Source organism: Pogoniulus pusillus, unplaced genomic scaffold (assembly GCF_015220805.1).
Source record: "Pogoniulus pusillus isolate bPogPus1 unplaced genomic scaffold, bPogPus1.pri scaffold_62_arrow_ctg1, whole genome shotgun sequence".
NCBI lineage: Eukaryota > Metazoa > Chordata > Aves > Piciformes > Lybiidae > Pogoniulus > Pogoniulus pusillus.
In genome coordinates, this window is record NW_026974712.1 from 734,249 (window position 1) to 795,196 (window position 60,948).

At 50.0% G+C, this 60,948-nt stretch overlaps 1 protein-coding gene across 5 annotated transcripts; it reads left to right on the forward strand.

Annotated features, from left to right (window-relative positions):
* The first annotated feature begins 4,346 nt into the window (after positions 1-4,346).
* On the forward strand, positions 4,347-57,205 carry LOC135174358 (A-kinase anchor protein 8-like). Of its 5 annotated transcripts, none has more exons than XM_064141623.1 (13): positions 4,347-4,427; positions 18,567-18,605; positions 19,191-19,223; positions 20,075-20,360; positions 23,704-24,298; positions 26,390-26,534; positions 28,646-28,693; positions 33,134-33,230; positions 35,409-35,550; positions 37,787-37,880; positions 39,662-39,792; positions 41,001-41,096; positions 56,251-57,205. In XM_064141623.1, exons 1-13 carry the CDS (start codon positions 4,409-4,411, stop codon positions 56,797-56,799), a joined length of 2,274 nt encoding a protein of 757 aa, XP_063997693.1. In that variant the 5' UTR covers positions 4,347-4,408; the 3' UTR covers positions 56,800-57,205. The 5 variants fall into 5 exon arrangements, with proteins under 5 accessions (XP_063997693.1, XP_063997696.1, XP_063997695.1 ...); XM_064141626.1 differs by having other exon boundaries at positions 28,649-28,693; XM_064141625.1 differs by having other exon boundaries at positions 20,078-20,360.
* The last annotated feature ends 3,743 nt before the right edge of the window (positions 57,206-60,948 follow it).

The window sequence follows — 60,948 nt, forward strand, 5'->3', positions numbered from 1 at the left end:
ATCAGGGGTGCTGAGGCCCTGGCACAGGTTGCTCTGAGGAGCTGTGGGGGCCCCAAGCCTGGAGGTGTTCAAAGCCAGGCTGGATGGGGCCTGGAGCAAGCTGGGCTAGCAGGAGGTGCCCATGGCAGGGGGTTGGTACTGGATGCCCTTTGAGCTCCCTTCCAACCCAACCTGCTCCAGGACTCTCTCAGTGTCCACATCAAAGAGCTTCACATCAAGGTCCCTCCTCTCTGCTCTTCATCCCAAGTGTTCAGGGGCTGAAGGGCCTGGAGACTTGGGGGAGCTGGGGGGGGAGGTTGAGGCTGCAGCAGAGGAGGCTGAGGGGAGCCCTTGTGGGGCTCTGCAGCTCCCTGGCAGGAGGCTGCAGCCAGCTGGGGCTGAGCCCTGTGCTGCTGAGGGCTGGCAGCAGAGGAAGCAGCCTGAAGGTGCCCCCAGGGCAGGCTGAGGTTGGCCAGGAGCAGAAATGTCCTCCCTGAAGGGCTTGGTGAGGCCTGGCCCAGGCTGCCCAGGGGCAGTGGTGCAGTGCCCATGGCTGGAGGTGCTCCCAAGGCCTGGAGCTGTGGAGCTCCATCTGCACCAGATTGCAAAGGGTCAACCCTCAGCACCACCCCCCCAGATTTATGGAAGGAGCCAAGTTAGGTCCCAGCCACCATGGCCAAGACTCTTCTGAGGAAGCTGGAGGAGCCCCCAAACACCTCTGGAGAAGCTGGAGGAGCCCCCAAACACCTCTGGAGAAGCTGGAGGAGCCCCAAAATACCTCTGGAGAGTCTGGAGGAGTCCCCAAACACCTCTGGAGAGTCTGGAGGAGCCCCAAAAACACCTCTGGGGAGTCTGGAGGAGTCCCCAAACACCTCTGGAGAGTCTGGAGGAGCCCCAAAACACCTCTGGAGAGTCTGGAGGAGCCCCCAAACACCTCTGGAGAAGCTGGAGGAGCCCCAAAACACCTCTGGGGAGTCTGGAGGAGTCCCCAAACACCTCTGGAGAAGCTGGAGGAGCTCCCAAATGCTCCAGCAGAAGTTGGAGGAGTCCCAAAATGCTCCTGAGAAGCTGGAGGAGCTCCTAAACACTCCAACAGAAGCTGGAGGAGCCCCCAGATGCTCCTGCAGAAGCTGGAGAAGGTCCCAAACTTGTCTGAAGAAGCTGGAGGAGCTCCTAAATGTTTCTGCAGAAGCTGGAGGAGCCCTCAGATGATCCTGAAGAAGCTGGAGGAGCCCCCAGAACACTCCTGAGAAGCTGGAGGAGCTCCCAAATGCTCCTGCAGAAGCTGGAGGAGCCTCCAGAACACTCCTGAGATGCTGGAGGAGCTCCCAAATGCTCCTGCAGAAGCTGGAGGAGCCTCCAGAACACTCCTGAGAAGCTGGAGGAGCTCCTAAATGCTCCTGCAGAAGCTGGAGGAGCCTCCAGAACACTCCTGAGAAGCTGGAGGAGCTCCCAAATGCTCCTGCAGAAGCTGGAGGAGCCTCCAGAACACTCCTGAGATGCTGGAGGAGCTCCCAAATGCTCCTGCAGAAGCTGGAGGAGCCTCCAGAACACTCCTGAGATGCTGGAGGAGCTCCTAAATGCTCCTGCAGAAGCTGGAGGAGCCTCCAGAACACTCCTGAGAAGCTGGAGGAGCTCCCAAATGCTCCTGCAGAAGCTGGAGGAGCCTCCAGAACACTCCTGAGATGCTGGAGGAGCTCCTAAATGCTCCTGCAGAAGCTGGAGGAGCCTCCAGAACACTCCTGAGAAGCTGGAGGAGCTCCCAAATGCTCCTGCAGAAGCTGGAGGAGCCTCCAGAACACTCCTGAGATGCTGGAGGAGCTCCTAAATGCTCCTGCAGAAGGTGGATGGGCCCCAAAAAACTCCAGAGAAGCTGGAAGAGACCCTAAATGCTCCTGAGAAGCTGGAAGGGCCCCCAAACGCTCCTGAAGAAACTGGAGGAGCCCCCAAACGCTCCTGAAGAAGCTGGAGGAGCTCCCAAATGCTCCTGAAGAAGCTGGAGAAGCCCCCAGAACACTCCTGAGAAGCTGGAGGAGCCCCCAAATGCTCCTCAAGAAGCTGGAGGAGCCCCCAAATGCTCCTGAAGAAGCTGGAGGAGCCCCCAGAACACTCCTGAGACGCTGGAGGAGCCCCCAAATGCCCCTGAAGAAGCTGGAGGAGCTCCCAAATGCTCCTGCAGAAGCTGGAGGAGCCTCCAGAACACTCCTGAGAAGCTGGAGGAGCTCCCAAACACTTGCAAGGAGGCTCTCCTGGAAGTTGCAGCCCTTTGGCTGGAAGCTCAGAGTCCAGGGGCAGGTCTGTTGCACAACTCAGCCCTCTGCAGAGGGTCGAAGCTCAGCAGGGCACCGGCGCAGAGCAGCGTCCAAAATGCACCATTTGACCTGGGAAGTGGTTCCTGGAGAGCTCCACCCAGGTGGGTCCTGGAGGGCTTCACCCAGGTGGGTCCTGGAAGGCTCCATCAGGTTGTTGAAGGACGAGAGGTAGAAGGCAACCAGTGCAGCTCCAGCTCCTCTTGCTGCTCCCAGCTGGAAGTTCTGCTGGAGCCAGAGGGAAAAGGGCTCAGGAGGAAGCTGCCAGAGCTGCTGAGATGGAATCAAACACAGAGCTTGGGCTCCTGGGTGGCTCTTCCCCTCCAGAGGCGTTTCTCAGGCTGCTCTGCTGGAGAAGTATGGACAGAGGAGGAGGAGGAGGGAGGAGGAGTGAGGAAGGTGGAACTCATCCAGCAGCTGGAACCATGGAGGTCTCACTGCCTTCAGGCTCCAGGCAGCCCCCCCCGGTTAAAGAATCTCCAGGGGCTGCCAGGAATCCAGCATGGGCAGGTGGGAAAGGACCTCTAGAGCTCTGCCAGGGCCAGCAGGGTGCCCACAGCAGGGTGCCCAGGAGTGCCCAGCAGGCAGCTGGCATTGGAAGCTCTCCACACAAGGAGAGTTCTGTAACCTCTACAGCTCAAGCCTCCAAGCCAAGCAGCTGCTGCTGAGGGCACCTCCTGCCTCCCACCTGCTGCCCCTTGGCACAGCTCTGGGCACCACTCAGCAGTGCCCAGCCCCATCCTCATGCCCCCCAACCCCCAGCACAGAGCAGATGCCCTCTGGGGCTGCTCTCCTGCAGGCTCCACAGCCCCAGCAGTGCCCACCCAGAAGGGCAAAGCTTCAGGGCACCCCAAATGCCAGCCTGGGCACCTGGGAAGGGACCTCTGGAGCTCTGCCAGCCCAGCAGGGTGCCCATAGGAAGGTGCCCAACAGGCAGCTGGCATTGGAAGCTCTCTACAGGATGAGGCTCCACAACCTCTCTGGGGGCTCTCAATCCTCCAAGCCAAGAGTTTGCTCCTGCTGCCACCTCCTGCCTCCCACCTGCTGCCCCTTGGCACAGCTCTGGGCACCACTCAGCAGTGCCCAGCCCCAGCCTCATGCCCCTCCGACCCCCAGCACAGAGCAGATGCCCTCTGGGGCTGCTCTCCTGCAGGCTCCAAAGCCTCAGCAGTGCCCACCCAGAAGAGCACAGCTTCAGGGCACCCCAAATGCCAGCCTGGGGAGGTGGATAAGGACCTCTGGAGCTGTGCCAGGCCAGCAGGGTGCCCACAGCAGAGTGCCCAGGAGTGCCCAGGGGGCAGCTGGCATTGGAAGCTCTGCACACAAGGAGGCTCCACAACCTCTCTGGGGGCTCTCAACTCTCCAAGCCAAGCAGCTTGCTCCTGCTGCCACCTCCTGCTGCCACCTCCTGCTGCCACCTGCTGCCCCTTGGCACAGCTCTGGGCACCACTCAGCAGTGCCATCCTCATGCCCCCCCCCCCCCCCCCCCGCCTCCCCCGGTTTGCTCCTCGGGCATGGATCCAGCCTTGGGCACCCTTGGGCTGCGTGAGGGGAAGGGCTCAGGGGGCTGCGGCACCATGGCGAGGTGCGGGCCGGGGCCGGGGCCCACCACTGCCGTGAGGCGCTGGGGAGAGGCCGGGGGCTGCTGGACGCCATTACTGCGAGGGGCTTGGCAGGTGGACGCCACCTTGAGCGGAGGGCAGGGAGCTGGGGACGGCTCTGGCGCCATGGCCGCGGCTTCGGGGGCCGCCGGGCACGGCCAAGGCTCGGTTCGGGAGCCCAGGGCCCAGGCGCGGCTGAGGCTCGGTCGCCGGCGCAGCCCCGCGGCCTCCATGGCCATTCCTGTGAGGACTCCGGGCCGCCCAATCAGCAGCGAGAATCGCTGTGATTGACAGGAGCGAGCCCCAGCCTTGAGCCAATCAGAGATGAGGAGGTTGGGTTTCGCGGCCCGAGGCGATCAGCCAATGGCGAGCTCTGGGGGAGGGTTCCTGGACCGGAGCCAATCGGGAGCTTCGTGGGCGGGCCATAGCGGCGGCGGGGGCCAATGGGCGGCGGGCTCGGCGCGCCTGCGCGGTGGGCGCTGGCGGTGCGGCGCGGCGGGCCGGAGGCGGCAGGCAGCGATGGAGCCGGGATACGGCGGTAGGTTCCGGGGCGATCCCCGGTGGGGTGCGGCCCGCGGCGCTTTCCACCGGGGCTGGCGCTGCCGCTGCCGCTGCCGCTGCCGCCGCTACCCTCAGCAGGCGGTTCCCAGGTAGCGGCGGGAACCGGAGAGAAAAGGGTTAGAGGAGGCCCCCCCCCCCCCCCCCCCGGATACCGGCCCCTGCGGGAGGCGTTGTGCCCACCCCTCCGTGAGGCGATGGCGCCGCTGATTTGCTGAGCGCTGCGTCGCTCAGCGGAAGGGCGCTGCTGATTGGTGGCGAGGCGCCGTTGAAGGAGGGGGGGTGGGGGTGGGCGGCGGCGCCGTTAACCGTTCCCTCGCGTCCCCCCCCCCCCCGGCCTCGGCGGGCGTTGTTGTTGCGTTGCTGGGGCGGAGGAGGAGGAGGAGGAGGAGGAGGGGAGGGGAGGGGGGGCGGAAATGGAGCCGGTCCCATTTCTGAAGACGACACAAAATGGCGGCCGCGGCGCCACACCCCCGCCGCGTGCCTACCGGCACCCCCCCCCCACCCCCCCGCGCCCGGTCGGGACCGGGACCCCTCCCGGGAGAGTCTCTGTCCCCTCCCCGGGCGAGGTCCTTGCTCACCCCGGGGCCTCTCGTTTCTTCTTGCGGGCGATCCCAGTCCTCTCTTCCGTATCCTCCTCCCCTGGGTCATTGTCCTCTCTTCAGAGTCCTTCCCCCCCCCCCCAGAGATGTCTTCCTCCCCCAACAATGTCTTTCCCCTCCCCCCGAGATGTCTTTACCCCCCCCCCCCCGAGATGTCTGTCCCCACCCGAGAAGTCTTTCCCCCCCCAGAGATGTCTTCCCCCCCCCGAGATGTCTTCCCCCCCCAGAGATGTCTTTCCCCCCCCCAGCGAAGTCTTTCCCCTCCCCAGAGAAGTCTTTACCTCCCCCCCAGATGTCTTCCCCCCCCAGATGTCTTCCCCCCCCCAGATGTCTTTCCCCCCCCACAGATGTTTTCCCCCCCAGCGATGTCTTTCCCTCCCCCAGAGATGTCTTTCCCCCCCCAGCGATGTCTTTCCCCTGCCCAGAGATGTCTTTCTCCCCCCCCAGCGATGTCTTTCTCCCCCCCAGCGATGTCTTCCCCCCCCAGCGATGTCTTCCCCCCCCAGAGATCTCTTTCCCCCCCCCCAGCGATGTCTTTCCCCTGCCCAGCGATGTCTTCCCCCCCCCCCCGCGATGTCTTCCCCCCCCCAGCGATGTCTTTCCCCCCCCCCCAGCGATGTCTTTCCCCCCACCCGAGATGTCTTCCCCCCCCCAGAGATGTCTTCCCCCCCCCCAGCGATGTCTTTCCCCCCCCAGCGATGTCTTTCCCCTCCCCAGCGAAGTCTTTCCCCTCCCCAGCGAAGTCTTTCCCCTCCCCAGCGATGTCTTTCCCCTCCCCAGCGAAGTCTTTCCCCTCCCCAGAGATGTCTTTCCCCCTCCCCAGAGATGTCTTTCTCTTCCCCGGGGCCCTCTTGTTCCCTTCGTGCGGGGTCCCTGCCCCCTCCCCGGGGTGGGTATCTTTCATCTCCCCATGAGGCTCTCGTCCCTTCCCCTGGGGTCATTGTTCGCTCTCCGCTGTCCCTGCCGCTCCCGGAGCGCCTATTGCCTGTTCCCCTTCCCCCGGCGGACGAGGGATGTCTTTCTGCCCCCCCGGGGCCAGGGTGACATCGTCGCCGCTTTGGTGTCCCTGTCTGCTCCTATGGATCCTCCTTCCCTCCCCGGAGGAGGCTTTCCTCTCCCCGGAGGAGGCTTTCCTCTCCCCGGAGGAGGCTTTCCTCTCCCCGGAGGAGGCTTTCCTCTCCCCGGAGGAGGCTTTCCTCTCCCCGGAGGGATCATTCCCCTCCCCGAGATGATTCTTACCCTGCCCAGGGCCTCTTGTGTCCTTCCCGGGGCGATTTGTCTCCTCCTGGGGTGGGTCTCGTCACCTCTCTGCTGTTCCCTTCCTCTTCTCCGGGGCTCCCTCTCCCCTCCCCCTCACCTCCGGAGTTCATTGTCTCCATCACCTCCCGAGGGACCTTGTTCCGTCCCCGAGAGGATCCTCACCCTCCTCAGGGCATCTTGTCCCTTCCCTGAGGGTCCCTATCCCCCTCCTTGGTGTTCTCTACCCCTCCAGGTAGGGGGAGCCTTGTCCCCTCCCCAGTGTCCCTATCTGAGGAGCCTCTTCCCCTCACCTGGGGGCTGCATCTCCTCCTGGGGCCCTTTTTCCTCCCTCTCCAGGTCCCCATTCCCTCTCTTGCGGGGTCCATTCCTTCCCCTGGGGGTCCCTAGAAGGTCACATAGGAGACTTCATCCAGAGCATCTTCTCCTGTCCCACTCTACTGCCTTGATAGTTGCCAAAATCCACCCATTCCCCCCAGGTGGAGCAGCAGGAGCCCACTTTGAGCACCCACCATGATGAGCTAAAGCAGCTTGGGCCCCCCTTGGGCCCCCCCTCCCCAGCACAAAGGCAATAAAGGAATCAATTGGCAGCCCACTAAGCGGTGGGGAATGGCTGAGAGGGTCCTGGAGGGTCCATCTCTGGTGTGGGGAAATGATTTGTGAGGCCATGGAATGGGTTGGCTTGGAAGGGACCTCTGGAGATGGAGTCATGGAATGGTTGGGTTGGAAGGGACCTCTGGAGATGGAGGTGTGGAATGATTGTGTTGGACCTCTGGAGATGGAATCATGGAATGGTTGGGTTGGAAGGGACCTCTGGAGATGGAATTATGGAGTGGTTGGATTGGAAGTGACCTCTGAAGATGGGATTGTGGAATGGTTGGATTGGAAGTGACCTCTGAAGATGGAATTGTGGAATGGTTGGGTTGGAAGTGACCTCTGAAGATGGGATTGTGGAATGGTTGAATTGGAAGTGACCTCTGAAGATGGAATTGTGGAATGGTTGGGTTGGAAGGGACCTCTGAAGATGGAATTGTGGAATGGTTGAATTGGAAGTGACCTCTGGAGATGGAATTGTGGAATGGTTGAGTTGGAAGGGACCTCTGAAGATGGAATTGTGGAATGGTTGTGTTGGAAGGGACCTCTGGAAATGGAGTCATGGAATGGTTGGGTTGGAAGGGACCTCTGGAGATGGAATTGTGGAATGGTTGGGTTGGAAGGGACCTCTGGAGATGGAGTTATGGCATGAGCTGGGTTGGAATTCATGGAATGGTTGTGTGGGACCTCTGGAGATGGAGTCGTGGAATGGTTGTGTTGGAAGGGACCCATGGAGATGGAATTGTGGAATGGTTGGGTTGGAAGCGACCTCTGGAGATGGAGTTATGGCATGAGCTGGGTTGGAATTCATGGAATGGTTGTGTGGGACCTCTGGAGATGGAGGTGTGGAATGATTGTGTTGGACCTCTGGAGATGGAGTCATGGAATGGTTGGGTTGGAAGGGACCTCTGGAGATGGAATTGTGGAATGGTTGGATTGGAAGTGACCTCTGAAGATGGAATTATGGAGTGGTTGGATTGGAAGTGACCTCTGGAGATGGAATTATGGAGTGGTGGGATTGGAAGTGACCTCTGGAGATGGAATTGTGGAATGGTTGGGTTGGAAGTGACCTCTGAAGATGGAATTGTGGAATGGTTGGATTGGAAGTGACCTCTGAAGATGGAATTGTGGAATGGTTGGGTTGGAAGTGACCTCTGAAGATGGAATTGTGGAATGGTTGGATTGGAAGTGACCTCTGAAGATGGAATTGTGGAATGGTTGGGTTGGAAATGACCTCTGGAGATGGAATTGTGGAATGGTTGGATTGGAAGTGACCTCTGAAGATGGAATTGTGGAATGGTTGGGTTGGAAGTGACCTCTGGAGATGGAATTGTGGAATGGTTGAATTGGAAGTGATCTCTGGAGATGGAGTTATGGCATGAGCTGGGTTGGAATTCGTGGAATGGTTGTGTTGGACCTCTGGAGATGGAGTCGTGGAATGGTTGTGTTGGAAGGGACCCATGGAGATGGAGTCATGGAATAGTTGGGTTGGAAGCAATGTTCTACATTGTCCAGCTCCAGCTGCCTGCCATGGGCAGGGACATCTGCCCCTAGCCCAGGTTGGTTCAAGCCTCATCCAGCCTGGCCTTAGTGGTCCACTGGAGCAGGTTGTCCAGGGAGGTGGTGGAGGCCCCATCCCAGGAGGCATTCAAGGTTGAGCTTGATAGGGTCCTGAGCAACCTGTTCTGACTGTACAAGACAACCCTGGAGGGTCCTTTCCAAGCCAACCCATTCCATTATTCTGTGCCTTCATGGTGGAGGTGTCCACAGCTTCTCTGGGCAACCCTTTCCAGTGCCTCACCTCCCCCAGAGTCAAGAACTTCATCCTAACATCCAACCTAAATCCATTCTGCAGCTCCAAACCATTGCCTGTCACCAGGCCCTTAGCAGAAGGCCTTCTCCTGGTTTCCTGCAGCCCCCTGGAAGGCCACCAGAAGGTCTCCAGGCTGAACAACCTCAACTCTCCCAACCTGTTCCCACAGGGAGGGGTTCTGCAGCCTCTCCCAGCAGCTTTGTGGCCTTCTCCAGCAGGTCCATGTCTTCCTTGAGTCGAGGGCTCATGGTGAGATCCTCATCCACCCAGGCCCTTCTCCATGGGGCTGCTCTGCATCCACCCCAACCTGGCTTTGTGCTTGGCATTGCCCCTGCTGGCACTTGGCCTTGTTGAACATCGTGAAGTTGGCCTGAGCTCACCTCTCCAGCCTGTCACAGTCCTCCCAGAGCACAACCTGCTCCCATTTGGAGCTCTCCATCCTCTTCCCTTCACCTCCTGGACACGAAGGTCCCACCAGGGTACTTCCTTGCCTTTTAGACCCAAGCTCCAAGATGCCAACTTTGCTCTTTCCATGCCTTCTCATCACCTCTTCCATCTTGCTGGACCTCTCAATGCCTTCCACCGCCCTTTGGAAGTGATTATTGCAATCTCAGCCTCCTTTAGAGGCTTTTTGGGGTGTAAAAATGAGGTGAAAAAAAAACCCCAAACACAAAAAAGATGAAACCCACCAGGAATTGGGGTTGAAGTAGGTTGTTGGTGTTGTAGGCAGGGAGAACCTCCACTCTTTGCTGCACCAGGAGGGGAAAAGGCAGAGGTGCTCAACACCTTCTCTGCCTCAGTTTTCCATAGCAGGGCAGGTTGTCCCCAGCTGCCTCCTCAGCTGGTTCGTGGGGTCAGGGAGCAGAGCAGCCTCCCTGCGATCCAGGAGGAAGGAGGTATGGACTTGCTGAGCCTCCTGGATCCTCACCAGTCAATGGGACCAAGATAGGATCCACCCTAGGGTGATGAGAGCTGGCAGATGAGCTGCCTGAGCTGCTCTGTCACTTATCAGCAGTGCTGGCTCACTGGAGAGGTCCCTGAGGATTGGAAGGTGCCACTGTGGTGCCCATCCACAAGAAGGAGGACCCAGGAGATTCCAGACCTGTCAGCCCTGACCTCAGTGCCAGGCGAGATAATGGAGGAGATCACCCTGAGTGCCATCACAGAGCACCTACAGCGTGGGCAGGGGGCCAGACCCAGCCAGCATGGACTTAGGAGGGGCAGGTCCTGCCTGTCCAACCTCATGTCTGGTTTTATGCCCAGCTGACTGCCTGGTGGGTGTGGGGCAGGCTGTGGGTGTAGTCTGCCTGGACTTCAGCAAAGCCTTTGACACTGTTTGCCATAGCAACTCCTGGACAGGGGCACTCTGTGCTGGGTTAGGAACTGGCTGTGTGACTGAGCCCAGAGAGTGGTCATGCATGGTGCCACATCCAGCTGGCAGCTGGCACTAGTGGTGTGCCCACAAGGATCAGTGCTGGGCACAGTCCTGTTTAATATTGATGATCTGGATGAGAGGATTGAGTCCAGCATCAGTGAGTTTGCAGGCAACACCGAGTTGGGAGCAGGTGTGGAGCTGTTGGAGGGCAGGAGGGCTCTGGGCAGATGGGCACAGTGCAGTGCCAGGAGTTTTAGCAAGGCCAAGTGCCAGGTTCTGCACTTCAGCCACAACAACCCCAAGCAGTGCTGCAGGCTGGGACCAGAGTGTCTGAGAGCAGCCAGGCAGGTTGGCAGCTGAACATGAGCCAGCAGAGTGCCCAGGTGGGCAGCAGAGCCAATGGCATCCTGGGCTGGCTCAGGAGCAGTGTGGGCAGCAGGACAAGGGAGGTTCTTGTGCCCCTGTGCCCAGCACTGCTCAGGCCACCCCTTGAGTGCTGTGTTTTGGCCCCCTCCATTTAAGAGAGCTGTTGAGGTGCTGGAAGGTGTTTGGAGAAGGGCAGCGAGGCTGGGGAGGGGCCTGGAGCACAGCCCTGTGAGGAGAGGCTGAGGGAGCTGGGGGGGTGCAGCCTGCAGCAGAGGAGGCTCAGGGCAGAGCTGATTGCTGCCTGCAGCTGCCTGCAGGGAGGCTGTAGCCAGGTGGGGTTGGGCTCTGCTGCCAGGCAGCCAGGGACAGAACCAGAGGACACAGCCTCAAGCTGTGCCAGGGCAGGTTCAGGCTGGATGTGATGAGGAAGTTGTGGGCAGAGAGAGTGATTGGCACTGGAATGGGCTGCCCAGGGAGGTGCTGGAGTCACCATCCCTGGAGGTGTTTCAGAGGAGGCTGCATGAGGCAATTAGAGCCATGGCTAAGCTAATTAGAAGGGTTAGATGCTAGGCTGGGCTCGATGAGCCTGGAGGTCTCTTCCAACCTGCTTAGCTCTGTGCAGTCTCTTGCTCTGGAGGAACCTCTCAGGAAGACTTTTGCCACCTGAAGGTCATTCCCAAGGAAGCTTTGGTGGCCTTCCTGAGCCACCACTTTGGTGGAGGTCACCTTTAGAGCAGCTTCTGACTGGTGAATGGGATAAAAATGGGTGAAATTTGATGGTTTTGGGACCTTGGAACCAAATCTTGGGGGTGGACAGTTCAGAAATGGCCCTTTCGAGGTCATTTTGGGTGTTGGGTGGCATTTCTGGGGGGAGAATTTGGGTATTTGGGGCATTATTAGGTTTTATTTCACATTCCTGAGCATTATTTGGGTATTTTGGGACATTAATTGGGTATTTTAGGACATTATTTGGGGTTTTTTTTGGCATTATTAGGTTTTATTTCATATTCCTGAGCATTATTTGGGTATTTTAGGACATTATTTGGGTATTTTAGGACATTATTTGGGTATTTTTGGGGCATTATTAGGTTTTATTTCACATTCCTGAGCATTATTTGGGTATTTTGGGGCATTAATTGGGTATTTTAGGACATTATTTGGGTTTTTTTTGGCATTATTAGGTTTTATTTCATATTCCTGAGCATTATTTGGGTATTTTTGGGCATTGTTTGGGTATTTGAGGCATTATTAGGTTTTATTTCACATTCCTGAGCATTATTTGGGTATTTTTGGGCATTAATTGGGTATTTTAGGACATTATTTGGGTTTTTTTTTGGCATTATTAGGTTTTATTTCATATTCCTGAGCATTATTTGGGGTATTTTTGGGCATTGTTTGGGTATTTTGGGGCATTGTTAGGTTTTATTTCACATTCCTGAGCATTATTTGGGTATTTTAGGACATTATTTGGGTATTTTTGGGGCATTATTAGGTTTTATTTCATATTCCTGAGCATTATTTGGGTATTTTTGGGCGTTATTTTGGTATTTTTTACATTATTTGGGTATTTTGGGGCATTATTTGGGTTTTATTTCATATTCCTGAGCATTATTTGGGTATTTTAGGACATTATTTGGTTATTTTGGGCATTATTAGGTTTTATTTCATATTCCTGAGCATTATTTGGGTATTTTAGGACATTATTTGGGTATTTTGGGGCATTATTAGGTTTTATTTCATATTCCTGAGCATTGTTTGGGTATTTTAGGACATTATTTGGGTATTTTTTGGCATTATTAGGTTTTATTTCATATTCCTGAGCATTATTTGGGTATTTTTGGGCATTGTTTGGCTATTTTGGGGCATTATTAGGTTTTATTTCATATTCCTGAGCATTATTTGGGTATTTTAGGACATTATTTGGGTATTTTTTGGCATTATTAGGTTTTATTTCATATTCCTGAGCATTATTTGGGTATTTTTGGGCATTGTTTGGGTATTTTGGGGCATTATTAGGCTTTATTTCATATTCCTGAGCATTATTTGGGTATTTTTGGGCATTATTTGGATATTTTGGGCATTATTAGGTTTTATTTCATATTCCTGAGCATTATTTGGGTATTGTAGGACATTATTTGGGTATTTTGGGGCATTATTAGGTTTTATTTCATATTCCTGAGCATTATTTGGGTATTTTGGGGCATTAATTGGGTATTTTAGGACATTATTTGGGTTTTTTTTGGCATTATTAGGTTTTATTTCATATTCCTGAGCATTATTTGGGTATTTTTGGGCATTGTTTGGGTATTTTGGGGCATTATTAGGTTTTATTTCATATTCCTGAGCATTAATTGGGTATTTTAGGACATTAATTGGGTATTTTGGGGCATTATTAGGTTTTATTTCATATTCCTGAGCATTATTGGGGTATTGTAGGACATTGTTTGGGTATTTTGGGGCATTATTAGGTTTTATTTCATGTTCCTGAGCATTATTTGGGTATTGTAGGACATTATTTGGGTATTTTGGGGCATTATTAGGTTTTATTTCATATTCCTGAGCATTATTTGGGTATTTTAGGACATTATTTGGGTATTTTTGGGGCATTATTAGGTTTTATTTCATATTCCTGAGCATTATTTGGGTATTTTTGGGCGTTATTTTGGTATTTTTTACATAATTTGGGTATTTTGGGGCATTATTTGGGTTTTATTTCATATTCCTGAGCATTATTTGGGTATTTTAGGACATTGTTTGGGTATTTTGGGGCATTATTAGGTTTTATTTCATGTTCCTGAGCATTATTTGGGTATTGTAGGACATTATTTGGGTATTTTGGGGCATTATTAGGTTTTATTTCATATTCCTGAGCATTATTTGGGTATTTTTGGGCATTGTTTGGGTATTTTGGGGCATTATTAGGTTTTATTTCATATTCCTGAGCATTATTTGGGTATTTGGGGGCATTATTTGGGTTTTTTTTTTCATTATTTGGGTATTTTGGGGCATTATTTGGATTTTTTTTCATTATTTGGTATTTTTGGGCATTATTTGGGTATTTTAGGGTAATATTTGATGGTTTTGGGGTAATGTTGGGTGGAGTTTGTATTATTTATGTACTTGAGGGTATTTGTGAGCTAATTTTGGACATTCTTGATTCTTTAATTGGTATTTATAGGCATTATTTGGGCATTATCTGCCTACATTAGGGCATAATTTGGCTGTTTTGGGGGTAATAATTTTTTTTTGTATTATTTCTGTATTTGGGGGGTATTTGTGGGCTGATTTTGGGCATTTTTAATTCTTTTTTGTATTTGTGGACATTATTTGGGCATTATCTGTGTATTTTATGGCATTATTTGGGTATTTTGGGGTAACATTTGATTATTTTAGGGTAGCATTTGTGGGTTTTTGTATTATTTGTGTGGTTTGGGGGTATTTTGTGGGCTAATTTTGAGCACTCTTAATTATTTTTTGTCATTATGGGCATTATTTGGACATAATTTTGGTATTTTGGGGCAGCATTTGTTGATTTTGGGGTAATGTTGGAGGTTTTTTTGTTCTGTTTCTGTATTTGAGGATATTTGTGGGCTAATTTTGGACATTCTTGGTTATTTTTTGTATTTGTGGACATTATTTGGGCATTATCTGGCTTTTTTAGGATATTATTTGGGTATTTTGGGGCAGTATTTGATGATTTTGGTGTAGTATTTGAGGTTTTTTGTATTGTTTGTGTGTTTTGTGGGTATTTTGTGGGCTAATTTTGGGCATTCTTAATTACTTTCTGTATTTATAGGCATTATTTGGCCATCATCTACCTATTTTAGAGCATTATTTGGGTATTTTGGGGCAATATTTGATGATTTTGGGGTAGTATTTGAGTTTTTTGGTATTGTTTGTGTGTTTTGTGGGCATTTTGTGGGCTAATTTTGGGCATTCTTAATTACTTTCTGTATTTATAGGCATTATTTGGGCATCATCTGCCTATTTTAGAGCATTATTTGGGTATTTTGGGGCAATATTTGATGATTTTGGGGTAGTATTTGAGTTTTTTGGTATTGTTTGTGTGTTTTGTGGGTATTTTGTGGGCTAATTTTGGGCTTTCCTGATATTTTTTGTACTGATGGACATTATTCGTGCATTATCTATCTATTTTAAGGCATTATTTGGGTATTTTGGGGCAATATTTGATGATTTTGGGGTAGTGTTGGGTTTTTTTGGTATTCTTTTTGTGTTTTGTGGGCATTTTGTAGGCTAATGTTGAGCATTCTTATTTTTTCTGGTATTTTTTAGACATAATTTGGGTATTTTGGGAGAGTATTTGATGATTTTGGAGTAATATTTGGGGTTTTTGTGTGTTTGGGGGTATTTTATGGGCTAACTTTGGGCATCATTAATTACCTTTCTTATAGACATTATTTGGACATTATCTTTCTATTTTAGGGCATTATTTGAGTATTTTGGGGCAGTATTTAATGATTTTGGGGTAGTATTTGTGGCTTTTTGTATTATTTTTGTGGTTTGTGGGTGTTTTGTGGGCTAATTTTGGGCATCCTTAATTTTTCTGTTATTTGTAGACATAATTTGGGTATTTTGGGGCAGTATTTGATGATTTTGGGGTAGTATTTGTGGCTTTTTGTATTATTAGTGTGTTTTGGGGCATTTTGTGGGCTAAATGTGGGCATTCTTAATTACCTTTCTTTATAGGCATTATTTAGGCATTATCTGCCTATTTTATGACATTGTTTGGGTATTTTTGCACAGTATTTGATGATTTTGGGGTAGTATTTGTGGCTTTTTGTATTGTTTGTGTGTTTTGGGGCATTTTGTGGGCTAACTTTGGGCATCATTAATTGCCTTTCTTATTATTTGTGCATTATCTGTCTATTTTAGGGCATTATTTGGCTATTTTGGGGCAGTATTTGATGATTTTGGAGTAGTATTTGAGGAGTTTTGTATTATTTATGTGTTTTGTGGGTATTTTGTGGGCTAAATTTGGGCATCCTTAATTACCTTTATTTTTTATAGGCATTATTTGGGCATTATCTGTATATTTTAGGACATTGTTTGGGCATTTTGGGGCAGTATTGGATGCTCTGGAGGTATTACTGGTTTCTATTTTGTATTTGTATATTTTGGGGCTGATTTTGGGCATAGTTTTTGTATCCATAGACATTCTCTGGCTATTTTAGGGCATTATTTGGGTATTTTGGATATTGTTTGATGCTTCTGGGGTGTTACTGGTTTCCATTTTGTATTATTTGTGTATTTTAGGGCTGATTTGGGGCATTGTTTTTGTATCTGTAGGCATTCTTTGGCTATTTTAGGGCATTGTGTGGGTATTTTGGGGCAGTATTTGATGATTTAGGGGTATTAATAGTTTATTATTAGTAGCATTTGTGTATTTGGGGGCTAATTTGGGGCATTATTAATGATTTTTTGTGCTTGTGGGCATTATTTGGGCACAGGGGAGTACTTTTTGGGTACTTGGGGGCTGTTTTTTTTGTTACCTTGGTATTTGGGGTAGCATTTTAGTCTCTTACTCATTGTTTGTGCATAATTAGGGTATATTTTTAATTAGTGGGCATTATTTGGGTATTTTTGTGAGTATTCATGAACAGAATTAAGCTTCTGAGGTATTTATGGACATTATTTTGGGTTTTTTTCCTTCATTTTTTTGCACACTAAATTTTGTGGGCATTATTTGGGGGTAATTTTGGGTAATATTTGGTGATTTGGGGCATTATTTCATGTTTCTTGGGTATTTGGGCATTATTTGGCTATTTTTGGTATTTATGGGCATTATTTGGCTATTTATTTGGTCTTCTTTGGGTATTTTGGGGGGCATTTTTTGTAGTATTTGGATATTTAGTGGCATTTTTGGGGTTATTTCCTTGTTATTTTTAGACTTCTATATTTGTGGGCATCATTTGCATAGTTTTTGGTGTTGTTTGGGTGTTTTTTTGGTGTTATTTGGTAGTTTGAGGACATTCTTAGTTTTTTTCTTTCATTCCTGTGCATTAGTTGGACATTTTTAGGGCATTTTTTGGTAGTATTTGGGGACTTTGGGGCTTTTGTTGCCCCTTTCTTGGTATTTGGGCATTATTAGAACGTTTTTGGTATTTATAGATACTATTTGGCTATTTATTTGGCCTTATTTGGGTATTGGGGGGCATTTTTGGTAGTATTTGGTGGCATTTTTTTGTTTTTCCTTGCTGTTTTTAGGCTTTTTTATATTTGTGGGCATCATTTGGATAGTTTTTGGTGTCATTTGTGTTTTTTTTGTATTTTAGGGGCATTCTTAGTTCTTTTTTTTTTTCAATCATGTGCTTTATTTGGGCATTTTTGGGGCATTTTTTGTAGTACTTGTATACTTTGGGGCTTTTTTCCCCCTTTCTTGGTATTTTTGGGCATTATTTGTTGGTTTCTTTTTATTTAGGGTTATTTTGGGGGTAATTTGGAGCATTTTCTTCTTATTCATGGAGTATTTTGGGGTAATTTGGGTTGTTTTTTTAATTTGTGGGCACTATTCCAGCACCTTGGGGTATTTTTTGGGGTGTTATTTGGCTACCTTGGTGCATTATTATGCTTTGGGGCATTTCATGGCATTATTTGGGCACTATTGGGGTATTTTTTAATGTTCTTTAAACATCTGGGGGGCATTATTTGGATTTTTGTGGTATTTGGGGCTTTTTGTTTGGCATCTGAGGGTATTTTCTGGGTAATTTTGGGCATTGTCTGGATCTTACTTGGGCATTATTATGTTTTTTTTCTGTATTTGTGGTCATTATTTGAGTGTTTTGGGGCATTGATTGGATATTTTTGAGACATTAGGGTTTGGGAGGGCATCATCTGGGTAAATTTGGGGCATTTTTTCATGTGTTTGGGTAATTTGGGGCATTATTTGGGTGATTTAGGCTATTTTGGGGCATGATTTGGGTATTTTGGAGCAGCTGAGTTTGGGGGATTTCAAGGCTGAAATTTGTGGGGTTTCAAGACTGAAATTTGGACAATTCCAGGGTGGAATTTGAGTCATTTCATGACTGAATTTTGGGTGATTCCAGGACTGAATTTGGATGATTCCAAGGATGGATATGAGGGGATTCCAGGACTGAATTTTGGGAATTCCCAGACTGAATTTTGGGGACTTTCAGACTTTATTCTGGGGATTTCAGGATTGGATTGTGGAGATTCCAAGGCTGAATGTGGACAATCCCAGAATAGAATTTGGGTGATTCCAAGAAGGGATTTAAGTGATTCCAGGATGGAATTTGGATGATACAGGATTGAATTTATCCCAATTCCAAGGTTTTGTGGCACCCAAATGTGATTGATCCAAGCTGGGTCCTGCCCAACCTCATGATGGATCTTCCAGGGATCACTGCAGTACCAAGGATCTCCATTCCAGTGTGGAATACTCAATAGAATGGGTTGGGTTGGAAGGGCCCTCTGGAGATGGAATAATGGAATGGGTTGGGTTGGAAGGGACCTCTGGAGATGGAATCATGGAATGAATTGTCTTGGAAGGGACCTCTGGAGATGGAATGATGGAATGGGTTGGGTTGGAAGGGACCTCTGGAGATGGCATGATGGAATGGGTTGGGTTGGAAGGGTCTCTGGAGGTGGAATGAAGAAATGGGTTGGGTTGGAAGAGCCCTCTGGAGATGAAATTGTGGAATAGGTTGGGACAGACCTTCAAGCTCAGCCAGTTCCAGCTAGATGGCAGGGGGACACCTTCACTGAGCCCAGGTTGCTCTAAGCCTCATCCAACTTGGCTTTCAAACCTTGCAGGACAGAAACATCTCCAACTTCCCTGGGCTTTTGGATTCTTCGCTGGATTTGGGTTTTGAGGTGGTTTAGCCCAAATTTAGGGTGGTTTAGCCCAAGTTTTGGGGTGGTTTAGCCCCAATTGACCTCCTCAAGTTCCTTTCCCTTTCCAGACTCTTCACTCACCACCTCCTCAACCTTTAGGTTGTTCCAACCACCTCTCTGAAGCACCAGGCAAGCTCCAGGCCTGTTCCCAAGCCCTCCAGAGGAGCTTTAATTAACAGCTTTTGGGGTTAATTAAGGGCAGAAGCCATCCCTCTAATGACTCCTTTCATCTCCCTACAGGTTATGGCACCTGGAACGCTGGAGCCGCCAACGCTCAAGGTGAGCTTTGTGCTGCCAGCAGCTCAAAGGAGCAGCAACTGGAGAAGGAAAAGGGATTTTTGAACCCAAAATACTGAAATATAAACCCAGATTTTGTAGCTGCTTCTTCTCCTTGACCTGTTTGAGTGATTTTTTGAGGGGGGAAAAATCTCACTTTGAGATGTCCTAAACTCTCCTTCCCAGTCTCACCTACTAGAGGAACTGCTCCCAACCCAACATGTGATTAATTAACACCCATCTGGGGTTCATTAGAGGAATTTGGGCTCTCTCTGGAGCCTCTTTCCAGCAGAAAGCAGCCTAAAAAATGCTAATTCTAACAAAACCTGTAGGTCTTGCTGCTTCTTTGGAGGTTTGGTGGAAGCATTGGAGGTGTTTTCGAGGCTCAAACCATGAAAATGCTCCAAAAACAGCTTAAAAAAGGAGATTTTATCAAATTAATTTTCATAGTTAGCTCCCAGAGGGCAAATTTTCCTCCTTTCCTGTCCCACATCATCATTTTTGCCTAAATTCTGGAGATTTAAGCCCTGAACTTCCAACTTTGCTGCTTTTTGACCTCAAACTCTCTTCTCTTTTTGGCCCTCTCAGGTACCTACGCGACGAACGCGACGAGTTGGCAAGGTAGGTCCTGCATAACCTGGTAGGGTCCTGGGGTGGTCAGCTCTGCTCTGGAGAAGCATTTGAGGTTGGAGAAGACCTTGAAAGGTCCAGTTGGAGATACAAAAACCTGCCTGGATAGAGCAAAGTGTCACCAGCTTTGTCCATAGACTCATGGAGTGGTTTGGGTTGGAGAAGACCTTTGAGGTCAGCAGCTCCAAGCCTTCACCTGACACTGCCAGGGCACCACCAAACCATGGCTCTCAGCACCACAGCTCCAGAGCTTTGACGCCTTTCCAGGCATGGCAACTCCACCACTGCCCTGGGCAATCCTCAAGGGGCAGAAGTTGTTCCTTATGACCAACTTCAACCTGCCCTGGGGGTGCCTTGAGGCTGCTTCCTCTGCTGCCAGCCCTCAGGAGCAGAGGGCACAGCCCCAGCTGGCTGCAGCTTCCAGGCAGAGAGCTGCAGAGCCCCACAAGGGCTCCCCTCAGCCTCCTCTACTGCAGCCTCAACCCTCCCACAGCTCCCTCAGCTGCTCCTCTCAACTTCTCCAGACCCTTCCCCTCCTCCTCCTCCAGACCCTTCCCTTCCTCCAGACCCTTCCCTTCCTTCTCCAGACCCTTCCCTTCCTTCTCCAGACCCTTCCCCTCCTTCCTTGCCCTTGTCTGGCCACTCTTCAGCCCCTCAATGCCCTCCTTGGCTCTAGTGGCCCAAAACTGACCCTGACACTCCAAGTGGGACCTCCTTAGTGCCACATGAGCTTTGGGTAGTTGCATTTGCCTCCTAAAACCATAGAGAAGACCTCAGAATCCTGGAGAAGACCTTCAAGACCTCTTCCACCTATTTCTGACCACCCCTTTGGTTTCTTCTAGCAGGCTATGAAGGCTACGACTACTACAACACCCAAACCACCGCCGCCAACACGGCAGCCTCCTACAATTATGCTGCTGCCAGCTCCAGCAGCTGGGACGCCCCCAAGACATCAGAGCTGAGCCTCAATGCCGACGTGGGCAGTGCCATGGCCGTGCCCTCCTACGGCACCGAGGCGGCAGCCAACGAGAACTCTGACTCCATCATCGCCAAGATCAACCAGCGCCTGGACATGCTGTCCAAGGAGGGCAGCGGCGGCGCCGGCGAGGGCATGGATGACCAAGAGAGGTGATTGTGCCACTCCCTGACCCTTGAATTGCCCCAGCCTGGCCTGGGGAGGTGGGAAGGGACCTCTGGAGCTGTGCCAGGCCAGCAGGGTGCCCACAGAAGGGTGCCTAGGAGTGCCCAGCAGGCAGCTGGCATTGGAAGCTCTGCACACAAGGAGACTCCACAACCTCTCTGGGCAGCTGCTCCAGGCCTGGCACCCTCCAAGCCAAGCAGCTGCTGCTCAGGGCACCTCCTGCCACCCACTTGCTGCCCCTTGGCACAGCTCTGGGTACCACTCAGCAGTGCCCAGCCCCATCCTCATGCCCCCCAACCCCCAGCACAGAGCAGATGCCCTCTGGGGCTGCTCCCCTGCAGGCTGCCCAGCCCCAGCAGCACCCCCAGAGGTGCCCTCAGCATCTCCTCAAGCTCTGCTGGGCTCTCTCCAGCAGCTGCTGGGCTCTGCAGCTGGGCAGCCCCCACCTGGCCCTGGCAGGGGCACAGCAGAGGGCCAGCAGCAGCAGCTGCCTCTGTGCCCTGCTGCCCACACTCTTCCTCATGCCACTCCCCAGCAGAGCCCCTTGGGGACCTTCTTGCCCACCTTGCTGCCTCCTGCCCACCCTGGTGCCCACTCCCAGCTCCTTGCCAGCAGCTCTCCTCCTCCACGCCCTGTGCCAGGAGCTTGTTCCTCCGTGCCCAGGGGGCAGGACCCTGCCCTTGGCCTGCTGGCACCTCAGGACTTTCCTCTCTCCCAGCTCTCCAGGCTGGCTTCACAGCCCCAGCATCACCCAGAGAGATGCTCCAGGCCCCTCAGCATCTTTGGAGGCCTCCACCTATGTCCAGCTCTCCCAGAGCCCTGATGTGATCCTGTCAGGCCACATCTACTCACACAGCAAATCCCATCCAAGTTCCTAGTCCCCTGGGAGATCATCACTGCCCCAGCTCTGATCTTCCAGTGAGCTCCAGTTGGTGCTCATTGCCCCTTGGCCTGGCTCTGGGCACCACTGAGCAGAGGCTGGCCCCAGCCTCTTGCCTCAGCCTTTAGCTCTTGCCGAGCATGGAGAAGTTCCTCTCTCAGGCTGATCTGGTGCAGACTGGAGACCTGATTCCATGACTCCATGAGTCTCTGATTCCATAACTTCATGATGCTTTGGTTCTGTCATTCCATGATCCATGTCTTGTCTCCCTGAGTCTGTGATTCCATGATCCTTTGATTTCATGATTTCATAACTCCATGACTCCATAACTCCATAGTTCCATGATTCACTTCAGTGACTCCATGATTCCATACCTCTGTGACTCCGTAACTCCATAGTTCCATGATTCTTTGGTCCCATAACTCCAAGACTCCATTGTTCCATGGCTCCATAACTCCATAGTTCCATGATTCTTTGATTCAGTGATTCCATGATCCCATAGCTCTGAGATTCCATGATCCATAATTCTTTGATTCTGTGATTCAATGACTCCATGATTCTTTAGTTCTATGACTTCATGATCCCATAACTCCAAGACTCCATTGTTCCATGACTCCCTTGTTCCATAACTCCATAGTTCCATGATTCTTCAATTCCATGACTCCTGATCCCATAACTCCATGGTCCATACTTTGGTTCCATGGCCAGTGACTCCATGATCCTATGATCCATAACTCTTTGATTCCATGATTGAATGTCTCCATTATTTTTTGATTCCATGATCCCATAACTCCATGATTCCATGACCCATAATTTGATTCCATGCTCAGTGCCTCCATGATCCTTTGATTTCCATGACTCCATGATCCCATAACTCCATGATCCCATGACCTATAATTTGATTCCATGCTCAGTGCCTCCATGATCCTTTGATTTCCATAACTCCATGATCCCATAACTCCATGATCCCATGACCTATAATTTGATTCCATGCTCAGTGACTCCATGATCCTTTGATTTCCATGACTCCATGATCCCATAACTCCATGATCCCATGACCCATAATTAGATTCCATGCTCAGTGCCTCCATGATTCATTGATTCCATGACTGTGATCCCGTAGCTCCATGATCCATAATTTGATTCCATGCTCAGTGCCTCCATGATCCTTTGATTTCCATGACTCCATGATCCCATAACTCCATGATCCCATGACCTATAATTTGATTCTATGCTCAGTGCCTCCATGATCCTTTGATTTCCATGACTCCATGATCCCATAACTCCATGATCACATGATCCATAATTAGATTCTGTGCTCAGTGACTCCATGATCCTTTGATTTCCATGACTCCATGATCCCATAACTCCATGATCCCATGACCCATAATTAGATTCCATGCTCAGTGCCTCCATGATCCTTTGATTTCCATGACTCCATGATCCCATCACTCCATGATCCCATGACCCATAATTTGATTCCATGCTCAGTGTCTCCATGATTCTTTGATTCCATGACTCCATGATCCCATAACTTCTTGATCCCATGACCCATAATTAGATTCCATGCTCAGTGCCTCCATGATCCTTTGATTTCCATGACTCCATGATCCCATAACTCCATGATCCCATGACCCATAATTAGATTCCATGCTCAGTGCCTCCATGATTCATTGATTCCATGACTCTGTGATCCCATAGCTCCATGATCCATAATTTGATTCCATGCTCAGTGCCTCCATGATCCTTTGATTTCCATGACTCCATGATCCCATAACTTCTTGATCCCATGACCCATAATTAGATTCCATGCTCAGTGCCTCCACGATTCTTTGATTCCATGACTCCATGATCCCATAATTTCTTGATCCCATGACCCATAATTAGATTCCATGCTCAGTGCCTCCATGATTCATTGATTCCATGACTCTGTGATCCCGTAGCTCCATGATCCATAATTTGATTCCATGCTCAGTGCCTCCACGACTCTTTGATTCCATGACTCCATGATCCCATAACTTCTTGATCCCATGATCCATAATTAGATTCTGTGCTCAGTGCCTCCATGATTCATTGATTCCATGACTCTGTGATCCCGTAACTCCATGATCCATAATTTGATTCCATGCTCAGTGCCTCCACGACTCTTTGATTCCATGACTCCATGATCCCATAACTTCTTGATCCCATGATCCATAATTAGATTCCGTGCTCAGTGCCTCCATGATTCATTGATTCCATGACTCTGTGATCCCGTAACTCCATGACCCATAATTAGATTCCATACTCAGTGCCTCCATGATTCTTTGTTTCCATAACTCCATGATCCATAATTCGATTCCATGCTCAGGGCCATCATGATCCTTCGATTCCCTAACTCCACAATTCCCTGATCCATGACTCTCTACCTCCCCAAGGCCCTCACCACTGCCTCTCCTCTCCTCCTCCAGCTCCTTCCGCTTCGAATCCTTCGACTCCTACGACTCCAGGTCCTCCCTGGGCGACCGCGACCTGTACCGCTCAGGCTACGACTACGGCGAGGGCGGCTCGGAGCGCTCCGACTCCTTCGGCCAGTTCGACTCCCGCCGCGACCAGGCCCGGCCGCGCGCCGCCAGCTACGGCCTGCTCCGCGCCCGCGCCCAGAGCCGCCTGCAGCCCCGCGGCCGCCTCAACACCGCCTTCAGCCGCCCGGAGCCCTTCATGGCCTCCTCCAACTCCGAGCGGCTCTCGACACGCTGGAACGACCTGAACTACATGGGGGGAGGGCGCGGGATGGGGAGCGCCGGCTCCGGCCGCCTGCCCTCTCTCTTCTCCCAAGCCCTGGTTCCTGACTACGGCGACTACGGAGACTACGGCGACTACGGCGACTATGGGGACTACGGCGACTACGGAGACTATGGAGACTACGGCGACTACGGAGACTACGGCATGATGGGGATGTCGGGCATGGGCATGGGGCGCTACGGGAACATGCCCTTCGGCATGGGCAGGCAACGCAACAGGGACAGGATGGGCACCGCGCCCTGGCAGATGAACACCATGGCGGTGAGTGGGGGGTGCCTGGCGCCTGGGGCAGCTTGGAGAACTTGGAAGTGCTTTGACCAAAGCAAAGTCCAAAGTCTTTAAGGTCATCAAGACCAAGCTCAACCCAGCACCACCATGGCCACCAAACCATGTCCCCTAAGGTCATCAAGGCCAAGCTCAACCCAACACCATCATAGCCACCAAACCATGTCCCCTAAGGTCATCAAGGCTGAGCTTAATCCATTGCTACCATGGCCACCAAACCATGTCCCTGTAGGTCATCAAGTCCAAGCTCAACCAAGCACCACCATGGCCACCAAACCATGTCCCCTAAGGTCATCAAGGCCAAGCTCAACCCAACACCATCATAGCCACCAAACCATGTCCCCTAAGGTCATCAAGGCTGAGCTTAATCCATTGCTACCATGGCTACCAAACCATGTCCCCTAAGGTCATCAAGGCCAAACTCAACCTAGCACCACCATGGCCACCAGACCATGTCCCCTAAGGTCATCAAGGCCAAACTCAACCTCGCACCACCATGGCCACCAAACCATGTCCTCTAAGGGCATCAAGTCCAAGCTCAACCCAACACCACCATGGCAACCAAACCATGTCCTCTAAGGTCATCAAGGCCAAACTCAACACCACTGTGGCCACCAAACCATGTCCCCTGAGGTCATCAAGGCCAAACTCAACCTAGCACCACCATGGCCACCAAACCATGTCCTCTAAAGTCATCAAGGCCAAGCTCAACCTAGCACCACCATGGCCACCAAACCATGTCCCCTAAGGTCATCAAGGCCAAACTCAACCTAGCACCACCATGGCCACCAAACCATGTCTCCAAAGGCCATGTTTACAAAATCCAAAGTCTTTGAGATCATCACATTCAAAATCTTTAAGGTGATCAAGTCCAAGCTTCACCCCAACACCTCCATGGCCTCTAAACCATGTCCCCTAAGACATCATCTGGCCCAACTACCAACCCAGCACCACCGTGGCCACCAAACTATGTCCCAAGCTGCCATGTCTGAAGTTGTCACCCTTGAGAGATTTTGATTCCTCCTGTGGGTTTTTGCTTGCCTTGGTGCTTGGGTTTCACTGCTGGGCTGAAGAGCAAAGGCCTTGGAGAAGAAGGAGTCAAAATTCCTGATATGTCCAATTGGAGATACAAAAACCTGCCTGGATAGAGCAAAGTGTCACCAGCTTTGTCCATAGACTCATGGAGTGGTTTGGGTTGGAGAAGACCTTTGAGGTCTTTAGGTCCAAGCCTTCACCTGACACTGCCAAGGCACCACCAAACCATGGCTCTCAGCACCACAGCTCCAGAGCTTTGAAGCCTTTCCAGGCATGGCAACTCCACCACTGCCCTGAGCAATCCTCAAGGGGCAGAAGTTGTTCCTTATGACCAACTTCAACCTGCCCTGGGGGTGCCTTGAGGCTGCTTCCTCTGCTGCCAGCCCTCAGGAGCAGAGGGTTCAGTCCCAGCTGGCTGCAGCCTCCTGGCTGTGAGCTGCAGAGGCCCAGAAGGGTTCCCCTCAGCCTTCCCCACCCCTATCTCCCTCAGCTGCTCCTCACAAGTTCTTCAGACCCTTCCCCTCCTCCTCCTCCAGAGCTTTCTCCTCCTCCTTCAGACACTTCTCCTCCTCTTTCTTCAGACCCTTCCCTTCCTCCGCTTCCAGACCCTTCCCCTGCTCCTCTTCCAGACCCTTCCCCTCCTCCGCTTCCAGACCCTTCCCCTCCTCCTCCTCCAGACCCTTCCCCTCCTCCTCTTCCAGACCCTTCCCCTCCTCCTCTTCCAGACCCTTCCCCTCCTCCTCCTCCAGACCCTTCCCTTCCTCCTCCTTCAGACCCTTCCCTTCTTCTTTATTCAGACCCTTTCCCTCCTCCTCCCTCAGACCCTTTCCCTCCTCCTCCAGACCCTTCCCCATCTTCCTTTGCTCTTCTCTGGCCACTCTCCAGCCCCTCAAGATCCTTCTTGGGCTGTCACCACCACTTGCTCCTTGGGAGAGGAGCCCAAACCCTGCCCTGATGTTCCATGAACCCAAACTCCTTCCTTGAGAAGGGATTTTTCCATCCTTCCTAACCAAACTCTTTCCTGTTCTGCAGCCCAAGAGAAGAGGCTTCCGGAACCGCTCCGGTGGCCGCGCGGAGGCCGAGGGCGGAGGCCGCAAGCGGAAGCAGTCGCAGAGCGGTGATGAACCTGAGAGCAAACAGGCCAAGAGTGACAGCGAGGGGGAGGACACCGAGAATGGTATGGGAGAGCCTCAGCCCCCACACAGCCACCTCAGCACACCTCCAGCTGCCTCTCAGCACCACAGCTGCAGGGCTTGGAGAGCCCTCTCCAGGCGTGGAGACTCCCCCACGGCCCTGGGCAGCCTGAGCCAGGCCTGCAAAAGCCTTTCAGTGAGGACTGCTCCTGGCCAACCTCAGCCTGCCCTAGGGGCACCTTTCAGGCTGCTTCCTCTGCTGCTGCCACTTGGGTGAAGACCTCAAAGGTTACACCCAAGCTCCTGGCAGGGAGCTGCAGAGAGCCAGAAGGGTTCCCCTTAGCCTCCTCTGCTGCAGCCTCAATGCCCCCAGCTCCCTCAGCTACTCCTCATACATTCTCCAGGCCCTTGTACTCCTCCAGATCCTTCTCCTCCTCCACAACCTTCTCTTCCTCCTAGAGACCCTTCTCCTCCTTCCTCCAGATCCTCCTCCTCTCCCTCCAGGTCCTTCTCCTCCTCCACAACCTTATCTTCCTCCTAGAGACCCTTCTCCTCCTTCCTCCAGATCCTCCTCCTCATCCTCCAGATCCTTCTCCTCCTCCTCCAAACCCCTCTCCTCCTCCTCCAGACCCTTCTCTTCCTCCTCCAAACCCATCTCCTCCTCCAGACCCTCCTCATTCTCCAGACCCTCCTCCTCCTCGTCCAGACCCCTCTCTTCCTCCTCCAGATGCTTCTCCTCCTTCCTCCAGATCCTTTTTCTTTTCCAGACTCTTCTTTTCCTCCTCCAGACCCTTCTCCAAACCCCTCTCTTTCTCCTCCAGACTCTCCTTCTTCTCTAGACCCTCCTCCTCCTCTTCCAGACGCTTCTCCTCCTCTTCCAGGACCCTTCCCCACCTTCTTTGCCCTTCTCTGGCCACTCTCCAGCCCCTCAATGTCCTTAGGTTAAGGGGCTCAAAACTGACCCCCAGAACTGAGGTGGACAGCCCAGGCTGGCAGCAGAGAATGACCACAGAGGGACCCCCATGAGTTGACTCTGATCCTTAATGAGGTTTTGAGTCATTAGCAAGTTAATTAAGGGTCGATTGGTGACCTCCTGGCTTGTGGAGCAGGAGAAAAGTCCACCCAACATGGCACAGTTGTCATGGAATGGGTTAGAAGGGACCTCTGGAGTGGAATCCTGGAATGGATTGGCTTAGAAGGGACCTCGAGGTGGAATGATGGAATGGGTTGGGTTAGAAGGGATCTTTGGAGAGGAATCATGGAATGGGTTGGGTTGGAAGGGACCTCCAGGTGGAATGATGGAATGGGTTGGGTTAGAAGGGCCCTCTGGAGGTGGAATGATGGAATGGGTTGGGTTAGAAGGGATCTCTGGAGTGGAATCATGGAATGGGTTGGGTTAGAAGGGACCTCTGGAGGAGGAATGATGGAATGGGTTGGGTTAGAAGGGATCTCTGGAGGTGGAATGATGGAATGGGTTGGGTTGGAAGGACCCTCTGGAGGTGGAATGATGGAATGGGTTGGGTTAGAAGGACCCTCTGGAGGTGGAATGATGGAATGGGTTGGGTTAGAAGGGATCTCTGGAGGTGGAATGATGGAATGGGTTGGGTTAGAAGGACCCTCTGGAGGTGGAATGATGGAATGGGTTGGGTTAGAAGGGATCTCTGGAGGTGGAATGATGGAATGGGTTGGGTTAGAAGGGATCTCTGGAGGTGGAATCCTGGAATGGGTTGGGTTGGAAGGACCCTCTGGAGGTGGAATGATGGAATGGGTTGAGTTAGAAGGGCCCTCTGGAGGTGGAATCCTGGAATGGGTTGGGTTAGAAGGGCCCTCTGGAGGTGGAATGATGGAATGGGTTGGGTTAGAAGGGATCTCTGGAGGTGGAATGATGGAATGGGTTGGGTTAGAAGGGCCCTCTGGAGGTGGAATCCTGGAATGGGTTGGGTTAGAAGGGACCTCTGGAGGTGGAATGATGGAATGGGTTGGGTTAGAAGGGCCCTCTGGAGGTGGAATGATGGAATGGGTTGGGTTGGAAGTGACTTCTAAAGCTCATCTTGCCCAACCTGCTGGTGGTCAGGAGAGACATCCCCAGGTAGAGCAGGGCCAGCAGAGCATGGTCCCCTGCAGCAGGTTGCTGAATGCTTTCTCCTTTGTGCAGCAGATGATGGTGAAGGAGAGGACAAGTCTGGAGATGAAGCTGACAAAGGTGTAAGTGGCCTCTGACCTCTGCAGCTTTGGGGCAAAAGTGGGAACCTTCAAGTGGGTTCCTCTGGGCTTTGTGAGCACCCTGAAGGTCAGAAGGTCTCAAACCCTCCTCAGGCCAACCTTGTGAGCCCACATTTTGTGCTCCTCAGCAGATTTGACCCCTTGGGCGGGCCTTTCTGGAGACCCTCTGCTACTGAGAGGCCTCCAAAGCTCTGGTGAGGGCCAGGGTGAGCTGTTCCTGGTGGGATGGGGGTCACTGCCCTTGGGTCTGCTCAGGACTGGGTCCAACTGGGTCCAACTGGTTCCAAAGCCCAGTGAGAATAACCCCAGGCTCTCCTTGTGCTCCTCTCTTCCAGGAGAACAGCAACTGGGACCATTTGGTGGAGGAAGGTTGAGTGTCACCACTCCTCTCACACCAGCTCCTGGATCAATCCTGCTTCAGATCCACCACAGTTGGAGTTTTGGGGTCAAAAACTTCTTGCTGTGACCTGAAGGCCTCCACCCTGCTTGGCTTCTGCTTGTGGGGCACCCAACTGTGCCACACTGGTCACCAGGGAGGTGCCAAGCTAGGCTGGGTCCCTCCATCCCTACATCTGAATGTTGGGTTTGGGTCATTGTCTTGCCCAACTTGGAGGACAGCAGTGAGGACATCTCAGCGTCACAGCAGGCAGAACAAAGCCACCAGCAGCTGGAAGAGCTTTCACTGGAGGCTTCGAGCCCTGAGCCAAACCTTGGCTTTTTGGGAGCTTCTCCAAACAATCTTGGGATCTTCAGAGCTGGAAAAGACCTCTTGAAGGCTTTGTCCGTGGTTATGAGGTCTTTTATCCATGGTTATGAGGTCTTCTCTGTGGTTAGGAGGTCTTGTCCATGGTTGTGAGGTCTTGTTCATGGTTATGAGGTCTTCTCTGTGGTTATGAGGTCTTGTCCATGGTTGTGAGGTCTTTTATCCATGGTTATGAGGTCTTCTCTGTGGTTATGAGGTCTTGTCCATGGTTGTGAGGTCTTGTTCATGGTTATGAGGTCTTGTCCATAGGTCTTCTCTGTGGTTATGAGGTCTTGTCCATGGTTATGAGGTCTTTTATCCATGGTTATGAGGTCTTCTCTGTAGTTAGGAGGTCTTGTCCATGGTTGTGAGGTCTTTTATCCATGGTTATGAGGTCTTCTCTGTGGTTATGAGGTCTTGTCCATGGTTGTGAGGTCTTGTTCATGGTTATGAGGTCTTGTCCATAGGTCTTCTCTGTGGTTATGAGGTCTTGTCCATGGTTATGAGGTCTTTTATCCATGGTTATGAGGTCTTCTCTGTAGTTAGGAGGTCTTGACCATGGTTATGAGGTCTTGTCCATGATTATGAGGTCTCCTCTGTGGTTATGAGGTCTTGTCCATGGTTTTGAGATCTTGTCCATGGTTATGAGGTCTTGTCCATAGTTATGAGGTCTCCTCTCCATGATTATGAGGTCTTCTCTGTGGTTATGAGATCTTGTCCATGGTTGTGAGGTCTTCTCTGTGGCTGTGAGGTCTTTTGTCTGTAGGTATGAGGTCTTGTCCATGGTTATGAGGTCTTCTCTGTGGTTATGAGGACTCCTGTCCATAGTTTTGAGGTCTAGTCTGTGGTTTTGAGGTCTTCTTTGTGGTTATGAGGACTCCTGTCCATAATTTTGAGGTCTAGTCTGTGGTTTTGAGGTCTTCTCTGTGGTTATGAGGTCTCCTGTCCATGGTTACGAGGTCTTCTCTGTGGTTATGAGGTCTCCTGTCCATGGTTATGAGGTCTTCTCTGTGGTTATGAGGTCTCCTGTCCATAGTTTTGAGGTCTAGTCTGTGGTTTTGAGGTCTTCTCCATGGTTTTGAAGTCTTCTTTGTGGTTATGAGGTCTTCTGTCCATGGTTATGAGGTCTTCTGTCCATGGTTATGAGGTCTACTCCATGCTTGTGAGGTCTTCTCCATGACTCTCAGACCCTAAATCCCAGCAGCACCTCCTAGGTGAGGTTGCAGCTCACTTCTGTCTCCTTGCAAGGAAATTTGGCTTCTTCAAGAGGAGAAGCATCAAAGCTGCTTCTTGGCCAGCCCCAGAAGCAGCAGGATCATCCACTTGGAGCTTGGAGAAGACCTCTGAAGATCCTCAAGTCCAATCAGGAGCATCTCCTGGAGCAGTCCAACTTTGATTCAGTCTCAAAGCCACCTCAGATCATTTTGAGTTGAGGTTCTCAGTTGCATCAACCCCTACTTGGTGCTTTCTGGGGTTGGGTGATTGGGGGGAAGGAAACCACATTGGGAGAGCTTTGGGTGCTGCTTTTGGGTCACTTGGAGCTGCTGCTGCCCCTCTGCTGTGCCCCTGCCAGGGCCAGGTGGGGGCTGCCCAGCTGCAGAGCCCAGCAGCTGCTGGAGGGAGCCCAGCAGAGCTTGAGGAGATGCTGAGGGCACCTCTGGGTGCTGCTGGGGCTGCGGAGCCTGCAGGAGAGCAGCCCCAGAGGGCATCTGCTCTGTGCTGGGGGTTGGAGGGGCATGAGGATGAGGCTGGGCACTGCTGAGTGGTGCCCAGAGCTGTGCCAAGGGGCAGCAAGTGGGAGGCAGGAGGTGGCAGCAGGAGCAAGCTCTTGGCTTGGAGGGTTGAGAGCCCTCAGAGAGGTTCTGGAGTCTCCTGAGGAGAGCTTCCAGCCCCAGCTGCTCACTGAGCTCCTGGGCGCCTTGCTGGGCATGAACCTCCTGGAACAGCACCTGCAGATGATGTAGATGAGCTCCAGAGGTCCCTTTCTTGGTCCCACCACATTGGGATTGGGAATTCTTGGATTCTGGTTTTCCTTTCCCAAGCATTCCAAAGGGATTCTGAAGAGAGCCCTCCAAAGCCACCCCAAGAGGCAGAGCTGCTGCTGGAGCATCTCTGCTGGGCTCTGAGCTTCCTTGAGGAGCATTTTCAGCCTCAGCTGTGGAATGAGCAGAAAGAAAAGGAGAATTTTGGGAAGAAAACTTTGGGAAGGATACTTGGGAGTAGCCATGGGAAGGTCCTGGAGCCTGGAAGAGGAGGAGTTGGGATGGACAACTGCTGGAGAGTTTGGGAAGAGGCAGGTGGAAGCTTGTGGAGGAAGCTGGAGAACACCTGGAGACCAGAAGAGCTTTGGAGCTCCTGGAGCTGGTGGGATCCAGATGGATTCCGATGGGATTCCAATGGGATTCTGATGGATTCTGATGGGATTCCAGTGGATTGTGGTGGATTCTGATGGTTTCTGGTGGGGATTAAATGGAATCTGATGGATTCTGGTGGAATTCTGATGGAATGTTGCTGGATTCTGGTGGAATTCTCATGGTTTCTAATGGAATCAGATGGTTTTTGATGGAAGTCTGAAGGAAGTCTGATAGGATCTGCTGGATTCCACTGGAATCAGATGGATTTCATTGGAATTTTGATGGCTTCTGATGGGATCTGCTGGATTCTGATGGAATGCTGATGGGTTTTAATGCAATCAGTTGTGTTCTGATGGAATTCTGATGGGATTTGATGGATTCTGATGAGTTCTGATGGAATCAGATGGATTTTAATGGAATTTTGTTGGGATCTGATGGATTCTGCTGGATTCAAGTGGAATTTTGATGGATTCTGATGGAATTTTGATGGGATCTGATGGATTCTGATGGAATTTTGATGGGATCTGATGGATTCTGCTGGATTCTAATGGAATTTTAATGGGTTGTGATGGAATTCTGATGGGATCTGATGGATTCTGATGGATTCAAGTGGAATTTTGATGGATTATGATGGGATTTTGATGAATCTGATGGATTCTAATGGAATTCTAATGTGTTCTGATGGAATCAGATGGATTCTAATGGGATTTTTATGGGAACTGCTGGGTTCTGCTGGCTTCTGCTGGAATTCTGATGTGTTCTGATGGAACCAGATGGATTCTAATGGGATTCTGATGGGATCTGCTGGGTTCTGCTGGCTTCTGCTGGAATTCTGATGTGTTCTAATGGAACCAGATGGATTCTGATGGGATTCTGATGGGATCTGCTGGGTTCTGCTGAATTCTGCTGGAATTCTGATGTGTTCTGATGGAACCAGATGGATTCTAATGGGATTCTGATGGGATCTGCTGGGTTCTGCTGGATTCTGCTGGAATTCTGATGCGTTCTGATGGAACCAAATGGATTCTAATGGGATTCTGATGGGATCTGCTGGAATTCTGATGTGTTCTGATGGAACCAGATGGATTCTAATGGGATTCTAATGGGATCTGATGGGTTCTGCTGGAATTCTAATGTGTTCTGATGGAACCAGATGGATTCTAATGGGATTCTGATGGGATTCTGATGGGATCTGATGGGTTCTGCTGGATTCTGCTGGAATTCTGATGTGTTCTGATGGAATCAGATGGATTCTAATGGGATTCTGATGGGATCTTGATGGAAATCTGATGGAATTTTGATGGCTTCTTTCTCCCCCCCTCAGCCTCTGGAGATGGCTGTGAGGATGATGATGAGGAGATGAAGAAGAAGAGGGAGAAGCAGCGGAGAAGAGATCGGATGCGCGACCGTGCCATGGACAGGTGAGAGCAGAGCAGATCCCTGTGGCTTCTACTACAGCTTTACTATCTACAGGAGGAAGAAGCAGTTGCTGGTTGACCCCTGGGGGTTCTACTACAGCTTTGCTATGTCCAAGGCCAAGTAAATCCTTGGGTTTCTTCTGTGTGTGTCCTACTATGGATTTACTCTGTCCTAGAGGAGAGTAAATCCTTGTGGGTTAATCTACTACAGCTTTACTATGGCCAAGAAAAAGAAGTAGCTGCTGGTTGTCCCCATGGGTGCTACTACAGGTTCACTTTGTCTTGGAGAAAGTAAATCCCTGTGGATTCTACTGCAGCTTTACTTTGTTCAAGACAAGTAGATGCTGGTCGATCCATGTGCGCTCTACTACAGGTTTACTCTGTCCCAGAGGAAGTAAATCCCTGTGGGTTAATCTGTGAGGGGTTCTACTACAGTTCTACTCTGTTCAAGACAAAGAAGTAGGTGCTGGTTGGTGCCTGTGGGCTCTACTATAGCTTTACTACCTCCAGGAGGAAGAAGCAGCTGCTGGTTAATCTCCATGGGTTTCTACTATGGAATTACTTTGTCCAGGGTTAATCTCTGTGGATTTTACTACAGTTTTACTCTGTCCAAAACAGAGTAGATCCCTGGGGATTAATCTGTGGGAGCTCTACTACATTTTTACTCTATCCAAAACAAAGTAGATCCCTGGGGATTAACCTGTGGGAGCTCTACTACAGTTTTACTCTATCCAAAACGAAGTAGATCCCTGGGGATTAATCCATGGGAGCTCTACTACAGCTTTACTCTATCCAAGACAAAGTAGATCCCTGTAGATTAGTTAACCCCTTTGGATTTGACTGCAGGTTTATTTCATCCAATACAAAAGTAGATCCTTCTGAGTTATTCCATGAGAGATCTACTACACTTTTACTCTGTCTGAAACAAAGTAGATCCCTGTGGATTAATTCATGGGAGATCTACTACACTTTTACTCTGTCTAAAACAAAGTAGATCCCTGTGGATTAATTCATGGGAGATCTACTACACTTTTACTCTGTCTAAAACAAAGTAGATCCCTGTGGATTAATCCTTGTGAGCTCCACTACAGCTTTATCTAAGACAAAGTAGATCCCTGTGGATTATTCCATGGGAGTTCTACTACACTTTAAAACAAAGTAGATCCCTGTGGATTAATCCATGGCAGCTCTACTGCAGCTTTACTCCAGCCAAGACAAAGTAGATCCCTGTGGATTAATCCATGGCAGCTCTACTGCAGCTTTACTCCAGCCAAGACAAAGTAGATCCCTGTGGATTAATCCATGGCAGCTCTACTGCAGCTTTAGTCCAGCCAAGACAAAGTAGATCCCTGTGGATTAATCCATGGCAGCTCTACTGCAGCTTTACTCCAGCCAAGACAAAGTAGATCCCTGTGGATTAATCCATGGCAGCTCTACTGCAGTTTTAGTCCAGCCAAGACAAAGTAGATCCCTGTGGATTAATCCATGGCAGCTCTACTGCAGCTTTACTCTATCCAAGACAAAGTAGATCCCTGTAGATTAGTTAACCCCTTTGGATTTGACTGCAGGTTTATTTCATCCAATACAAAAGTAGATCCTTCTCAGTTATTCCATGAGAGATCTACTACACTTTTACTCTGTCTAAAACAAAGTAGATCCCTGTGGATTAACCCATGTGAGCTCCACTACAGCTTTATCTAAAACAAAGTAGATCCCTGTGGATTATTCCATGGGAGTTCTACTACACTTTAAAACAAAGTAGATCCCTGTGGATTAATCCATGGCAGCTCTACTGCAGCTTTACTCCAGCCAAGACAAAGTAGATCCCTGTGGATTAATCCATGGCAGCTCTACTGCAGTTTTAGTCCAGCCAAGACAAAGTAGATCCCTGTGGATTAATCCATGGCAGCTCTACTGCAGCTTTACTCCAGCCAAGACAAAGTAGATCCCTGTGGATTAATCCATGGCAGCTCTACTGCAGCTTTACTCCAGCCAAGACAAAGTAGATCCCTGTGGGTTTTACTACAGCTTTACTCTGTGGGTTACTCCCTGTGGCTTCTGCAGCCCCAAGCAGGCTGGGCCCTGGTGGCTGTCAGAGGACAGCAGGAGGGAGCTGGGGAGGGCCTGGCTCTGGAGCTCCTGCTGGAGCTGATCCGGCGCCTCCCGGGAATGCTCCCCCAGGATCCAGTTTGCCTGCTCCGTCTGCAAGTTCCGCAGCTTCGAGGAGGAGGAGATCCAGAAGCACCTCCAGAGCAAGTTCCACAAGGAGACCTTGCGCTACATTGGCACCAAGCTGCCCGACAAGACCGTGGAGTTCCTGCAGGTGGGAGCTGCCTGGCACGGCCTGGAGCAGCCTGGAGTGGCCAGGATGGGGCTGGGAGGGCCTGGAGCAGCTTGGAGTGGCCAGGATGGGGCTGGGAGGGCCTGGAGCAGCCTGGAGTGGCCAGGATGGGGCTGGGAGGGCCTGGAGCAGCTTGGAGTGGCCAGGATGGGGCTGGGAGGGCCTGGAGCAGCTTGGAGTGGCCTGGATGGGGCTGGGAGGGCCTGGAGCAGCCTGGAGTGGCCAGGATGGGGCTGGGAGGGCCTGGAGCAGCTTGGAGTGGCCAGGATGGGGCTGGGAGGGCCTGGAGCAGCTTGGAGTGGCCAGGATGGGGCTGGGAGGGCCAGGAGCAGCTTGGAGTGGCCAGGATGGGGCTGGGAGGGCCAGGAGCAGCTTGGAATGGCCAGGATGGGGCTGGGAGGGCCAGGAGCAGCTTGGAGTGGCCAGGATGGGGCTGGGAGGGCCAGGAGCAGCTTGGAGTGGCCAGGATGGGGCTGGGAGGGCCTGGAGCAGCTTGGAATGGATCATGTTGGCAGGGTCTGGAGCAGCTTGGAGTGGCCAGGATGGGGCTGAGAGGGCCTGGAGCAGCTGGAGGGGGGCAGGGGCAGGTTGGCAGGGCTAGGAGCAGCTTGGAGTGGCCAGGATGGGGCTGGGAGGGCCTGGAGCAGCTGGAGGGGGGCAGGGGCAGGTTGGCAGGGCTAGGAGCAGCTTGGAGTGGCCAGGATGGGGCTGGGAGTGCCAGGAGCAGCTTGGAATGGCCAGGATGGGGCCGGGAGGGCCTGGAGCAGCTGTGGGGGAGTGGGGGGCAGGGGCAGGTTGGCAGTGCCAGCATCAGGTTGAGAGAGCCAAGATTGAGTTGGGAGAGCCAGGAGCAGTTAGGGGTGGGCAGGATCAAGCTGGGAGGGCCAGGAGCAGGTTGGGAGGTCTGCAAGGGTCAGGAGGGCCAGGATCAGATTGGGATGGGCAGGATCAGGTTGGGAGGGCCAGGATAGGGTCGGGGATGGGCAGGATCAGTTGGGGATGGGCAGGATCAGGTTGGGAGGGCCAGGATAGGGTTGGGGATGGGCAGGATCAGGTTGGGAGGGCCAGGATAGGGTTGGGATGGGCAGGATCAGGTTGGGAGGACCAGGATAGGGTAGGGGATGGGCAGGATCAGGTTGGAAGGGCCAAGATAGGGTTGGGATGGGCAGGATCAGGTTGGGAGGGCCAGGATAGGGTTGGGATGGGCAGGATCATTTTGGATTGCAAGGATCATTCTAGGATTCCCAGGATTAGATTGGGATGTTCCAGGCAGAGTTTGGGATTACTCAAGCACAGTTTGGGATTTCCAGGGTGATGTTGGCAGTTTTGAGCCTGCACTGTGGCTTTCCAGGCTGAGTTTGGGATTGTTGAGGGTGAATTTAGTATTTCCAGGCTGGATTTGGGACTTTTCTGGCTGCTTTTGGGATCATTCAGGCTGCTGGGGCTGTGGAACCTGCAGGAAAGCAGCTCCAGAGGGCATCTGCTCTGTGCTGGGGTTTGGGGGGCATGAGGATGGGGCTGGGCACTGCTGAGTGGTGCCCAGAGCTGTGCCAAGGGGCAGCAAGTGGGAGGCAGGAGGTGCCCTGAGCAGCAGCTGCTTGGCTTGGAGGGTGCCAGGCCTGGAGCAGCTGCCCAGAGAGGTTGTGGAGTCTCTTTGTGTGCAGAGCTTCCAATGCCAGCTGCCCCCTGGGCACTCCTGGGCACCCTGCTGGCCTGGCAGAGCTCCAGAGGTCCCTTCCCAGGTGCCCAGGCTGGCATTTGGGGTGCCCTGAAGCTGTGCTCTTGGTGGGTGCTGCTGTGGCTGTGGAGCCTGCAGGAGAGCAGCCCCAGAGGGCATCTGCTCTGTGCTGGGGGTTGGAGGGGCATGAGGCTGGGGCTGGGCACTGCTGAGTGGTGCCCAGAGCTGTGCCAAGGGGCAGCAGGTGGGAGGCAGGAGGTGGCAGCAGGAGCAAGCTCTTGGCTTGGAGGGTTGAGAGCCCTCAGAGAGGTTCTGGAGCCTCCTCCTGAGGAGAGCTTCCAATGCCAGCTGCCTGTTGGGCACTCCTGGGCACTCTGCTGTGGGCACCCTGCTGGGCTGGCAGAGCTCCAGAGCTTCTTGCCCACCTCTCCATGCTGAGATTTGGTGGGGAAATGCCCTGTGGATTCTCCCTGGGGATCCTTTCCCTGTGGGATCTGCTGCCTGGGGGAGCTGGAGGCCATGGAGTGCTGTCCCCTGCAGGAGTACATCGTCAACAGGAACAAGAAGATCGAGAAGCGGCGCCAGGAGCTGACGGAGAAGGAGGGCACCAAGCAGAAACCAGACCCCTTCAAGGGTGAGTAGCTGTGCCCAGGGCAAGGAACTGCCTCAAGGGGAACCCAAAAATAACCAAACTGCTCCAAAAATGAAGGATTTGAGCACTTTGGCCTCAGGCTCTGGGTGGCTTTTGGTCACCGTGTCCCAAAGTGCAGGTAGATGACATCCGAGGCCCTTCCCTTGCCCACTGATGTTTGGTCAGGCAAGATTTGCCCTTGCTGGGTTCTGCAGTCTCCTCCTCATCCTCTCTGGGCCTTCCCTCACCATCTTGCTTCCTCTTTCAACGTTGGTGGGATCTGCTTTGGAGCAGAACATTTCACCTCCCTGTCTTAAGCCACCCAAGGGATTGAGTTTGTCTCTGGAAGGAAATTGGGTGTTAGAGGAAGACCTTGGCCATGGCATGGTCCTCAAGGAGGGTCAAGGGTGGCATTGAGCAGCCACATGCCCCATTGGGGAGGACTTGAGGCATTCAGGTGATACCAGGCTGGGTGGGAGGTTTTGCTGCTGGAGGCATCTTGCCAGGCTGGAGCCATGGGGTGAGGGTCACCAAGGTCAACAGTTGGGACCTGCACTTGGGACTCACCAAGCCCATGGAGGCCCCAGGCTAGGGGCAGAGTGAGCTGGAAAGTGTCTGGTGGGAAAGGCCTTGGAGGGATTAGAGTTGGGCAAGTAGGGCACCAGCAGCCTGGCCTGGAGCAGTCCTTCTGGACTGGGGGCACTGTGGAGGCCACCCCTGGGGTGCTGAGGTCAGTGTTGGGCCCCTCAGCCCAAGAAGGAGCTGGAGAGTGGCCAGAGAAGGGCAAAGGAAAGTGGGAAAGGGTCTGGAGAATTTGTGAGGAGCAGCTGAGGGAGCTGTGGGGGTTGAGGCTGCAGCAGAGGAGGCTGAGGGGAGCCCTTGTGGGGCTCTGCAGCTCCCTGGCAGGAGGCTGCAGCCAGCTGGGGCTGAGCCCTGTGCTGCTGAGGGCTGGCAGCAGAGGAAACAGCCTGAAGGTGCCCCCAGGGCAGGCTGAGGTTGGCCAGGAGCAGAAATGACTCTGAGCTGGAAGTTAGGAGTCTCTGAGCTGGAAGTTAGGACTCTGAGCTTGAAGTTAGGACTGAGCTGGAAGTTAGGAGTGTGTGAGCTTGAAGTTAGGACTCTGAGCTTGAAGTTAGGAGTGTGTGAGCTGGTAGTTAGGATTCTGAGCTTGAAGTTAGGACTCTGAGCTTGAAGTTAGGACTCTGAGCTGGTAGTTAGGACTCTGAGCTTGAAGTTAGGACTCTGTGAGCTGGAAGTTAGGACTCTGAGCTGGAAGTTAGGAGTCTGTGAGCTGGAAGTTAGGAGTCTGAGCTGGAAGTTAGGAGTCTGTGAGCTGGAAGTTAGGAGTCTGAGCTGGAAGTTAGGAGTCTGTGAGCTGGAAGTTAGGAGTCTGAGCTGGAAGTTAGGAGTCTGTGAGCTGGAAGTTAGGACTCTGAGTTTGAAGTTAGGAGTGTGTGAGCTGGTAGTTAGGACTCTGAGCTTGAAGTTAGGACTCTGAGCTGGTAGTTAGGACTCTGAGCTTGAAGTTAGGACTCTGTGAGCTGGAAGTTAGGACTCTGAGCTGGAAGTTAGGAGTCTGTGAGCTGGAATTTAGGACTCTGAGCTGGAAGTTAGGACTCTGAGCTGGAAGTTAGGACTCTGAGCTGGAAGTTAGGACTCTGAGCTTGAAGTTGGGACTCTGAGCTTGAAGTTTGGTCTCTGTGAGCTTGAAGCTGGGACTCTGTGAGCTGGGAAGGTCTCTCCAAGGCTGTCTGTTCCACCCCTCTGTGCTGCTGTCCCTGCAGGCATTGGGCAGGAGCACTTCTTCAAGAAGATCGAGGCTGCTCACTGCATGGCCTGTGACATGCTGATCCCTGCCCAGAGCCACCTGCTCCAGAGGCACCTCCGCTCCGCCGACCACAACCGCAACCGCAGGGTGAGCAGCTCCCATCCTCCCCCCCGCAGCTTCCCCTTGCCCAGCAGGCCCAGGGGATGTCTCCAGGCTTCAGCTTCATCTGCACCTTCCACAACCTCCTCCTGTACTCTGGGATCCCACCAAGACACAAAGCTGCTGAGCAGTGAGCTCGGGAGGGTTGTGAGGTGCTGAGGCCACTTCTCTTTGATGGCTTCATCCATGATCCATAGGAGAGCATCGGAGCACCCTCAGGAGATCTGGAGATGGCAGCAAGCTGGGTGGGATGTTGAGCTGCTGGAGGGTTTGGAGGTTCTCCAGAGGGATCTTGACCAGGCTGGAGCTGTGGGGTGAGGGCAGTGGGATGAGAGTCACCAAGGACAAGTTTTGGGTCCCACTAAGCCCCCATGGAGGCTCTAGTCTGGGGGCACAGTGGCTGGAAAGTGCCTGGTAGGAAAAGCCTTGGGGGGTTGGAGAGCAGCCAGCAGTGCCCAGGTGGCCAAGGTCACCAGCAGACTGGCCTGGAGCAGCCATGGTGTGGGCAAAACAGTGGGGCAAGGATTGTCCCCCTGCACTGGGGGCACTGGGGAGGGCACCTCTGGAGTGCTGGGGTTAGGTTTGGGCCCCTCAGGCCAAGAAGGACATTGAGAAGCTGAAGAGTGGCCAGAGAAGGGCAAAGGAAAGTGGGAAAGGGTCTGGAGAAGAAGGGAAGGGTCTGGAGCAGTTGTGAGGAGCAGCTGAGGGAGCTGTGGGGTTGAGGCTGCAGCAGAGGAGGCTGAGGGGAGCCCTTGTGGGGCTCTGCAGCTCCCTGGCAGGAGGCTGCAGCCAGCTGGGGCTGAGCCCTGTGCTGCTGAGGGCTGGCAGCAGAGGAAGCAGCCTGAAGGTGCCCCCAGGGCAGGCTGAGGTTGGCCAGGAGCAGAAATGTCCTCCCTGAAGGGCTTGGTGAGGCCTGGCCCAGGCTGCCTGGCCCAGCCATGGAGGTGCTCCCAAGCCCTGCAGCTGTGCTGCTGAGTGCTGTGGCTTGGTGGTGCCCTGAGGCACTGCTGGCTGAAGGCTTAGACTCAATGATCCCAGAGGTCTTCTCCAACCAAAGCAATTCTGCTGTGATTCTTTTAGGGATGATTTGTGGGATCGGAGATGAAGCCTTGAGGAGGAGAAGGAGGAGGAGGAGGAACAGGAGCTCCTCATCTCCTCTCTTCCCTGCTTGCCCTCACTGTTGGCTTCCCTTGCAGATGGCTGCAGAGCAGTTCAAGAAGACCAGCCTGCACGTGGCCAAGAGTGTCCTCAACAACAAACACATCGTGAAGATGCTGGAGAAATACCTCAAGGTGAGTGCAGGAGAAGACTTTCGGTGCCTGGTGCCGCCCGGAGCCGCCTCTCGCCGCCGGGGACCTCCACGGGATGAAGTGGAGCTTCCACTCCATAAGCTTTTAAAACCCTCCAGGTGGTGCCTTCGGTTTCCTTCTTGGTGGCTTCTCCACCACTTCTCCAGGTTCCTTCTCCTCTCTGTTTGCTTTGGTTTCACCCTCAGAGGCCCTCCCGGGCGCGCGGGGATCCGTGCGGCGGCCAAGCCGGAAGCATCGGGACCTAGCCAGAGGAGCTCCCCAAGTTCTCCAAAGCCACCCGTGGAGGTGTGGCCTTTGGAAAGGTGTTGGGGGACACCCGCCAGGATCTCCCCCTCCCCCCCTCCCCCCTCAAGAAGTGCAGGGGGAAGCAGCACCTTGGGTCGGGAAGTCACCGCTTGAATCCCAACGGGATCGGATCCGCCGGGAGCGGCTCTGGGAGGGAGGAATTTTGTCCCCGTGGAGCTCTGTGGAGCTCGACCAAGAGGTGGTTGCATCCCATTCCCAAATCCTCCTTAGTCCCTGCACCCCTTTTCCCTCCTCATCCCTTGGGAAGTGGCAGAGACCACCCCGGCCGATCGACGGAGCAAGCAGGAGAGGTGAGGGTAGGGTTGGTTTTAATCCCAAAGCAGCCTTTGGAAGGCCAGGAAGAAGCCTTGGAACTGCAGAGGATTGGGTGGGATCCGTGCGGGATCCGTCCGGGGTTGTCCGCGCGGTTCCGGAGGCGGCATCCGAGGGAAGGTCTCAAACCTCCCTCTGCCGAGCGAAGAGGAGAGAGCAAAAAACACCCTGAAGCTCTTTGGCTCTGGGAATCCAGGAATGGTCCCAGGATCCAGCAGGAGAAGTCCTTGGTTGCCCATCCCAGCAGACACAAGGGCAGGCAGATGCCTTCACCCTTCCCACGCGGCGGGGAGCAGAGTTTTGTCCCCTCCTCCCTTTTTTGTCCCACCAACGTCACCTGCTTTAGGCTTTCGTTTTTGCCTGCCCAAGCTGTGCCAAAAATCTGAGCCAAATCAGTCAAAAACCCAAACAAAACCCCAGCCAAAGCACAAATCCTGGGATTCCACCCCTGGTGGGGGCCAGAGAACTTTGGAGCCGGGAGCCTCATCCCTCCACCCGGCCTCTCATACACGTTGAGCAAGAGGGGTGAACCCCCTGCGGTACCCCACGGGGAGAGCAGCGAGGTGCAAACCTCCAGCAGCTCTTTACTAAAAGCAAAACCATCAAAACTTCTAAATCCCCTAAAAAAAAAACCAAAACCAAAACCAAACCAAAACCAACCTAAAATAACCCCAAAAACAAACAAACAAACCCAACCCCCCAGGCTGGGAACCACTCAAGTGCAACTCCATCTACCCCTGCCAGGGTCCGCAGGCACGGCCACAGCTCCTCCTGATCAACGGTATCAAAGGCTGCCGGCAGCTCTAAATGAATCCGAGCCCAGGAGGAGATCTTCAGCTCCATCCCACCAAGGCTTCTGCTCCGTATCATTCCCAAGGTGGCAAAATCCAAGGCTGTGAAAAGGGGTGGAGGAAAATCTGGAGGATTTCAGGTAATTCCCAGAGCCGCCAACGCCCCAAAACCGAACCAAAAGAAAGCACCAAAGCTAAAAGCTTCTCTCCCCCCTCCAAAGAGCGGGAGGAGATGGATTAGTTCCTTAAGGAAGACTTGGCCTCATCAAGAGATGAGGTCTTGCTCGTTGGCCTCATGATTCCTCCTTGGAGGGATGGCAGGAACAGCCTTGCCCTTCCCAAAGGAAGCCTTGGCAGATAACCACCACGAGTGGAGTGGATCTCCACCACGAGTGGACCTCCACCAAGAGTGGGCACTACCACAAGTGGACCTCCACCAAGAGTGGATACTACCACAAGTGGACCTCCACCAAGAGTGGATACTCCCACAAGTGGACCTCCACCAAGAGTGGACTCCACTACGAGTTAACCTCCACCAAGAGTGGACCTCCACCAAGAGTGGATACTCCCACAAGTGGACCTCCACCAAGAGTGGACTCCACTACGAGTTAACCTCCACCAAGAGTGGACCTCCACCAAGAGTGGATACTCCCACAAGTGGACCTCCACCAAGAGTGGACTCCACTACGAGTTAACCTCCACCACGAGTGGACCTCCACCAAGAGTGGATACTCCCACAAGTGGACCTCCACCAAGAGTGGACTCCACTACGAGTTAACCTCCACCAAGAGTGGATACTCCCACAAGTGGACCTCCACCAAGAGTGGACTCCACTATGAGTTAACCTCCACCAAGAGTGGACCTCCACCACTAGAGTGGACTTCACCTCCCTCTGGTCGCTTTGACCGGCGATTGACGGACGTTGAGGTCCAAGAATCGCGAGGCAGCCGAGTGAAGCTGTGTCAGATACCACCATGAGTGGGTCCCACCACCATGAGTGGGTCCCTCCACCATGAGTGGACCTCCACCAAGATGGAAGGTGGACTTCACCTTCCTCCCCCACTCCCCCCCAATGGCTTTGGCTGGCGATTGATGGACACTGAGGTCCAAAGAATCGCGAGGTACCCGAGGGAAGCTGTGTCAGATACCACCACGAGTGGATCCACCACCACGAGTGGATCCTCCACCACGAGTGGATCCTCCACCACAAGTGGACTCCACCACAAGTGGACTTCACCACCCCTGGTCACTTTGACCAGTGTTGGACAGATGTTGAGGTCCAAGAATGGCGAGGTAGAGGTCGTGACCCTCAGCCAGAGAAGATGAACGTTGAGGTTTCTCCTCCATCCTGCATGGATCTTCTGGCCAAGCCTGCTCTGAGTCCCAGGGTTAAGGCTGGGAGGGGGACAGCAACAAAAGAGCAGAAAGGGAAGTTCTGGAAAGCTTTTGGGTTGTTTTTTTTTCCTGCTGTCTGGAAAATTCGATCCTCTCTCCGCCCGCCGCGGTCGATCAGGTCCAGGAGAGGTCTCTGCCAACGTGAGGTGGGCAAAAACCCCCCCAAAAAAAGGGGTTTTTGGAGCATGGTTTGTCCTGGGATCGCAGCCCAAGGGTCTGGGGATGATTCTGAGCCAAGTGTGACCCTCCTGGAGTGAGGGGGAATGGTGCTGGGAGCTGCTGTCTGCATGGAGAAAGGTAAAGAGGGGACCAAAAGATGCTTCAAACCAGCAAAAGGAGCCAAGAAAAAAAGCCCCACAGCAGCCCCTCCTAAATAAACCAAAAATACCTCCCTCCCCAAAACACCCCCAAAAAAACAGCTCAAAACTAAACAGCCTCCAACAATTCTGCCATAGAACTCTCCCCAAAATAAAGTCACAAAAAAAGAGTCCATAAAGCCCCCCAAGAGCAAAAGAATCCACAAAAAAGCCCCCCAAGAGCAAAAGAATCCACAAAAAAGCTCCCAAAAGTCAAAAGGATTAAGAAAAAGCCTCCAAAAGAATCCACAAAAAAGCTCCCCAAGACCAAAAGAATCCACAAAAAAACTCCCAGAAGACTAAAAATGCCCCAAAAGCCAAAAGAATCCACAAAAAAAGCTCCCAGAAGACTAAAAATGCCCCAAAAGCCAAAAGAATCCACCAAGAAGCTCCCAAAAGCCAAAAGAATCTTCTAAAAAGCCCCCCAAAGCCAAAAGAATCCAGAAAAAAAGCCCCAAGAGGCTAAAAGAATCCAGATAAAAGCCCCCAAAAATCAAAGCAATCCACCAAAAAGCCACCTGAAGCCATCAAAACGCCTTAAAGAGCCAAAAGAATCCACATAAAAGCCCCCAGAAGCTAAAAAATTCCACCAAAAAGCTCTAAAAGCCAAAAGAAGCCACAAAAAAAGCCACCAGAAGCTATCAAAATGCCCCCAAAAGCCAAAAGAAGCTACCAAAAAGCGACCAGAAGCCAAAAGAAGCCATAAAAATGCCCCCAAAAGCAAAGGAATCCACTAAACACCCCAAAGAATCCACCAAAAAGCCCTAAAAAGCCAAAAGAATCCACATAAAGCCCCCCAAAATCAAAGGAATCCACCAAAAGCCACATAAAAGCCCTAAAAAGCCCCCAAAAACCCACAAAAAAGCCAATAGTGCACCAAAAAAGCTCCCAAAAGCCAACAAATATCCACTAAAAAGCCCCCAAAACCCAAAAGAATCCTCAGAGAAGCTGTAAAAAGCCGAAAGAAGCCACAAAAAAGCTCTAGAAAGCCAAAAGAATTCCACCCAAAGGCCCCTAGAAGCCAAAAGAAGCCTCCAAAAGCCAAAAGAATCCACAAATAAGCCCCCAAAAATCAAAGGAATCCACCAAAAAGCCCCAGGAAGCCAAATGAAGCCACCAGAAAGCCCCAGAAAGCCAAAAGAAGCCACAAAAAAAGCCCAAACCAAACAAACCCTCAAAACTTCTACCCCCCAAACCCTCAAATAATCAATTCCAACCTAAAAACATGACTCAAAAAGCCAAAAAAATCCACTCAGAACCACCCAAACCAAACAACCCTCCCAAAAATGCCCCAAGACTGCTGCAAAACTAAAATCCATCTAAAAAAACCCCAAAACTCTGAAAGAATCCACCCCAGAAACCACAAAACCAAAGAAGCCCCTCAAAAAATTCTGCCAGAAATCTCCTTCCCCCCCCAAAAAAGCCCAAACCCCAAAAAATCAACTCAAAAAATCACCAAAAATTCAAATCACACCAAAAATTCTTCCAGAGATCTCCTTCCCCCCCAAAAAAAGCCTCTAAAGAAACCCAAACCCCAAAAGAGTCAACCCCAAAACCACCAAAAATTCAAATCACCCCAAAAATATCTGCCAGGAATCTCCTTCCCCCCTACAGAACCTTTAAACAAGCCCCAAAACCCAAAAGACTTCTCCCAAAACCACACCAGAAATTCAAATCACCCCAAAAAATAATCTGCCAGAGATCTCCCCCCACAAAAAAGCCTCTGAAGAAACCCAAACCCCAAAAGAATCCACCCAAAAAATCACCAGAAATAAAATTCACCCCAAAAAATATCTGCAAGAAGTCCCCCTCCAAAAAAAGCCTCTGAAGAAACCCAAACCCCAAAGAATCCACCCAAAAAATCACCAGAAATGAAATTTACCCCAAAAAATATCTACCTGAGATCTTCTCCCCCAAAAAAAGCCTCTAAAGAAACCCAAACCCCAAAAGAATCAACCCCAAAAATCATCAGAAATTCAAATCACCCCAAAAATACCTGCCAGAGATCTCCCCCCCAAAAAAGCCTCTAAAGAAACCCAAACCCCAAAAGAATTAACCCAAAAGATCCCCAAAAATAAAACTCACCCCCAAAAACTACCTGCCAGAAATCCCCCCCAAAAACCTTTAAACAAGCCCCAAAACCCAAAAGACTTCACCCAAAACCACACCAGAAATTCAAATCACCCCAAAAAATAATCTGCCAGAGATCTCCCCCCACAAAAAGCCTCTGAAGAAACCCAAACCCCAAAAGAATCAACCCAAAAATTCAGCAGAAATTCAAATCACCCCAAAAAATACCTGCCAGAGATCTCCTTCCCCACTAAAAAAACCCTTTAAACAAGCCCCAAAACCCAAAAGACTTCACCCAAAACCACACCAGAAATTCAAATCACCCCAAAAAATATCTGCAAGAAGTCCCCCTCCAAAAAAAGCCTCTAAAGAAACCCAAACCCCAAAAGAATCAACCCAAAAAATCACCAAAAATGAAATTTACCCAAAAAAATATCTACCTGAGATCTTCTCCCCCCAAAAAAGCCTCTAAAGAAACCCAAACCCCAAAGAATCAACCCAAAAAATCACCAGAAATGAAATTTACCCAAAAAAACATCTACCTGAGATCTCCCCCCCAAAAAAAGCCTCTAAAGAAACCCAAACCCCAAAAGAATCAACCCAAAAAATCACCAAAAATGAAATTTACCCCAAAAAATATCTACCTGAGATCTTCTCCCCCAAAAAAAGCCTCTAAAGAAACCCAAACCCCAAAGAATCAACCCAAAAAATCACCAGAAATGAAATTTACCCCAAAAAATATCTACCTGAGATCTTCTCCCCCCAAAAAAAAGCCTCTAAAGAAACCCAAACCTCAAAGAATCAACCCCAAAAATCACCAGAAATGAAATTCACCCCAAAAAATCCCTGCCAGAGATCTCCTTCCCCCCTACAGAACCTTTAAACAAGCCCCAAAACCCAAAAGACTTCACCCAAAACCACACCAGAAATACAAATCACCCCAAAAAATAATCTGCCAGAGATCTCCCCCCCCAAAAAGCCTCTGAAGAAACCCAAACCCCAAAAGAATCAACCCAAAAAATCACCAGAAATGAAATTTACCCCAAAAAATATCTACCTGAGATCTCCCCCCCAAAAAAGCCTCTAAAGAAACCCAAACCCCAAAGAATCAACCCCAAAAATCACCAGAAATTAAATTCACCCCAAAAATCCCTGCCAGAGATCTCCTTCCCCCCTACAGAACCTTTAAACAAGCCCCAAAACCCAAAAGACTTCACCCAAAACATCCAACCCCAAACCACCCCCCCAAGAATTTCTGCCCCAAGGAATGGATTCCCATGGTTGGAAAGCAGCCAAAAGGCCAAACAAAGCCAAGGAACTCCTCAGTCCATCACTAAATAGTTGCTAGAGTGAGGCAGAAAGGAAAGACTTTAATAATAGTAATAATTAATAATAGTACTACTAATAATAGCAACAACTTGATCCAGCCCAGAGCAGGGCCAGGAGGATGCTCAGAGGCTGCAGCAGCTCTGCTGTGAGCACAGCCTGAAAGAGTTGGGGCTGTGCAGGCTGGAGCAGAGGAGGCTCCCAGGGGACCTTCTTGTGGCCTTCCAGCATCTGAAGGTGGCTCCAAAAATTGGCCACAGCAACCCCATGCAGAGATACAGGCTGGGGTGGGAGTGGCTGAGAGCAGCCAGACAGAGAGGGATCTGGGGGTGCTGATTGATACCTGCCTGAACATGAGCCAGCAGTGTGCCCAGGTGGCCAAGAGAGCCAGTGGCATCCTGGCCTGCATCAGGAATGGTGTGGCCAGCAGGAGCAGGGAGGTCATTCTGCCCCTGTACTCTGCACTGCTTAGACCACACCTTGAGTGCTGTGTTCAGTTCTGGGCCCCCCAGTTTAGGAGGGACATTGAGATGCTTGAGCGTGTCCAGAGAAGGGCAACGAGGCTGGGGAGAGGCCTTGAGCACAGCCCTACGAGGAGAGGCTGAGGGAGCTGGGATTGGTTAGCCTGGAGAAGAGGAGGCTCAGGGCAGACCTCATTGCTGTCTGCAACTACCTGAGGGGAGGTTGTGGCCAGGGGGAGCTTGCTCTCTTCTCTCAGGTGGCCAGCACCAGAACGAGAGGACACAGCCTCAGGCTGTGCCAGGGGAGATTTAGGCTGGAGGTGAGGAGAAAGTTCTTCCCTGAGAGAGTCATTGGGCACTGGAATGGGCTGCCCGGGGAGGTGGTGGAGTCGCCGTCCCTGGAGCTGTTCAAGGCAGGACTGGACGTGGCACTTGGTGCCATGGTCTGGCCTTGAGCTCTGTGCTAAAGGGTTGGACTTGATGAGCTGTGAGGTCTCTTCCAACCTTGGTGATGCTGTGATGCTGTGACACTGTGATGCTGTGTGTGATGCTGTGAAAAAAGCTGGGGAGGGGCTTTTGAGGCTGTGAGGGAGTGGCAGGACTGGGGGGGATGGAGCAGAGCTGGAGGTGAGGAGAGTGAGGCTGGAGGTGAGGAGGAGGTTGTTGAGCAGGAGAGTGGTGAGAGCCTGGCAGGGGTTGCCCAGGGAGGGGGTTGAGGCCCCATGGCTGGAGGTGTTTGAGGCCAGGCTGGCTGAGGCTGTGTGCAGCCTGCTCTAGGGTTAGGTGTCCCTGGGCTTGGCAGGGGGGGTTGGGACTGGCTGCTCCTTGTGGTGCCTTCCAACCCTGCCTGATTCTGTGGTTCTGTGATTCTAAGTCCAGAAGTGTTTGGCTGAGATGTGCCTCCAAACCCAACCCCTGCTCTAGGGTTAGGTGTCCCTGGGCATGGCAGGGGGGGTTGGCACTGCCTGCTCCTTGTGCTCCCTTCCAACCCTGCCTGATTCTGTGCTTCTGTGATTCTAAGTCCAGAAGTGGTCAGTTGAGATGTGCCTCACAACCCAATCCATGCTCTAGGGTTAGGTGTCCCTGGGCATGGCAGGGGAGGTTGGCACTGCCTGCTCCTTGTGCTCCCTTCCAACCCTGCCTGATTCTGTGGTTCTGTGATTCTAACTCCAGAAGTGGTCAGTTGAGATGTGCCTCACAACCCAATCCATGCTCTAGGGTTAGGTGTCCCTGGGCATGGCAGGGGGTTGGCACTGCCTGCTCCTTGTGGTCCTTTCCAACCCTGCCTGATTCTGTGGTTCTGTGATTCTAAGTCCAGAAGTGTTTGGCTGAGATGTGCCTCCAAACCCAACCCCTGCTCTAGGGTTAGGTGTCCCTGGGCATGGCAGGGGGGGTTGGCACTGCCTGCTCCTTGTGCTCCCTTCCAACCCTGCCTGATTCTGTGGTTCTCTGGTGATGATAACAACAATGATTGCATTAATTAACAATGAGTTGAAGTTGTGAATTAAATGAACTAAATGACTAAGTTAAATTCATTAAATGGGGAAATGAAATTGATACATGAGAAAGGAAAGAAAGAAAAGGTTCAACCCCCCCCAAAAATAGAGAAAAATCAACAAATATGTGAAAAGAAAAAACTCCCAAACCACAACAAATGAAATCAGAGAAACCCAGAAATGTAAAAAGGGGGTAAAAAGGGGTTAAAAAGGGGGGAAAGGGGATAAAAAGGGGCAAAAAAATGACACCCCCCCCAAAAAAACCAAACACCCCACCAAAAAAAACAACAAAAAAGCAAACAAAAAAACCCCACCCAAACCCAAACAAAAATCCCCAAACAAAAAAACCCAAACAAAAAAAAAAAAAAAAAAACCAAAATCCCAAAGCAACACAAAAAAACTAAACCAAATTAAAAAAAACCCACAAAATAAACCAACCCCAAACAAAAAACTCCAAACAAAACAACACCAAAAAACCCAATCCAAAAAAACCCAAATAAACAAAAAAACAAACCTTAAAATACTCCAAACAAATATAAACCAAACCAAAAAAGGAAAACAAAGCAAATACCAAACAAAAAAAGCAAACACCCCCCCCCAAAAAAAAAACAAATAAACCCCCCCACAAAAAAAATACAAAAAAGAAACAAAAACCAAACAAAAATCCCACCAAAGAAACAAAACTAACAAAAAAAAACCCCAAAACAAAAAACCCTAAACAAAAACCAAACAAAACACCCCTCTAAAAAAAAGGGCAAACAAAAAAACAACCAAACAAAAAGAAAACAAACAAAAACAAAAAACCCAAACAAAAAAAAACTTCCAAACAAAGCAACAGAAAAAAACTCACAAACAAAAATCCCCCCCAAACCAAACAAAAACCAAAAAAACCCAAACAAACCCACAAAACCAAACAAAAAAACCCCAAACCAAAAAAACCCAAAGAAGAAAAAATTAAAAAACCCAAACAAAAGCAAACAAACAAAAAAAACCCCATTAAAAACACCCAAAAAAGCAACCCAACCAACCAACCAACCAAAAAAAACCCAAAGGAAAAAACCCAAACAAAAAAAAAGACCAAAAAAACCCAACAAACCCAAACAAACAAACAAACATTCCAAAGGGAAAAAACAAACTAACAAACAAACAAACAAACAAAAAAAACCCAAAAACCAAAGACACAAAAACCCCAAACGAAAACAAACAAAACCCCCAAACAACAACAACCAAAAAAAAACCCACAAAAAACCCCAAAGAAAAAAACCAAACAAAAAAAAGACCCAAAACTCAACAAACCCAAACAAACAAAAAACCCAAACAAAACATCCAAAGGGAAAAAAACAACAACAACAAAAAAAACCCACACTCAAAAACAACCAACAAACAACCCCCAAACAAAAAACCCTAAAAAAAAAAAATACAAAAAAAACCCAAACAAAAGCAAACAAACAAACAAACAAAAAAAAACCCAAACAAAAAACCCCAAACAGGGGACAGGCTTTGGGGGTCAGGTGCAAGGGACAGGCTCCAGGGGAACAGGAGGTGGGGGGACAGGCTCTGGGGTCCAGGAGGAGGGGACAGGCTCTGCTCACTGCTCCCTGGGCTAGGACAAGCAGCAATGGGTGCAGGTTGCAGCACAGGAGGCTCCAGCTCAACACCAGGGGGGAACTTCTTCCCTGGAAGGGTCCCAGAGCTGCCCAGAGAGGTTGTGGAGTCTCCTTCCCTGGAGCCTTTCCAGCCCTGCCTGGATGTGTTCCTGTGACCTGTGTTAGGATTGTCCTGCTCTGGTGGGGGGGGGTTGGACTGGATGAGCTCCTTGAGTCCCTTCCAGAGGTGCTGTGAGCCTCTGATCCTGTGAGCCTCTGACCTCAAAACCAAAAAGATTCCAAAAAATATCAGTTAAAAAACAATGATTCCAAAAACCACCTCCAAAATCCCTCCAAAAATTTCCAAATCTCCCATAATAAAACCCCAAAATCGCCAAATTTTCCCCAGATCCCCAAAATTCCCCCCCCAAATTGCAGTAGCAGCCTAAAGAATCCCCAGAATGTCTCTGAAATCCCTCAAGAAATTCCAAAGCTTCCTCCAGAAGTAAGAAAAATCTCCCCAAATTAAAAAAAAATCCAAAAATTCCTGGAAAAGCCTAAAAAAAAATCCCATGGAAAACTTCCATTGTTCCCAAAATCCAGAAATCTAACCCAAATTCCAGAAATTCACCCCAAAAATTGCAGTGGCAGCCCCAAAAATCCCCAAAATGCCTCCAAAACCCTTTTAAAAATGCCCCAAATCCAAAACTTTAACCCAAATTCCAGAAATTCCAGCAACAATCCCAAAAATGCCTCCAAAAGCCTTTAAGAAATTCCCCAAAAGCCCAAAATTTAACCCAAATTCCAAAAATTCACCCCAAAAATTCTAGCAACAGTCCCAAAAAGCCTAAAAAATCCCCAAAATGCCTCCAAAATATTTTCACATTTCCCCAAAATCCAAAAATTTAACCCAAATTCCAGAAATTCCAGCAACAGTCCCAAAAATCCCCCAAATGCCTCCAAAATCCTTAAAAAAAATCCCCAAATCCAGAAATTTTACCCAAATTCCAAAAATTCACCCCCAAAATTCCAGCAACAGCCTCAAAAAGCTGAAAACATCTAAAAAATGCTTCAAAATCCTTAAAAAAATCCCAAAATCCAGAAATTTAGATGAAATTCCAAAACTTCACCCAGAAAACTTGCAGTAACAGCCCCCCAAATCCTCAAAAAATCCCCAAAATGCCTCCAAAAAATCCTTAAAAAAATTCCCAACATCCAGAAATTCAACCCAAATTCCAGAAATTCCAGCAACAGTTCAAAAAAATCCCAAAAAAAGCCCCCAAATGCTTCCAAAATCCTTTACAAGATCCCAAAATCCAGAAATTTTAACCAAATTCCAAAACTTCACCCCAAAAATTCCAGCAACAGCCTCAGAAAGCCTAAAACATCCCAAAAAATGCTTCAAAATCCTTCAAAATTCCCCAAATCCAGAAATTTAACCCAAATTCCAAAAATTCACCCAAAAAATTCCAGCAACAGCCTCAAAAATCCCAAAAATGCCTCCAAAATCCTTTAAAAAATTCCCCAATTCCAGAAACTTAACCCAAATTCCTAAACTTCACCCAAGAAAATCCAGCAACAGCACCAAAAAAATCCCCCAAATGCCTCCAAAATCCTTAAAAAATTCCCCAAATCCAAAAGTTTCATCCAAATTCCAAAACCTCACCCCAAAAATTCAGCAACAGCCTCAAAAATCCCCAAAATGCTTCCAAAATCCTTTAAAAAAATCCCCAAATCAAAAAATTTAACCCAAATTCCAGAAATTCACCCAAAAAATTCCACCAACAGCCCCCAAAAGCCTAAAAAAATCCCCCAAAGTCTCCAAAATCCTTCAAAATATTCCCCAAATACAGAAATTTAACCCAAATTCCTAAAGTTCACCCAAAAAATCCCCAAAATGCCTCCAAAATCCTTTCAAAATTCCCAAAGTCCACAATTTTAACCCAAATTCCAGAAATTCACCCCAAAAACTCCAGCAACAGCCCCAAAAATCCCAAAATAATCCCAAAAAGTCTCCAAAATCCTTCTAAAAATTCCCCAAATCCAGAAATTTAACCCAAATTCCAAAATTTCACTTAAAAAGATACAGCAACAGCCCCAAAAATCCTAAAAAAATCCCCAAAATGCCTCCAAAATCCTTTAAAAGATCCCAAAATCCAAACATTTAACCCAAATTCCAGAAATTCACCCCAAGAATTCCAGCAACAGCCTCAAAAGTAAAGAAAAAAAACCCAAATGCCTCCAAAATCCTTAAAAAATTCCCAAAATCCAAAAATTTAACCCAAATTCCAGAAATTCCCCCCAAAAATTCCAGCAACAGCCCCAAAAATGCAAAAAAAATCCCCAAAATGCCTCCAGAATCCTTTAAAAAATTCCCAAAATCCAAACATTTAACCCAAATTCCAAAACTTCACCCAAAAAATTCCAACAACAGCCCCAAAAATGCAAAAAAATCCCCCAAATTCCTCCAAAATCTTTAAAAAATTCCCCAAATCCAAAAATTTGACCCAAATTCCAAAACTTCACCCAAAAAATTCCAGCAACAGCCCCCAAAATCCTAAATAAATCCCCAAAATGCCTCCAGAATCCTTTAAAAAATTCCCAAAATCCAAACATTTAACCCAAATTCCAGAAATTCACCCCAAAAATTCCAGCAACAGCCCCAAAAATGCAAAAAAGTCCCCAAAATGCCTCCAAAATCCTTAAAAAAATTCCCCAAATCCAAAAATTTAACCCAAATTCCAGAAATTCACCCCAAGAATTCCAGCAACAGCCTCAAAAGTAAAATAAAAAACCCAAAATGCCTCCAAAATCCTCTAAAAAATTCCCAAAATTCAAAATTTTAACCCAAATTCCAGAAATTCACCCCAAAAAATTCCAGCAACAGGCCCAAAAGTCCCAAAAAAAACCCCAAATTCCTCCAAAATCCTTCAAAAATTCCCCAAATCCAAACATTTAACCCAAATTCCAGAAATTCACCCCAAAAAATCCAGCAACAGCCCCAAAAATGCAAAAAAAGCCCCAAAATACCTCCAAAATCCTTTAAAAAATTCCCCAAATCCAAAAGTTTAACCCAAATTCCAAAAATTCACCCCAAAATTTCCAGCAACAGCCCCCAAAATGCAAAAAAATCCCAAAAATGCCTCCAAAATTCCAGAAATTCACCCCAAAAATTCCAGCAACAGCCCCAAAAATGCAAAAAAATCCCCAAAATGCCTCCAGAATCCTTTAAAAAATTCCCCAAATCCAGAAATTTAACCCAAAATCCAAAACTTCACCCAAAAAATTCCAACAACAGCCCCAAAAATGCAAAAAAATCCCCCAAATTCCTCCAAAATCCTTTAAAAAATTCCCCAAATCCAAAAATTTGACCCAAATTCCAAAACTTCACCCCAAAAAATTCCAGCAACAGCCCCAAAAATGCAAAAAAAACTCCAAAATGCCTCCAAAATCCTTTAAAAATTCCCAAAATCCAAACATTTAACCCAAATTCCAGAAATTCACCCCAAAAAATCCAGCAACAGCCCCAAAAATGCAAAAAAATCCCCAAATGCCTCCAAAATCCTTTAAAAAATTCCCCAAATACAAAAATTTAACCCCAATTCCAGAAATTCACCCAAAAAATTCCAGCAACAGCCCCAAAAGTAAAAAAAAACCCAAATGCCTCCAAAATCCTTTCACAATTCCCAAAATCCAAAAATTTAACCCAAATTCCAGAAATTCACCCCAAGAATTCCAGCAACAGCCTCAAAAGTAAAATAAAAAACCCAAAATGCCTCCAAAATCCTCTAAAAAATTCCCAAAATTCAAAATTTTAACCCAAATTCCAGAAATTCACCCCAAAAAATTCCAGCAACAGGCCCAAAAGTCCCCAAAAAAACCCCAAATTCCTCCAAAATCCTTCAAAAATTCCCCAAATCCAAACATTTAACCCAAAATCCAAAACTTCACCCAAAAAATTCCAACAACAGCCCCAAAAATGCAAAAAAATCCCCCAAATTCCTCCAAAATCCTTTAAAAAATTCCCCAAATCCAAAAATTTGACCCAAATTCCAAAACTTCACCCCAAAAAATTCCAGCAACAGCCCCAAAAATGCAAAAAAAAACTCCAAAATGCCTCCAAAATCCTTAAAAAATTCCCAAAATCCAAACATTTAACCCAAATTCCAGAAATTCACCCCAAAAATTCCAGCAACAGCCCCAAAAATATCCCCAAAATGCCTCCAAAATCCTCCCTAAAAATTCCCAAGCTCCCTAAAATTCAGAAAAATCCCCCCCAAAATCCAGAAAAATCATCCAGTTCCTACAAAAACAGCTTAAAAATCCCACAGGAAAATCCACAATTCCCAATTTTCCCCCAAAACCCCAAAATCCACCCAAAAAGATCCAGTAACAGCCCCAAAAATCCAAAAGGAATCCCCCAAACGCCTCCAAAATCATTCCCAACATTCCCAAGCCCCCCAAAAACTGAGACCAAAATCCTCCCAAATTCCCAAAGAAAACCCCAGAATTCCTGGAAAGGCCAAAAAAATCTCCCACAGCAAAACTCCACAATTCCCCCAAAATCCCGAAATTCCTCCCCAAAATCCTTAAGAATGCCCCAAAGCCTCCAAAATCCTTTCAAGATTCCCACTTCCCCTCCCCAGAATTCCCTAAGCCCTGCGCTTGTCCCTGGGGATGCTCCGAGCGCATCCAGACCCTGCCGGGCTGGGATCCCGGAGCCGCCTCCCTGCGGCTGCAGCTTCCTTTAGGGATCCGCATCCCCAATTCCAGCATCTTCCCTATCCTGCCGAGCTCCTTTCCCGGTGCTCCCCAGGAGCTTTCTCCCTCCTCTCTCTTCCTTCTGGAATTTCCCAATCCTTCTGGATTTTCCACGCCGGATCCTTTCTTTTCCCCCTTTTCAACCGAGACCAAAAGGGACTCTTTGGTGACCACCAAACCTCTCCAGATCTTCCAGGGTGGACATTTCCCGGTGCCTCCCCCTCCAGCCGATGCCTTTTCCCCCTTCTCTTCCTCTATCCCGTTTTTTTTCCCTAGGGAGAAGATCCCTTCACGGATGAAATCGGGGATCAAGACGTGGACGAACCCCTGGAAGGCGGCGACGGCGCCGCCGAAGGAGCGACCGAAGCCAGCGCCGAAAGCGGCCCCGCTCCAGCGGCTCCGGAAGGAGAAGTGGGAAGCACAGAAGCTCCGGAGGCTTCCCAAGAGTTTTCCAAAGCTGAGGAATTCCTGAAGAACCTGGGCGAGTCCGATCAGCCTCCCAAGCCCCTGCTGATGCCACCCTTCCTGCAGGACGACGACCTGGAAGCGGAGGAGATGCCCTCGGAGGCGGCGGCGTCGGAAGCGCCGGAGGCGGCGGCAGCAGCAGCAGCTGCAGCAGCAGCAGCGACAGCAGCAGCAGCAACAGCGGCGGCGCCGTCGGAGGAATCGGCGGAGGAACCGCCCACGCTTCCCAAAAATTCCCCAAAATCCTCTGTTTCACCCCAAAACGAACCTGAGGGTTGGGCAGGCAAAGAGGAGGAGCAGGAGAACGGGAATGAGGAAGAGGAGGAAGAGGCTCCGGCAGCGGAGCCCCAACCGGAATAACTGTGAATATTTGGGTAAAATCCATCCTTGGTTTTTCTTTTGGGTTCTTTTGGTTGGAAACATCTCCCCCCTCCCCCCCCCCCCCCCCCTCTTCCAGCCTCCAAAAAATAGGGAATTTTGGGATTTAGTTGGAAGGGACCCAACTGGTGTGGAATTTGCTTCGTTTCCCTCTCCCTTCCCTCTCTTTTCCCCTCCCCCTCCCCACCCCCTCCAGCATTTTTCCTTTTATTTTAGGATGAAGAATGGGAAAAAACAAAAACCCAAACCCCAAAGAATCCCTCCTTGAGGCCCCATTCCAGTGGGATTTTGGAGGGGGGGGAGGGAATTTTTTTATCTTAGGATTTCCCCTCCCCCCCCCTTTCTCCCTCTCTCCCCTCTCCCCCCCCCCCCCCAAAAAAAAAAAACCCCAAAACCTTAAAAAAAATTTCCCCCTCTCCAAAAAACAAAAGGAACAGAAAAGAAGGAAAAACGTTTGGGAAGTGGAATAAAAGCAGAGATTGGATCCCGGCGGCTCCTTGGCTTTGATTCCAGGGCTGGTGTCCTCCCCACTCCCCCCACCCCAACCTCCTCCCATCTCCCCCCCCTCCCCCCCTCCAAATCCTGGCGTTTTGGGGGAATTTTCCCAACATTTGGAAGGTTTTTTGCCATGTGGGAATTGGAGGAGTTTTGATTTCCACCATCCCAACCCCTTCCCTCCCCCCCCCTCCCTCCCTCCCTCCCGAAGTTGCCAGGAGAGGATTTGGGGCAAGAATTCAGAGCTTTATTAGTGTTTGGGTCAGGAAATTAAGAGAGGAGGTTACTGAAATTCCCTTTTTCCCCTAAAAATTCCCTTTTAGACCTAAAATTCACTTTCTGCCCCTAAAATTCCACTTTCCTCCCTAAAAATTCCCTTTCTGCCCCTAAAATTCCTCCTTCCTCCCTAAAAATTCCCCTTTTGCCCCTAAAATTCCTCTTTTGCCCCTAAAGTTCCCCTTTTCTCCCAAAAAAACCCTTTTTGCCCATAAAATTTCCCTTTCCTCCCTAAAAATTCCCTTTCTGCCCCTAAAAATTCCCTTTTCTCCCTAAAAATTCCCCTTTTTGCCCCTAAAAATTCCCTTTCTGCCCCTAAAAATTCCCTTTTCTCCCTAAAAATTCCCCTTTTTGCCCCTAAAAATTCCCATTTTGCCCCTAAAATTCCTCTTTTAACCCTAAAAATTCAATTTTTCTCCCTAAAAATTCTTCTAACCTTAAAAATTACCTTTTTCTCCCTAAAAATTCCCTTTCTGCCCCTAAAAATTCCCTTTTTCTCCTTAAAAATTCTTTTTGCCCCTAAAATTCCTCTTTTCACCCTAAAAAATCATTTTTTCTCCCTAAAAATTCCCATTTTGCCCCTAAAATTCCTCTTTTAACCCTAACAATTCCTCTAACCCTAAAATTCCCTTTTTCTCCCTAAAAAATCCCTTTCTGCCCCTAAAAATTCCATTTTTCTCCCTAAAAAATCCCATTTTGCCTCTAAAATTCCTCTTTTCACCCTAAAAAATAGCTTTTTCTCCCTAAAAATTCCCTTTTTACCCCTAACATTCCCTTTTTCTCCCTAAAAATTCCCCTTTTTGCCCCTAAAAATTCCCATTTTGCCCCTCAAATTCCCATTTTGCCCCTAAAATTCCTCTTTTAACCCTAAAAATTCCTCTAACCCTAAAAATTCCCTTTTTTCTCCCTAAAAAATCCCTTTATGCCCCTAAAAATTCCATTTTTCTCCCTAAAAATTCCCATTTTGCCCCTAAAATTCCTCTTTTAACTCTAAAAATTCAATTTTTCTCCCTAAAAATTCCCTTTCTGCCCCTAAAAATTCCCTTTTTCTCCTTAAAAATTATCTTTTTGCCCCTAAAATTCCTCTTTTCACCCTAAATATTCCCTTTTTCTCCTAAAAATTCCCTTTTTGCCCCTAAAAATTCCCATTTTCCCCCTAAAAATTCCCATTTTCCCCCTAAAAATTCCCTTTTTCTCCCTAAAAATCCCCCTTTTTGCCCCTAAAAATTCCCATTTTTCCCCTAAAAATTCCCATTTTGCCCCTAAAATTCCTCTTTTAACCCTAAAAATTCCCTTTTTCTCCCTAAAAATTTCCTTTTTGCCCCTAAAATTCCTTTTTTAACCCTAAAAATTCCCTTTTTCTCCCTAAAAATTCCCATTTTGGCCCTAAAATTTCCCCTTTTTCTCCCTAAAAATTCCCTTTCTGCCTCTAAAATTCCCTTTTTAGCTCTAAAAATTCCCTTTTCACCCTTAAAAATTCCTTTTTTTATATCTGTAATTCCCTTTTTTTCCCCAAAATTCCCTTTATCCCAGAAGTCTTTTTTTATCCTACAAATTTTCCCCCAAATTTCCCATTTTTAGCTCCCAAATCCTCAGTTTTAAGCTCCCAAATTCCCATTTTTAGCTCCCAAATCCCCAGTTTTAAGCTCCCAAATTCCCATTTTTTGCTCCCAAATTCCCACTTTTAAGCTCCTAAATCCCCACTTTTAGCTCCCAAATTCCCTTTTTCCCCACAAAATCCCTTTTCTCCATCCCCCAAATTCCCTTTTTTATCCCCTCCCAACCCTCTCTTTTTTGGGTGGAATTTGCAGCTCCAAACCCTTTTCCTAAGGGATTTTCCCAACCCAAGCAGCAGCGAGGGTTCAGCCACTGAGTATTTCCTTGGATCCTTGATTTTTTTCCCCCAAATCCTGTTTTTTTATCCCCAAAAATTCCATTTTTTTCCCTCTCCAACCTTCCCCCTGTTTCTAGTGGAATTTGCAGCTCCAAACCCTTTTCCTAAGGGATTCTCCAGCCCCACCCAGCAGCGAGGGTGCAGCCTCTGAGTATTTCCTTGGATCCTTTCCCAAAATCCCTCTTTTTACCTCCAAAATCCTCCCCCCCCCCCGCCCCAAAATCCCTTTTTTTTCCTCCACTGATCTCTTGGTTTTGAGTGGAATTTGCAGCTCCAAAGCCTTTTCCCTAAGGATTTTCCAAACCCTTTTCCTAAGGGATTCTCCAGCCCCAAACAGCAGTGAGGATGCAGCCACTGAGTAAATCCTTGGATCCTTTGGCAGTTTTGGACCAAAATCCTCCTTTTTCCCCCCCAAAATTCCTCCCCCCTCCCCCTTCCAAATCCCCTTTTTGGAGTCCTTGGCAGCTCCCAGCTCTTTTCCCGAAGGATTCTCCGGGTTCTGGGATCAAACCCTGGAATTTGGGTGCCTTGGGACCCCCTTTGTGCTGGCTGCCACCCAGCCTCGGACCCTCCCTGGCGCCTGGAGGTGGCCATGGGGGAGGGGCTCTGATGTGGCCCCTCCCTGTGATGTCATAACCTGCCCCGTGACATCACAGCCCATTCTGTGACATCATTGCCTGCCCTGTGATGCCATCAACTGCTGTGATGTCCCAGCCCATCCTGTGATGTCATAACCCACCCTGTGATGTCACTCCCCACTGTGTGATGTCATAACCTGCCCTGTGATGTCCCAGCCCACCCTGTGATGTCATAACACACCCTGTGATGTCACTCCCCTGTGTGATGTCATAACCTGCCCTGTGATGTCCCAGCCCATCCTGTGACATCATAGCCTGTCCTGTGATGTCATCTCCCATGTGATGCTGTATTCTCCTCCTGTGCTGCCACACCCCACTGTGATATCATAACCCGCCCTGTGATGTCACCCCAAACTGTGTGACATCATAACCCATCCTGTGATGCCACACCCCTGCTGTGACCTCACTGCCTGCCCTGTGACATCATATCCTGCTGTGACCTCACAGCCCATCCTGTGACAGTCAGTCGCCATGTGACGTCACACACCACCACTGTGATGTCATAACTCACCCTGTGAGACCACACCCCTGCTGTGTGACACCAATACCCTGCCCTGTGATGTCATCCCCCACCATGACCACTCCCTTCTGCAGGATGATGTCACAACCCCATCACATGACACCCCCCCCATGATGTCACCCCCCACCGTGTGCCGCATCCCCTCTGCCACTCGACATTGCCCCCCACTGGCTGACGTCACAGCCCCTGCCACGTCCCCTCCATGATGTGATGTCACAGCCCACCCCATGACATCTCCCCACAGCCCCACTGTGATGTCACACCCCTGTGTCACCTGTCCCCTGCACCCTGTGACCTCACAGCCTATG

Bases quoted from the DNA above. Each gene is read 5' to 3' on its own strand.
- LOC135174358 (XM_064141623.1), top strand. The intron at 19,224-20,074 runs GTAGGTCCTGCA...GGTTTCTTCTAG, and splicing joins GAACGCGACGAGTTGGCAAG to CAGGCTATGAAGGCTACGAC. The intron at 33,231-35,408 runs GTGAGAGCAGAG...ATGCTCCCCCAG, and splicing joins CGCGACCGTGCCATGGACAG to GATCCAGTTTGCCTGCTCCG.